Below are 72,089 nucleotides of genomic sequence, written 5' to 3'. Positions count from 1 at the left end.
ATACTAGGAGTGCCTATGTTCTTGATTCCGCATGTGTCCTATTATTATATCATCTGTTCACGGGTCTTAGAAAAATACGTAAGTTGATAAAGTTTATCCGAGAGATCTTATTGACTTACTTCATTATGCATTGCATTCATTTCTAAATGTACATTGACCCATGACCAGATGGCATTATGTACGCGTGCATTGTTTGTATATGGGATATGGGGAAGGTTACGGTGTTATATGCGCACTACCACCTGATCAGCTGGTATACATTGATGATTTCGCCCACAATGGCCGAGATGATATGATGGGATGCACTCAAAGGATTTATGATGTTATATACTCATATACTTATGCATGTCATTACATTTACATGCTCATTATAAATGTTTCATGATTCACAGAGATATTCAGACATACATGTTGAGTTCTTTACATCATATTTCTTTCATACCTTATACACTCGGTACTTTATTTGTATTGACATCCATTTTGCCTGGGGATTTTGTGTTCATGCCCACAGGTCTCGATAGACAAGTTGACAGTCCTCCTAGTAGGCTATCAGCTCAGCGGAAGGTGTTGGTACATTACACTTGCTCCAGAGTTTTCTATTTGGTCAGTATGATTTGGACATGTATTGATTGGTATGGCGGGGCCTTGTCGTGACCTTTATAAGGTTTATGTACTCTTAGAGGCTTGTAGATATATGTCATATATATGGATACTTGTATGCCTTTATCGGCCTAAGTTTTGAGTGGACAAATGATCATGTCGATCTTATAGGCCCGTATGTCACATGTAAAAAAATTTATATCATGTTGGGTCGTCCTATGTCTAGTATTCCCTTATGCTTTATTCATGTTATCTCATGATGGCCCTTCTGGCCCATTTACCTATGATGGTGTGAAAAGAAAAATATGTTACGTTGGTACTCAGTTGAGTAAGGCACCGGGTGCCCATCGTGGCCCTCCGATTTGGGTCGTGACAAAAGTGGTATCAGAACCGTTCTGTCCTAGGGAGTCTACAAGCCATGTCTAGTAGAGTCTTGTTTAAGGGTGTTTTGTGCACCACACTTATAAGAATGAGGCTACTGGGCATTTAGGACTGTCACTCTTTCTTCTTACACTAGATCGTGTGGTAGAGCTCAGTTGTAAGAATTCAACCCCTAAATTCTATTTTATTTGTAATACAATGATACCTACATCTAGAAAGACAGATGGTAAGCGATTGACTGTGGTTGTGGAAGAGTTGAGTCAGAGGAACTCGATTTTGTATCAAGCTTATGATGAGTAAATGTGAGGTCTTTAGTAGATCGTGTGTGTACTAAGACGTGTAAGCTTCTTGGTAAGGAGCCCTAAGGCATGAATATCTATCCATCCATATGGTTTAAAGCAACGAGAGAATTAGAAGGTAGATACAAGTTTCAACAAGTACATAAAGCAAGGTGAAGAAGGGTATGAGGTACCCAATTAGTAAAGACTATTAGTATTTACAATTCAGGCAGAGAAATATAAGCATTTTGAGTTACCTTCAATTGTAACTGAGGTATGTACAATTGGCACACCCATCTCAGTTATGCTCCATGAGAGCCAACAAATATATTTTAAGAGAAGGACAGGATGTCCGGAACCAGTTAGGGTTAGAGTAACCCAAAATAGTGGATGGATTGTTAGCATTAGCTGATATTTTCGAAGGATTTTATAATAGTCGACATCATGAGAATTTCAGAGATAGCATTCCGACAATAATAGAAAGGACAACAAAAGAATAACCTTTAAAGTTCATTCAGGAAGACGCTTACCTAAAGCAAGCACTGTGAGCAGAGTTAAGCTTAAGGGACTAAGTGTGCCACTTACACTTAGGTGTCACCCTCGTGAGTAACAAATTTCGTTATCCTTGACATAGAAGGATTACTGCAAGGCGAGTAAGAGTCAGTGAATATGTGAAAAGATGCCAAAGATGAAGAGAGGGGGAAATATGGTGTGATATGGTATGAAGTAGGAGTTATATGGTTCATGGCACTATGGAATAGTAAAGGAAGAATGCGATAAAAATGAGAAAGGGATAAGATTGTACTTATTCAAATTCCACAGATAGGTTACGATTCCAGAACATTACGCAAGCACGACGGCAGGGAGGGGTTGTAAAGGTTCCCGACCAGGATGTTATTGATAAATAAGTACAAATGAATACTTGATACATAAGGATCCAATGTGAGAGGTAAGTTAAGACAAAGGACATATCCCAAGAGAGATTGCCCGGAATATAGATATGAGAATGGAGCAATGAGTAGTTAGTAGTTGATTGAGGAAGAGCCTAGTTATGGCTAGACAAGAGGATACAGACAAATCAGCAGATCGTGCAAGATAAACATAGTGAAGCACAATATGGTGAATTCAGTCTCGCAGTTATGACATTGTAATCCTTGAGAAATATTAAGATATGAGTTGGGGTAATTAAAGGTACCGTATTAGTGTTCCGGAAATAAAAGAGAGTGCCACTAGGAAGAGAGTCAAAATATCATTTCAGAAGCAACCCTACAAGCACAAGGGCACGGAGATAAGTAACTAACGATAATTATAGGCGAGGAAGAACATCATAAAATTCCGTCGAGTATATGATGTAATAAGCTCGCAGCTTTACAAGAGTCAGAGGGTCCTCCCTAAGTACTACAATGAAAGACTAGCTGAGGAAATAAGGAAGAAGGCTTCAACCTAAGCATAGTAACTTGAAGAAGAAATGGTCATGTAAAAACAGTCTCACTATAGAATTATTGTATGCACTCCATAAGAAAATGGCACCTACCGTGGCTAATGAATGGGAAGTAAAAAAAAATCCAAAAGTGACATTTAAGATCATATGAGTTACAGGAAATTCTAGTATTTGTGGGCACTAAGATAAGCCAATTATTCTGGTATGTCGTAAGTCGGTTGATGTAAGACCAAATAGAATGAAATCCCTCTACAAGGATAAGGAAGGTTTATCAAAGTTTTAAGTAAGTTAAGTTGAATGAGACTTGAAAAAAAAACAAATGAGATAATGGATACACAAAATATGGCTGCTTGCTTACCAGGATACTTGTTTGAGCTACTTGCTTACCCGTCCTACTAGCTTGAGCTACTTAACACATGTCGTGACTATTAAATGAGGCTAATATACGTGTCTAAGTGAATAAGGGCAGCATGTGACACCTATTAATTAACCAAGCAGGTGACTAGTAGGTATGTCACCTACTTGCTAAAAGGCAAGGCCCAAATTAGTCCACCTAAATTGACATGTGTAGGTTAGCCAAAAGGGCCCTTTTAGGGGCTGAATCAAGTCACATATACTCATAATATTCGAGTAGTAGAAACATAAAGAGAGCCACAAATTTTTTTTCGAAATGGACCTACTCCAAACTCTCAAGAAGTTGTTGAAAATCTTCTTCTTCTTTCAATTCAAGTTAAAAGGTAATCTCCAATCTTGAAGGATCTGATGTGAAGCAAGTTAATGGCCATCAAAGGCAATATACTACCATTGTTTCATCCATACAAGATCTGATATAGGTAAGAAAACCCTCCCTCCTTCATATATTTGAGTTTAGTTTTGGCATGAACCTCCTGAGGGGTGCCTATGTTCTTGAATGCCCATCTGTTTTATTATTATATCTTCTATTCATGGGTCTCAGAAATATATGTAGTTGATACAATTTATCCGAATGCATATTGATCTTATGACATTACGAGAAATCTTATTAACTTACTTCTTATGCATTTCATTCATTTATACACGTACATTGACCCATGACCAGATGACATTATATAGGCGTATATTATATGTATATAAGATATGGGAAAAGGTTACGGTATTATATACGCACCACCACCTGATCAGTTAGTATATGTTGATGATTTCGCCCACAGAGGCCGAGATGATATGATGGGATGCCCTCAGAGGCTTGATGATGTTATGTACACATATACCTTTGCATGATACAACATTTATATGCACATGCATGTCTTTATAAATATTTCAGAATTCACAAAGTTGTTTAGACTTCCAGGCGGATTCCTTTACTCCATGTTTTATTAATGTCTTTTATGTACTAATTTTCATGCCTTACATACTCGGTAAATTATTCGTACTGACTCCCCTATTTCCCGGGGCCTGCGTTTCATACCCGCAGGTACAGGTAGATAGGCTGACGGTCCCCTTTTTTTAGGATCCTTGATCAGTGAGGGTTGGTGTGCTCCACTTGATCCGGAGCTGTTATTAGTTTGTGTACGCTATTTTTTATGTAGATATGGGTACGACGGGGCCCAGACCTGTCCTTTATACACTTGTACACTCTATTAGAGGTCTGTAGATAGTCATGTATAGTTGTATAGTATGTGGCCTTGTCGGATTTTAATTATTGAAATATAGTTGTCTATAGTAGCCTTGTCAGCTCGCCATATCGTATTCTGCATGTATATGTATATATGTCTTTTGGACATATTTTCCTCACGTATGTTATTCACGTGATTCAGTAGTTTATTGGTAGATGTTATTCATGTTTATATCTTAGACGCATGCTTAGGGGTGTTCGACAGGTAGTACTCGGGTACTCGTCATGCCCCATCGGTTTGGGTCGTGACAAAAGTGGTATTAGAGCAGTTCAGTCCTAGGGTTGTCTACAAACCGTGACAAGATATTTAGGATTGTTACTTTTCTTTCTAATCTGGATTGTGCGATAGAACTGAGTCGTAAGTATTCACTCCTAATCTTTACCTTATTTATGTTCTTAGTCATGCCTATTATTACTAGACGACATGCGCCATCTGCTAGCACGGGCAAGAAGGCTATGAAAGTGTTAAAGGGAGATATAAGCTATACTATGGAGTCAGACCCATCAGAGATCATGGTTTATATGGAGGAGAATTCTTCCGAGGATCCATATGAGTCATCCGTTCTAGTAGTTTCGATTTTGCCGGCAGCAGATGGGGTGATAAGAGTTCCGACCTAACCAAGGCCCTTAGTTTCATTATCAGGGCTCATTGATCAGGGTATAAGGGGAGTGGTACATGAATTGGCACAACCAGATTCCCCTCAGGCTCAAAACTATGTCAAGGTATTTACAGACACCAGCTCTTCTGAGGTTCCAGATAGTCCACAGTCTTGGGAGTCCGTCAATCAAGGTTCGTCTGTGTATATCATGGGCTATGTAGAGGAAGAGGATAGTAGTCGGGCCAAGAGAAAGAAGCTAGCTGATAAGGATATGAAGATTCCACTTCGAAGTGTGTCTGATTGAGGCTCTCGTATAGGATAAGGCTCGGACCATCTACTGTAGGTTGCCTCCAGATATCAACTTTTGGTTAATGAGCTACACTTCTTTCTGAAGTATTACCAAGTCAGTGTTATGTAAATGTTAGGTTGTTTTATGAGGACGTCGAGAGCCCTGTCCCGACTTATATATATTATGATCATGCTTTCCTAGAGGTTTTGCAGACAGTATCCTATGTATAGTTTTGGGTATGACATGTCTACGACCTTATCGGCGCCTATGTATCTATATAAACCTTCTTTTTTGAATTAATTATGCGAGTTAAGTTCTAACATTGATACTTATATATATATGTGGCATGTAATGGCCTGTGATAAGTTTGATAATAAACAAGGATAGTGTATGTGGCGCTGAGTTGACTAGAGTGGTGAACAAGGTGACGATCAAGAATAAGTACCCGCTCCCGGGGATCGATGATTTATTTGATCAGTTGCAAGGTGCCAAATGTTTCCCGAAGATAGACTTGAGGTCCGGGTACCATTAGGTAAGAGTTAAGGAGAAAGTTATTCCGAATACAGAATTCAGGACCAGATACATGCACTTTGAGTTTCGTAATTGTATTTATCGATGATATATTGGGTTATTACCGTTTAGAGACTGTGCATACAGATCATTTGCGTACTGTGCTCAGAGTTCTACAAAAAAAAGAGGGGGAAGTTGTATGCAAAATTCTCTAAATGTGAATTCTGGTTGAATTCTTGATGTTGTATGGCTGGAAATCAGTATAAATAACTTAAGAATACTATTGCTATTGTGGTTGACGTGTTTGGAATAAGAGAAGACATGGAAAACTAAGAAAGACTTGGCCTAGACCCACTACACTGACAGAGGTTCGTAGCTTCCTCGGCTTGGCAGGTTATTGTAGGAGATTCATAGAGGGATTTTCTTCGCTTTCAGCACCATTGACAAATTTGACTCAGAAGGGAGCTAAGTTTCAATGGACTGATGCTTGCAAGCGGAGTTTCCAGGCATTGAAGTATGGATTAACTTCAACACTGGTTCTAAAACTCCTAGCGGGAATCGATGGGTATGCTATCTATTGTGACGCTTCGGTCATTGGATTGGGTTGTGTACTGATGCAGCATGGTAAGGTTGTAGCTTATGCTTTTAAACAACTAAGAAAGAACGAGAAGAATTACCCGACCCACGATTTAGAGTTAGCCTCGGTGATTCATGCACTAAAGATGCGGAGGCACTATTTCTATGGCATTTATGTTGATATCTATACAGATCATAAGAGTCTTCAGTATATCTTCAAGCAAAAGGAATTGAATTTACGACAAAGGAGATGGTTGGAGCAACTGAAAGACTATGACGTTGATATTTTATACCATCCACGGAAGGAGAATGTCGTAGTCGATGCCCTCAACCATAGATCTATGGGTAACCTATCATATTTACAGCCAGAGAAGAGGGAAATAGTCCATGAGATTTATCAGCTACCTTGTCTTGGAGTTCGATTACTCGACTCAGGTGATACCGGAGTTACTATTCAGGACACGACAACATCCTCTTTAGTAACTGAAGTGAAGGAATGCCAGAACAAGGATCCTATGTTAGCTCGTTATAGAGATACAGCCCCTCGGAAGGAGACGACACCATTTGAGATTACAGGAGATGGGGTCCTCAAATATCGAGGACAATTATGTGTCCCTAATGCTGTAGGGTTGCACCGACAGGTTATGGGAGAGTCTAGCTATTCTCGTTATTCTTTCCATCCAGGAGCAACGAAGATGTATCATGATATTAAGGAAATATATTGGTGGGACGGAATGAAAATGATATAGCGGAGTTTGTTGCTCAGTGCCCTAATTGTCAGTAGGTTAAGATTGAGCATCAAAAACCCGGTGGATTATTGCACACTATAGAGATTCCGACTCGGAAGTGGGAAGTAATTAATATGGATTTTATCATAGGCTTACCTCGTACCCAGCGTAAGTTCGATTCTATATGGGTATTTATTGTTAGACATACAACATCAACCCATTTTCTACCCGTTAGGACTACATATTCTGCAGAGGATTATGCAATGTTTTATATTAAGGAGATAGTATAACTTCATGGTGTCCCTATATCTATTATCTCGGATAAAGGTGCTCAGTTTACAGCTAATTTTTGGAGGTCCTTCCAAAAAGGATTGGGGACTCAGGTAAGTCTTAGTACAACATTTCATCCCAGACAGACGGACAGGCTGAGCGTACTATTCAGACACTGGAGGATATGTTACGGGCTTGTGTGATAGACTTCAAGGGTAGCTGGGATGATCATCTGCCGCTTATTGAGTTCGCATATAATAATAGCTATCATTCTAGTATTCAGATGGCTCCATACGAGGCTCTTTACGGACGGAAGTGCAGGTCGCCTTTAGGATGGTTCAATGTTGGGGAAACTAAGTTAATAGGACCAGCGCTGGTACAATGGGCAATCGACAAGATTAAGCTTATACAGGAAAGGCTATTAGCAGCTCAAGGCCGTCAGAAGTCTTATGCAGATAATCAACGACGAGAATGGAGTTTCAGATTGACGATTGTGTATTCTTAAAGGTATCACCGATGAAAGGCGTTATGAGGTTCGGTAAGAAAGGAAAACTTAGCCCTCGGTATACTGGACCATATAAGATCATACGCAAGGTAGGCCAGGTAGCATATGAGTTAGACTTGCCTTTTGACTTGGAGTCTGTACATCCAGTATTTCATGTGTCTATGCTCCGTAAATGTATCAGAGATCTTTCCAGAGTCGTGCCAGTTGACGATGTTCTACTAACAGAGAAGCTATCATATGAGGAAACTCCCATTGCTATACTATATAGACCGGTTCAGAGATTGAGGAGTAAAGACGTTGCTTCGGTGAAAGTACTTTGGAGAAACAATAATGTGGAGGAAATGACTTGGGAAGCCGAAGAAGACATGAAGTCTAGGTATCCCCACTTATTTTCTCTTACAGAAGAGGATCCAAGTGAGACATCATAGCCTTAATGATCGTGTATGGATTCTTGTGTTAGTTATTATCATTGGTTGTGTGAGGCTATTGATTATTGTGGCAATATGTGGCATTGAATTATTTAGTTTTCTGCAGGAAGGGTTGATAGTAGTACTGTTAGAAAGGTGACTCTGCCAAAATTTATATAGATCCCAGGGAGTTAAACATTCGAGGACAAATGTTTCTAACGGGGGAAGGATGTTACATTTCGTGTTTTCGTACGTTAAAGTTTCGTCGTAAGTTAATCGACGTAGGCTCGAGAATGAGATTAGTTTTGAGGTTATAAGTATTTATGCTATTTATAACAGGTGATAAGTAAGTACCGTGAAGGTTAGAGGGTAAACAAATCAAATAAAATAAGTTTTGTTAAAGGTTGTCAATTTGGGATAAAATACGGTCTAAGCTATAATACCCGGTATTTATGGACTAGTGCCGTACAAGGTACCATATGACCATGATACTAAGGTATATAAAGTGTGTTAAAAGCGATTAATATTTTAAGTAATTTGAGATAATTCTTAATTATTTGGATAATTAGTTAATTATTGATTTTTGTAGTGGGAGATTAATAATGTAATTAGAATCTGTGGATAAGCTCAATGGAGACCCAACGTGGCAGCAAGGGATTTAGGTAACAATCACTCTTTGGCTAAGGGCTAGGTGGCATATTTATGGAATTTGTGGGCTAAGTCATCACATAAAGTGGGTCTCACACCTATGATAAAGACACCTACATATGTCATTAAAGGGAAATGTATATGTTGTAAGGTAACGGATTTAGCTTCACCAAAAAGTTCTTATGAGCCCACAATGATAAGATATCTTCCTACCCCATTAAAGTGTGATGTTATGCTTGCTAAGTAACGGATGGAGCCTCAAGACAATTCATATGAAACTGCATAATAATATAGCAGCGTGAAATTTCGATTCTAAGGGAATACCATACAATCTTTCTCAAGAATATCATACGAATTTTTTTCTACTTCGATCTGTCGTTACGTATTTTGTTGCAATTGACGTGTGTTATAGGTACTATCAAGAGAATCAGTTGAGGTATGTTAAAGGCTATCCCTTCTTTCCTTTTGGCATGATCCATATGATACAAACGAAACGAACAAACTCACAACTTTCATAAATATCTCTATTCGTAGAAGCACTAGGGGTGCATATATTTTTGAATTCCCATGTGTTTTATTATTATATCTTCTGTTTTTGGTTCTCCGAAAAATACGTAGTTGATAAAGTTTATCCGAAAGCATATTGATCTTATGACATTCCGATAAATCTTATTAACTTACCTTTTACGCATTTCATTCATTTATACATGTACATTGACCCATGACCAGATGACGTTATATATGCGTATATTATATATATATATGGGATATGGAAAAAGGTTACGATGTTATATATGCACTACCACCTGATCAGTTGGTATATGTTGCTGAATTTTTTGTGCAACTCATATGGTCTCGAATATTACTTTTGGTTTTACTCCCCGCTCATTAGCCATGGTAGGTGCCACTTTCTTTTGGAGTGCATACAATTTTGTAGTGAGACTGTTGTTACAAGACCATTTCCTCTTTAGGTCACTTATGCTTAGGTTGAAGCCTTCTTTCTTATTTTCTCAACTAGTCTTTCGTTGTAGTACTTAGGGTCTCCCTCTGACTCTTGTAAAGCTGCGAGCTTATTACATCGTATACCCGATAGAATATTTGATGTTCGTACTCACATATAATTATCCTTAGTTACTTTCCTCAATGCTCATGTGCTATTACGTTATCTTCTGAACTAAAGTTTTGATTGTTTTCCCAGTGGGACTCTCTTTTATTTCCATAACACTCATACGGTATCTTTAACTACCCCAACTCTTATCTGAATATTTCTTAAGGTCGCGATGTCATATCTGCGAGACTGAATTCCCTATGTTGGGGTTCACTCTGTTTATCTTGCACGATCTATTGATTTGTCTGTATCCTCTTGTCTAGCCATAACTAGGCTCTTCCTGAATCAACTACTAACTAATCGTTGGCCCACTCTTATATCAATATTCCGCGTAATCTTTCTTGGGTTATTTCCTTTGTCTTAACTTACTATCACGCCCCGAACTCGAGGAGCGCGACTGGCGCTCAACCGAGTGAACCCAGTCGAGCAAGCCTATGTTACATCAACCTCTCATCATAACTCATGCTTGATTTATCAAAACATAATTAAATCAAGACTTTCATATTTGAATGCATTTGGCTCAATAGCCCGATTTTTTTTTTCTTTTCTTTTCTTTTTCTCTCGTGCAACCCGCAGTCCTATTATGCGGTCGCATAATGCACCACAGAACGGTTCTACGGTCGCATAGTGCACCGCATAACTTCACTCCGTAAAATCCCAAGGCGGGATATGCGACAAGAATGCGGCCCTGAAACGGTTATGCGGTTGCATAATAACCGCGAAATTGGGCATCAAATTGCCCCAGAAATCTGCCCCACTGTACGACCAGTCTGCGGTCTGTAGAGTGGTTATGCGGTCGCAGAATGGGCCGCAGAAGTACATACTTCTGCCCAACATTTCTTTTCAACTCCCAGCGCACTGTTCAATCCAAAAAGTCCGAACCGCGATATTAACCTTTACACCTACCTTGGCATCACCGAACCCGGGGTTTTTAGGAAACATTTTACGGGGCCTTACATCCTCCCCCACTTATGATCATTCGTCCTCGAATGAGGATCAGGGTCCATTATTAGCACCTTGTGCAACTCAGTTATCATACCCTATGCCAGCAACCCCAAATTTAACTAACTCTCTAAATTTAAAGAATATTTGCCAGAGCTTCCTTTGTAACTAGGCCTATCCACCTGTCAGAGAGCCCCAGAAACACACTGTACAAGCATATGCACAACCCAATGACGTAACAAACTTATAATAGTACCAACCGTGGCCTCATAAGCATCACATAATTAAAAGGAACACCTTTACATTAACTGAACAAGTGATATAAAATTCATAGGCGACAAGTTCATTAAAAGAAAGGATTACACAGCTATTCAAACAAGTAAGGATACTTCTTCTTCATTTCTCCCTCGGCCTCCCACGTGGCCTCTTCAACCTGCTGGTTTCGCCATAACACTTTCACAGAGGCAATTTCTTTATTCCTCAACTTTCGGACTTGCCTATCAAGAATGGCAACTGGAATTTCTTCATATGACAATTCTTCATCAACCGCAACAGTCTCAATCGGCACAATAGCAGACGGATCTCCAACTACCTTCTTCAACATAGACACATGGAATACCAGGTGACTAATGACATCTTGGGTGGTAGCTCAAGCTTGTACGCCACCAAGCCGATCCTTTGGATGATTTTGTACGTCCTGACATACCTCAGACTCGATTTTCCCTTTTTCCCAAACAACATAATACCCTTCATGGAGGAAACCTTCAAGAATACCCAATCATCTTCTTTGAACTCTAAGTCTCTGCGACGAACATCCGAATAGGATTTTTGACGGCTCTGAGCAGTTTTCAACCCCTCCTTTATGATCTTAACTTTTTTCATAGCCTGATGTACAAGGTCTGGCCCTATCAACTCTGCTTCCCCAATCTCGAACCACCCAATAGGAGATCTACATCTTTTACCATATAATGCCTCAAATGGTGCCATCTGGATACTTGCATGAAAGATGTTGTTATAAGCAAACTCTATGAGTGCCAAATGATCATCCCAGCTACCATTGAAATCAAGAACAAAAGCACGCAACATGTCCTTAAGCGTATGAATAGTCCGCTCTGCTTGCCCGTCGGTCTGTGGATGGAAAGTTGTACTAAGATTCACCTGAGTACCCAAACCTTGCTGAAATTTCCTCCAAAAATTAGCCGTGAACTGAGCCCCTTGATCGAAAATGATAGAAACTTGAGTGCCATGTAGCCTGACTATTTCCTTGATATACAACTGAGCATACCGTTTCGCTGTGTCGGTAGATTTAACTGGCAAGAAATGTGATGATTTTGTGAGTCGGTCCATGATCACCCAAATTGAGTCAAACTTGCACGGAGTGCATGGTAATCCTACCAGAAAATCAATATTAATCATCTCCCACTTCCATATTGGAATTTCTATGTTCTGTGCCAACCCAACAAGTCGTTGATGTTCGGCTTTCACTTGCTGACAGTTCAGACACCTTGCCACAAAGTCCGCCACATTCCTTCTCATGTCATTCCACCAATAGACTTCCTTGAGGTCGTGATATATCTTCATAGAACCTGGATACACGGAATACCTAGAAGCGTGATCTTCGGTCATGATTCTTTCCCGGAAACCATCTACATTCGGATCACATAGTCGCCCTTGGTACCTTAGTGTACCATCATCCATGCTAAGAGCAAAAGTTGTAGTCTTATGTTTTTGAATCCCCTCATCAATTGCACCAAAAATGGATCATTTTATTGCTTCTCCTTGACTTCCACAACAAGTGATGATTCAACCCTATTTTGCACAATTATCCCTCCTTCATTAGAGTCCATAAGAAGAACTCCCAAACTAGCCAATCGATAGACTTCCTTGGACAATGGCCTTTGATATACCTCCAGGTGTACTAAACTACACATATATTTCGGGCTAAGAGCATCTGCCACAACATTGGCTTTCCCCGGGTGATATAGAATATCGATGTCGTAATCCTTGAGTAACTCAAGCCATCTTCTCTACCTCAGATTCAGCTCCTTTTGTTTGAAAATATATTAAAGACTCTTGTGGTCCATGAATACATCCACATGGACCCCATAGAAATAGTGACACCAAATTTTCAATGCAAAAACCACTACCGCAAGTTCTAAGTCATGTGTTGGATAATTCTTTTCATGATTCTTGAGTTGCCTAGAAGCATATGCTATAACTTTGCCATGTTGCATTAACACACACCCAAGCCCAATTCTTGAAGCATCACAATATACCACAAATTCATATGTACCCTCTGGTAAGGTCAACACCGGCGTTGTAGTCAATCTCGATTTCAACTCCTGGAAGCTCCTTTCACAAGCATCGGACCATTGGAACTTAACTACTTTTTGAGTCAATTTAGTCAACGGAGAGGCAAGTGTAGAGAACCCCTCCATAAACTTCCTGTAATACCCTGCTAAGCCCAAGAAACTGCGAATCTCGGTGGTCGTTGTACGTCTAGGACGATTCTTTACTGCTAAAATCTTTTGAGGATCAACCTTGATTCCTTCTCTAGTGACAACATGACCCAAGAATGTGACAGATTCAAGCCAAAATTCTCACTTTGAAAATTTCGCATACAATTGGTGCTGATGAAGAGTCTGCAACACTGCCTTGAGATGATCAGCATGGTCCTCCCGACCTCGTAAATACACAAGAATATCTTCAATGAACACTATTACAAAGGAATCGAGGAAAGGCTTGAAAACTCGATTCATAAGATCCATGAAAGCCGCTGGGGCATTTGTTAGCCCAAAAGACATCACCAGAAATTCAAAATGCCCATACTGGGTCCTAAAAGCTGTTTTCGGAATATCCTGCTCCCTGATCTTCAATTGGTGATACCCGAATCGTAAATCAATTTTGGAGAAGTATTTAGCACTCTATAACTGATCAAACAAATCATCTATAAGATCAATAAGGTTGGCCATGGTGTCCTGACCACGCACCGTGACAACACAACCCCTATAAACTCATGCGGCCAAAATAGACTCGCCAGCCGGAGTAGATACAGAGAACGACTTAGGAAGCTATTCCGGTTCTATCCAAATTCCATAGCAGCATAAGGGGTAACATAGGATAAGGTGGAACCGGGATCAATAAGAGCATATACATCATGAGTTTGGACAGTCAATATACATGTGACAACATTTGGAGAAGCCTCTGTATTTTGGCGATAGCTCATAGCATAGAAATGGCTGGGTCCTCCTGAACTCTGCGCACTACCCCTAGCTGCACCATGCCCTGCTGGTGCCGGAGGGCCTCGAGCTGGAGGGGGTGCAGAAGATGTAGCAGCTGCAAAACTGGATGACTGTGTTGTGCCCCTGCCCGCACCTTGGCAGGATGAATGACACTCCCTTTGAATATGACCCCTTAATCCACACCTGTAACGTATAGGTAAGTCTATGAAGTGAATCCTTGAGTGCATCTTCCCACACCTGGGGCATGGGGGCCTCTGCTGCCCTGATTGGGCCTGAAGCGACTCCCCTGCTGCTGACTATGCCCCGCTGGAAGTGCACTGGCTGAAGACTGAGCATGAGACTGGGTTGGCCCTGATGACCCTCCCCTAAAAGCTGATCTCCCCCACCAAATGACTCCTTAAAGTTGCCCGCGGACTGAGCCTTGCTGGTACACTCTCGCTTCCTCCTGTTCTTCAACTTGCGGTCCTCTATAGCTTGAGCAAATGCTACCATTTTCCCATAGTTCATGTCTGAATTCAAGGCAGTTGTAGCGGCCTTACTGATAAATAAGGGGCTAAGGCCCTGCACAAACCGGCGCACTTTAGCCTCCATAGTAGGCAACATGAGAATGTCATATTTTGACAGGAGTGCGAACTCCATGTGATACTCCCACACACTCCTACTCCCTTGCTTAAGATTCTCAAACTCTGTGGCACGGGATGCCCTAGTCTCGGCAGGAAAGAAATGGTCTATAAAGGCATCAACAAACTCACTCCATCTCGCTGGAGGGCTCCCCTCCTCCCAAGAGCCCCCCCATAGCTCAAACCAAGAATAGGCCACTCCTTTCCGGTGGTAGGCGGCCAACTCCACTCCCTCTCAGTAGAGAGCATAACCCAGAGAGTCTTATGCATCTCATCAATGAAGTCCTATAGGTCCTCCTCGGGATTATCACTCGCGAACACCGGAGGATCCAACTGTAGAAACCTGTTCACCTTGGAACCACTATAATCCCCTTGCTGGCTAGGGGATGTAAGTGCAACATTCGACCTTTGGGCCTGAGAAGCCACTATCTGAGTCAGCATCTGAATAGCTCCCCTAAGATCCCCATCAAAAATACCATAGCCAAAAGCTGGGGCTTGAGGTGGAATCGGAATGTCAGGTGGAGGTACCGTCGCACCCTCAATAGGTGTAGGAACTGGTATGGCCTGGGCAGGTATAGTGGAATCAGGTAGTGTAGCAGTCAGGGGATTGTCCTCACCCCTCGAGTATTCACCCGCTTCATCAAATAAAGGGTCAACTGCCACTCCTAAGGCGGCGTTGGCTCCTTGGCCAGTTCTTGCTCTCTTGTTAGGTACCATATACTGAAATTTAAAGGAATGCACGAGTTAGAGGAGGAACAGTTGCACAATTAGTTTCATCGCATGATCCAGAATATCAAAGAAGGGTATTGTTCCTAAATGTCCAAGTAGCCTCCAACTTATATATGTGGTCGACAACACACCGATAAGAAGGACTCTACCAGACACGGCTCTGAGACATCCTAGGACACTTTAAAACCTTAGGCTCTGATACCAAGTTTGTCATGCCCATCCTCGGGAAGCGCGACCAGTGCTCAATCAAGTGAACCGGGCCGAGCAAGACTGTTAGATACTTTCTACCCAATTAACCCATGATCGAGAGAAGACTTGATTTCATTAATTATACAGTAGGAATCTCATTCATACAATCCTAAATCATTAGTCATTTCCCTTTTTCAAGTCCCAAAATGCACATTACTTAAAGTTCAAGTGGAACAAGTGATCAAACACAACATAACTTGTTTAACATTCCCAACACCCATATACAACCCACATAGTGTCTACGGAGCCTCTAAAGATACAAAAGAGAGTAAAGAAAGTGCCGGCAATAAGACCCCGACTATACCTCAAAACGTGACCATAATACAAACAAAATGTACAATACATGACCCTGGAATGAAATGGGGATCAACGAGTCCGCTGAGAAGAGGATGCAGCACTATCTGTGATCTTCACTGTCTGCTATGTAACCACCTGCATCCATATAAAGATGCATCAACCCCAGCAAAAGGGACGTTAGTACCGTCGAATAGCACTAGTATGTATAGCTAAACACCAACTCAATAGAATGAATAATAATACAAGAGGAACAATCAAGAATTCAATAAGGGCTTCAAATAATGGTAAAACAACAAGTTAAGGATCATATACTTTTTCAAGACAATTTCCATATTACTAGGTTGGGTGACCTTTAGTATCGATGTTCCACAATTCACAATACCTTTGTATTCTTACACGGCGTCCGATCACGGCCCGACCGGTTAGGCCATCTCATTTGAGACATCAACCCTTTTTCACAATTTCATCCATAATACCACTGTGTTATTACACGGAGTCCGATCTCGGCCCGACCGGCTAGGCCACTCATTTGAGACATTACCTTTTTCAGTCAATCATCTCACATCGTACTTCTTTCATGTACTTTCGATTCATTGACACTAGTGATTACGATTACAAAGTCATTCTTGGCACTTGGCTATATTTTATAGTTCCAGACCCCTTTTCCCCATTCAAGACATTAATTCGCATATGAGCAATTTGGGAATATTAGGCACATAGAGGCTTTTCATACAATTTGGCATAACAACCTTTATTTCGATCTTGACATGAGGTCTTAACATTTCTAACACACATTCCACATTTTTAAGCACATCCTCAATGACAAGATAACATGATAAAACATTTAGAATAAATATTGAACTTACATCCTTCAACACAAACACGTTAGAAATCGCCAATTCTACAATGATCAAGGGCTTACTCCAATTACATGGTCACCGTGGGGTTCGATTCTAAGAAGAAGGGGGTTTAGACAACATACCTCAATAGAGCTCCTTAAAACTCTAAGATGTTCTGGAATATTTGCAACTTTAATCTATTTTAGCAATATAACAAAATTGAACCAAAATTAGGAAGATGAACATGGTTTTAGCTCATTTGAGCATATTATCAAACACTAGGTGTGCATCCATGCCTTAAGGCCCTTTTCTTTGTGGAGGATTCAATCCTTCCCCAACCCATTATCTGTAATTTTTAGCTAATAATCTTCCCACATACTACAAGGATACATGCATGCAAGGTAAGCACTCCCATCCCCATGAATTACCTTACTAATGGTCCATTCTAATTACATTTTGAAATTAATAGTTTGGGTGATAGAATCTTATCTCTTAAGAAGAAGACCTAGGTGACTCTCTTGATAATCTTCAAGATTCTAAGTGAGAATTGGAGAGCAATGTGATGAAGATCACTTCTCCCTCTAGGACCCTCTCTCTCACTCTAAAATATTAGAAAATATGATCAAAATGGTACATGGTATATGTTTTAACGAAATAGGGTCGGGTTTAAAAACCCCAAAAATAAAACTCCGGAACGGGTTCTACGGTCGCATATGTGACCGCATAATCGTTATGCGATCCGCATAATGATAGTAAAAATGGGGGGCCAGAACTGGAAAAGAATTGATCTAGTCCGCGGTCACTATGCGGCTCGCAGACCTATTCTGCGGTCGCATAATGCACCGCAGAACGGTTCTGCGCTCAAATAGTGCACCGCAAAACTTCCCTCTGAAAAATCCCAAGGCAGGATATGCGACAAGAATGTAGCCCGCGAAATGGTTATATGGTTGCATAATGACCACGAAATTGGGCATCAAAATGCCCCAGAAATCTGCCCCACTCTGCGACCAGTCTACGGTCCACATAGTGGTTCTGCGGCTGCAGAAGTGCATACTTTTGCCCAACATTTATCTTCAACTCCCCGCACATTGTTCAATCCAAAAAAGTCCGAATCACGGCTCGCAAGCTCGTCATGAAGAATTTCTACTATTATTAACCTCTATGCCTACGTTGGAATCATGGAACCCGGGTTTTTAGGAAATATTTTACGGGGCCTTACATTATTCATCAAGTCTTGCTCAAATCTTGGAAGATTAACAAGGAAAACTCACAAGGTCTTCATCCTAAATGTAGGATTCTACACCCTAACCCTCAATTTCGAATTTTGTCTAGAATTAGGTAATTAGTAAGATAATTTTTGGGCATGGTAGTTGTCCATCTTGCATGTATGTGTTATCAAAGGGTGTAAGAAGATTGTTGGGCTAATAATGGTAGATAATGGATTTGGAATGATGGAATATTTCACAAAAAGGCCTTAAGAACTTTAATGCACACCTAGTGTTTGATAAAATGCTCAAATGAGCTAGAACCATGATCATGCTCCTAATGTTGATTCAATTTGTTACATTTTCAAACTAGATTGAAGTTGCTAAGATTTCCGGAATATTATAGAGTGCAAGGAAGCTCAATTGAGGTATGTTGGCTAAGCTTTCTCTCTTAGAATTGAATTCCGTAATGTTCCCGTGATTTCAAAGTATGGGTTGCGAATTAAAATGTTATGGCTTTGAATCGTATTTCAAATGAAAGTTAGTATGCCAAATTGTGTGAGAAAATCTCAATATTCTTAAGACTCTTAATTGCTCATATGTATACCTAAAGTCTTGATTGGAAATGTCTTATTGTTGATAACCTATAAGGGTAGTTGGAAATGAAATAATTGAATTGGGGATATAGTGTGTGGCCAACGTGCCAAGAATTTAAGTTATTATTGTGGCTAGTAGTGAAAATAATTTGAGAGAATGCGATAAAGAATATGAAATGAGCCTCGAGTCAATTGTTTATAAACAATTTCGAAAATAGAATTACCTAAAAGCTTCTGTACTCAATTCATGCCCATAAGTGGCTGCTTTAACTAATGCTTTGCTTTATAAATATATCCAGTGTGATTCGAGTTCTTACATACTCAGGTGTTAAAATTATATATTGTCATTTCTAGGAAGGAGTATTGCAAGAATAAATGGTGTATTGATTGCTTATGATTTTGATGTATGCTTGTATTGCTGGTCGGTATGCCCCATTATTTGGAAAGAAACCTTTTGTGTTTAAAGTTTCCATTATTAATAAGTTCGAGGTATATTATTGCTGAAATATTCTATATGTTGATATTTGATGGTGACCTTTGAAATTGAAAGAGGTGAAAGTGTGGGATATGAAATACAGCCACCATGCAAAGAATAAAGAATCATGTGGATGGCCAAATGAGCCAAGGAAATATTGTTATTGTGAGTGACTGGAAATACTAATAAGAATTTATATAATGTAAAAGATGTTGAGGTGAGTACAATTGTATTTATGTTACCTTTGTGTGTAAATCAAATCAAAAATATTTTTGAGAGCATCATTAGCAAAACCGAGGAAGGGTGGGTCATAAGGCCCACACCTGAAACTACATGTGCCGGTGTTGGGGTGGATTGCGATTATTCCCCTTATTTGGGATGAAATTAAAATATTGGATAAAATTGTGATATTATTCCCCTTATTTGGGATGAAACTTGTAACAATTGTGGATTGTAAAAGTCAATCCACACGGCATATGTGGGAAGGCGGCCTAGCTGATCGGGTAGAGATCGGACGCCATGTTGCGCACATGGTGGTACTACTCTTGGTAACAACTTTCTTTCGCATCACTCTTTATACCACATCGTTTGTGGGGATATGGCCTAGCCGATCGGGCGTGATTGGACTCCGTGCTAACAAAGACGGTCGTATATCGGTGCTAATGATCTCTCAACTAAAATTGTATATGAAGTTCGTATTTTGAAAATAATTATGTTTTAACTGGACATTTGGATATTGTTGATTGTGACTTGCTATTTCAATGGGTTGTCTTTTCTTATATGGTCATTCTATTTTGAAAGAGGACTTTTAGCTTTACATACTAGTACTATTCGATAGTACTAACGTCCCTTTTGCTGGGGGCGCTGTATCTTTAATGGATGCAGGTGGATCCACAGCAGGCGGCATTGATCTGTGATAGCAGTACACTCTTTTCAGCTGATTTGGTGAGCCCCACTTCATTTCGAGGTCATGTATATTTTGTTTCTCATGTACTGTGTTTTGAGGTATAGTTGGGGCCTTGTTGCCGACATTTTCATATTACTCTTCTATTGTACTTAGAGGCTTCGTAGACAAGTTGTGGATTGTGGCTGATGTTGGGAATGGAACTAGAAATGTTGGTATTTGAAAATCATGTTTTTCATTAATAAAATATTTTTAGTGTTTGATTAATGGAGTACATCTTCTCTTTATTCATAGATGAGTTTGGGCAGAAGGAAATCTAACAGGCTTGCTCGGCCGGGTTCTCTCGGTTGAGCGTCGGTCACGCTCCCCACGTTTGGGGCGTGACAAACTTGGTATCAAAGCCTAAGGTTTTAAAGTGTCCTAGGATGTCTCGGAGCCATGTCTAGTAGAGTCCTTCTTATCGGTGTGTTGTCGACCACATCTATAATGAGGAGGCTACTTAGACATTTAGGAATTTCTCACTTCTTTTGATACTCCTGATCGTGCAATAGAGCCCAAGGTAGGAAGATAATTTCCTCGTTATGTCTCATTTTTTTCCAGATGAGTAATCCTCGAGTTCGAAACAATGAGGAGGAAATGACCGTACCATTGAATCTGGGGGAGATTACACAAGAGTTCGTTGGGATAATGCGTCGAGCCATAGAGGGATTGGAAGAACTTGTTGCTAAGGGAAGTTTCCTTGTTCCTACCAATGTCACCGCACCACTGGATCGCGTGGTGAGAGAATCTAAGAAATGAAAGAGGATTGTTGGTGCTAATGAACTAGGTTAGTTTACTAGACCTTGGGGAATTGGCTAGTTACCTTCACTCCGCGTGGCAGCCTACCTACATTTTGCCTTTTTCCTACGAGACCTTATAGTTTCCCAGCCTTTCTCCGCCTACATGCCCCCCAAAATCAAATTGGCTTTATTCTTGAGGAAGGTCCATCCGCTTTTATTTTCGAATAAGACTAAGGCGTGAGCGAGGGTCTCTTTATGGTGGTCTTTCACTATCTTCCTTTTGATTGGCCTATATCTTTTGCAGCAAGCGACACTTGGGAATATGTTGGAACACCCTTAAAATATGTTATGGCTGTGGAAAGAGGGGCCACAAGAAGAACAAATGCCCTAGGTTGGGTACACCCATCCAGTTATGTCCGTCATACGGGAAGGAACATTTGGCATCGTGTTGTGAGTATGCTCAGCAGCGTGTTAGGGGTGGTAGCTTTGGGTAATTCTAAAGGCCCACACAGCAATCCGGTGCTGGAATTGTTACTCCCGCATTGGAAGCTTGGAGGAAGGATAAAGGGTATGTTTATGATTTATGCCAAAGGGTAAATTTCAGGTCAGTGGGACGGGTCAGCTTAGCGGACCTCATCCCTGTTGTGTGAAGTGTAGGAGATGTCATCCGGGAGTATCTCACTATGGTACTAATGTATTCTACAAGTATGGTGTGACGGGTCACTTTCAAAGAGATTGTTATTTGTCTCGCCAGAGCATGGGCAGGGGTATGGCCCAGCCCGCCAGTTCTGTAGCTACTACATCCACAGCGCCTCCCCCAGCTCGAGGCACTATAACGTCCGCAAGGCTTGGAACAGCTAGGGGTGTTATTTAGAGTTTGGGAGGGCTCAACAGGTTTTATGCTATGAGGAGACGTCAAAGTTTGAGGCTTCTCCAGATGTGGTTATAGGTATATTGACTGTCTAATCTCATAATGTGTATGCTCTTATTGATCCTGGTTCCACTTTGTCATATGTCGCTCCTTTTGCAACTATGGAAGTTGGGATAGAACCGAAACAACTTTATGAGTCGTTCTCTGTATCTACTCTTTGAATGAGACACATTATTCGTGAAGCCACTCTATCACAAATTCTCTTATTTACAACCTCTTGAGGAATTGAGCTCTATAATTATGTCCTTGGATTGAGTTATAACTCTAGGATTAACACTTCCCGCTTTCTTTCCTAGCTTCTCAACAAGGGACTATACCTGATGAATTTCGTACAGAACCTCTTGATTCAAATGGATAACATCTGCTCACTGGTTCCTATGCACGCACCACCATAATATTTACCTATGTGGTGTCAAATCTAATGTAAAGCAGCCTAGTGTTGAGATCCTTCTTGAGCCACTCTTTTTTTCTCCAGTGTATGTCGCTCATATGGTTTGAATAATCACTTTGTTCCTTTATGTATACTATCATGAATCATTTTCACTATCTAGTAACATGAGAGCATATCTCAGCACCTATCACGTGTGTACATATCAATTGAAAAGGACAACTTGTCCGCATAAAATTTATGAGAAATTTGAGATTTATCACAAATTCGTCACAGGAAGATCTTGTTGTTTACCCATCTCAGTATGACTTTCATGTTGACCTAAATAGTCTCACAGTAAGTAGCTCACTTTGTACCTAGCATTGTAGTCTTCCATGAAGTGGCCTGGTATCGCATCCTGAGAGTTATTATGGCAGAAACATATGTATCTCATAGAAAAATGTTTATTTTCTCTTACCAATACATGATTTCATCCCAAATATTTAGATGTCCCAGCTATGTGGTTTCACTCGTGAAAGGTTAAAATTAGATGCTTCCAGATTTTTGGCACATATCAGGGGTATATTGATTTGAAAGACAAGTTTGTCGCATCTCTAGTTCTCTCATATAGGATTAACTATCTGAAAGGGGTTAAGGTGTCAGAATGATAATAATATCACAAGTGTTCAACTTCTTTTTCATCCTCATAGGTTTGTGGCATAGATTCCTTGTGCTAGTTACTGTTAAGAGCATAATGCAACTTCGTATATTTTGAAACTCATATCACATTCAGAGTGCCAGAATATTCTTATTTCAAATTAAATAATTTTTTTCCTACACTCAAGTAGGTAACTGGTATCACGTACTTGACTATTCCTCCTTAAGGATTTCTATTGCCAATATACTAGTTAAATCTATGCCTCATTTGTCGAATCAATGATGTCATCACTATGATTAATCTTGTCAGCGTTATCAGTAGTAAGCTTCATGTCTTTTAGGATATATAACCTCATGAAATACTCTGCTCAGCCCATTGATGGACCCTTGAATAATTCCAGCCAAACCTCGAACCCTATTGTTCCTCCTTGTATTAAATCTATGGGGGTTGAAGGTTCAAACATGTCAAAGAAGAAGTATCATCCCGTGATCATATATATGGGATAGGAAATTTTATCGTCATATTCATGCTCGCACATCTTAGAGAAATTGTTGGAGGTCGCCAAAGGTTTAGCCTGGTTGTTCGGCGTAGAGATTTAGAGTTGAAGAAAGTGAACGTGTTATTCTCAATATTTTCTCCATGAGGATGCTATGTGAATTGTTAATAAAGGTAAAGTATGTGTAGTCACATTAGGCTGTATGATATCTTTAAGGAAATAGGCCAAACTATGAGTATGATGTTTCCCTATTATTGTTCTCCGTGTACCTGGTATTTCATGTGTCTATATTTAAGAAGGTGAAGTTAATGGATAATTGGTTTCCGAGGGGTATCTACATGCCGTCCTTGTTAGATAAGTCTGAGAGTTGAGATTGCCTTCATTAATGTGTTATGACGAAGTCTGTAAGTTGAGGAGGCCACCTTGAGGGCTAAGAGTGTTAAGAAAATAAAATGTTCTCACTTGTGTGTATAGTCAAATGGTTGTGATTTGAAAGTTACTTTCTAGGTGTCATGATTTAAAAATGTTCAGTTCATGTCCAGATAACATTTTGATAATGCAGTGCTTGTAATGATGAGATTAGTGTTATTGATATATATATATATATATAGAGAGAGAGAGAGAGATGCTTTTTTGAGTTGTGGATGTATTGTTAAGAGTTGTTTTGGTGTTACTCTGATAGGTGGATAGGCCCAGTTACATGGGATACTCTGGCGAAATATTTGGAAATTTAGGGAGTAAGCCAAATTTTGAAACTACTGATGTGTGAAAACTAACAGTTGGGCCACATTGAATGTTAATGACAGATTTTTACCCTTATTTGAGGACGAATGATCTTAAGTGGGGGAGGATGTAAGGCCCCGTGAAAATTTTCCTAAAAACCGGGGTTTTGTGATGCCGGGGCAGGTGAGAGGGTATCTTAAGTGAAACAAGTAATTCCAACACAACATAACATGATTTGACTTCCTCAGCACCAATATACAACCTACACTTTCTCTACGGAGACTCTAATAAATACAGAAGAGTACTATGATAATGCCGGCAACAAGGCCCCGGCTATACCTTAAAACCAATGTACAACTCAAATGACATCAGGCCCGGAATAGAGTAGGGCTCACCAAAATTTGCTGAATAGAGAGTGAATGCTAACGAGGACCAAAGCTGCCTGTTGATGAACCACCTGCATCTATTGAAGATGCAGCGCCCCCGGCAAAAAGGACGTTAGTACATATGGAATAGTACTAGTATGTAAAGCTAACTGTCCTCTTTCAAAATAGAATGCTAATGTAAGTAAGGGAAATCCATGGAAACCAACAATCAATGATATCCAAAAGCCAAGTTAAAACATAGTAATTTTCAAGATACGAAGATAATATTATTTTTGGTTGGGAGATCCTTAGCACCGATATACCACTATTCACAATATCACCTTTTACAATACTAATATTTACAATACCAATACCACCGTACTTTTAAGTACGGAGTCCGATCACGATCCGATCGGCTAGGCCATCTCATCCGAGACATCAACCACAATCACAATTTCAATTACAATTTCCAGCCCAATCACCACCATGTGTGAGGCATGGTGATCGATCACGACCCGATCGACTAGGCCATATCACCACAATGTCGTGTGGATCGACATCATCCTTTTCTATCAATCATCTCATCCCAATTAGGGGAAATAATTTTATCACATCAACCTCATCTCAAATAAGGGGAATAATTACAATCCACTCCTACACCGGCACATGTAGTTTCGGGGTTAGGTTATTTCAACCTACCCTTCCTTGGTGACTGTCGATACTCTCAAAAATATTTTTGATTTGCTTACAAAGGAAACAACAATACAAATGCATTTACCTCATAACCTTTCATACCGTATATAGCCTCATTGGCACTTTCAACATCATTATTTCATTGGCTCTCTTGGCCATACATATGATTCTTCATTTATGGCACAATGGCCGTATTTTATATTCCACACTTCTATTTCTTCCCTTTCATGGATCATTATCATAAATATTAACAAATAGGATATTCCGGAAATCACAACTTTAGGTTCATTAGTAATGAAGGCTTTAAACAAAATGGATTTCTTTTCAAGAAATGGAGTAAAAAGATGGGCAATCGAAGCACAAGTTAAAATCATAAACAAGTAACACATAATTTATTCTTGAAATAGTTTTCCCCAAAAAGAGCAATACACAATTTCGACTCACGAATATGTAAGAACGCAAAACACATCAAAACTACTTACAAAGCATAGCATTAGTTAAAACAACCACATATGGGCATCACTTGAGTTCAAAATGCTTTTAGGCAATTCTATTTTCGAAGTCAATTTTGGAACAGTTGAATCAAAGCTCATTTCATAATTTTTCTCACATCATCTTATTTCATTGGCACCATTGTCCACAAGTATAACTTTCACTCTTGGCACGTTGGCCACACTTTATATCCCCAATTCACTTATTTCACTTCCAACTATCTTTATAGATTATCAACAATAAGACATTTCCAATCAAGACTTTAGGTACACATATGAGAAATTAAGAGTCTTAAGCATATTGAGATTTTCTCACACAACTTGGCATCATAACCTTCATTTGAAACATGACTCAAAGACATAGCATTTTAATACACATATCATTCTTGAACACATTTCCAAACGATAACATAATTTGATAGGAACATTCAGAACATGTTTTGAATACATAATTTTCGACACTTTGCTTGATCAGGACAATCGAATTTATCGGGAACATTTCGGAAAATAGAATAAGGAACTTGAGACATACATGAAACTTACGAGAACATCATGGAATTCAATTCTAAGAGAGTAGTTTAGACAACATACCTCGCTTTAAGCTTTCCTTAAATTACTACAACGTCCCAAAAATTCGAGCAATCCCAATCTATTTTGAGACATAACAAAACTGAAAACAAATTAGGAAGGTATTCATAGTTTCAGCTCATTTGAGCATTTTATCAAACGCTATGTGTGCAAATTTAGCTACAAGGTTCTTATACAAGATTTCCTTCATTCCACAACTCAATCCTTACTTCTTTGAGCTCAACAATCTTTCCACAAACCTTATTAGTACAAGCATGTATAAATAATACTATGTTAATTACCCAACATCATCAAGTCACTATTCATTGCCTTCTCCAACAAAATTCTACGTTCAAGAACATCCATTTCAAGAACTAGTGTTGTATCTTATCCAAATGGTGATTCCCAATTAAATTCGTTCATCAATAAAGTTATCAAGTCTATTGGAATCATTAGAAACTCAAGACATATGTATTTATATCAATTCATCACTATTCTTCTTCTTCTTTACCCAAAAATAACATTCTCAAGACCCACCTTTAGGGTTCATAAAATATCCCATTATAACTTCAAATAAAACTCATAAACATGCTACCCATACTCCAATATGACATATATATGAAGCTCAACTGAAGGGATTACCTCTTGGTGGAATAATCTCACTTTTCCTCTTTTTGGTGTTCTTGAAGATTCAACCCTTTTTCTATGGATTTGATCCATAATAATGTTAGTGTTATCACTAAATGATATTATATAATCATCCTTATGCCAAAATAACTTACCTCAAAGTGTATCCATGGTGGAAGAGCTCCTCCTTCTCTCTAGAAATTAATTCCAAGTTAAAGAACTAATGTTTTCTCTCTCTAAACCCACGTTTTCAGCTCCTTAAAATGACCCTTGAAGTTGCGTAGCCTCCTGCGTAGGCTATGCACAAAGGCTAAGTAGGGTGGACTTTCATTCCCTTTCAATTGGAAGTTTCTGGATTTTCCTACGCAATGGTGCGTAGGCTACGCAAGACTCGCATAGCTGTTCTGTCACCCTTTAGTAAAAAGGTCATAACTTTTTGTAGGAATCTCCAAATGATGAACAGTTTGAAGAATTAGAAACTAGACTCAAAGATATTTCACTTGATAGGTTTTTCATCACATAACGCCTTATATATATAGGTATGCTCGTCCAAAGTTTGGTCTTGTGCGTACTCATTTGGAATTTTAGTCTATCATGTAATTTCCAACTTGACATAGACTTAGGGCTATCCATAGAGCCCACACCACTTATAATATGCCTTGTATACTTATTATCATATCCAATTGATATCCATCATATTAATAGTCCCCGTATGCACACAACTAATTGATATAATTAGCGCACATCAACTTTCTTAATAGCGCTTAAGTATTTCAAAATTTTTTGGGGTGTTACATTATTATAAATAGATCTCCCTACATTATTAAAGTGAGATGTATTTACTTGCTAGTAACGGATGGAAAGCCTGAAAAAGCATACATACGACCCATAAAATGCTATAAGCAGCAAGACTTGAAATTCTAAGGGAGCACGGTACAACTTTTCTCAAGGAAATTATACAGCTTTTTCCCTACTTCGATCCCGCCGTTACGTGTTTTGTCACTTTTGACGTGTGTTAGAGGGATTGTCAAGAGAATCGGCTCAGGTATGTTAAGGATATCCCTTCTTTCTATTTGGCATGATTCATACGATACAAACGGAACGAGCAAACGCACAACTTTCATAAATGCCTCTATTCATAGAAGCACTAGAGGTGCCTATGTTCTTGATTCCCCATGTATCTTATTATTATATCTTTTGTTCATGGCTCTGAATAATACGTAGTTGTTAAAATTTATCCGAAGGCATATTGATCTTATGACATACCGAGAAATTTTATTAACTTACTTCTTATGCATTGCATTCATTTATACATGCACATTGATCCATGACCAGATGGCGTTATATACGCGTATATGGGGTATGAGGAAAGGTTATGGTGTTATATACGTACCACTACCTGATCTGTTGGTATAAGTTGATAATTTCGCCCACTGAGGCCGAGATGATATGATGGGATGCCCTTGGAGGCTTGATGACGTTTTGTACGCATATACCTATACGTGATATGATATTTGTACGCATGTTCATGACATTATTAATGTTTCATGATTCACACAACTATTCAAAATTACATATTGAGTCATTTATTCCATGTTTCATTCACGTCTTTTATATACTATTTTTTATGCCTTACATACTCGGTACATTATTCGTACTGACACCCCTATTGTCTGGGGCCTGCATTTCATGCCCGCATGTGCTAGTAGACAGGCTGACGGTCCCCTTTCTTAGAATCCTAACTTAGTGAGAGTTAGTGTGCTTCACTTGATTCGGAGCTGCTATTGATTTTGGTAAGCTATTTTTGTATGTAGAAATGGGTACAACGGGGCCCAGTCCCGTCCTTTGTACAGTTGTACACTCTATTAGAGATCTGTAGACAGTCATATATAGTCGGATAGTATGTGGCCTTGTCGGCTCGCCCTACCGTATTCCGTATATATATATGTACATATGTCTTTTGTGCACGTTTTCTCGCGTATGTTATTCACACTATTCAGTTATTTGCTGCCAGACGTTATGAATTTCCTACACTTATTTTATGTTTTATCTTAGAAGTATGCTTAGGAGTATTCGACAGGTAGGCTCGGGCACTCGTCATGGCCCATCGGTTTGGGTCGTGACAATTTGGAACGAAAGGAACAACATTTGATGGACTATTAGCTAGTTTCCAATCTATGAATGCTAATTGTATTATGTTTTTATTTGCTTGGGCTTATTTATCCCCAGTAGATTCCCTGATAGTTATTTGAATTTTCTTAGCTCATTATTAGCCTAAACATCTGTATTGGAGCTAGTATTATTCCTTTTTTGCCATAAATCTTTTATAACTATTATTCATCTTCTTGATGCCATCAATGACATCAATTACTTCCTAAAAAAAAGTTATATGGGAATCTATGTGTTACTTTTTGAGGGATAGAATGTGGAACAAGAATACGTGTATTAGCAATGTATAGATAGAAATATTTATGGTTAAATATGCTGTAAAGTAGGTAATCTTTACATAACATACCCAGTATCATTATACTCTAGTCTCTACCTAACAATCCCTATATTATTATTATTATTATTATTATTATTATTATTATTATTATTATTATTATTATTATTTATCGTACAACGATTCCGTCATTTTCATTCACCACATAAATAATTTTCAATAGTAATTATTGCATAACTGGTATTAGATAGTTATGTAAATAAGTATAAGCCTACATGGAATAGGAGCCAAGTATGTATTGTGTATAATTATAAATAAGACTCATTGTATTATACTAAACAAATCAATAATATAATTTTTCTATTGTTTCTCACATGGTATCATGGTATCATATCATAGCATTGGTAAGAATATTATCGTTGTGCATTCTTCTAGCGACATTCGGGAAGAACAAACTCAGTCACCGTGTAATTTTTCGGTAACTTAGGCTATTTGTGTCAACCTTCAAATTTATCGGTATTGTGCTATAACCACTACCACCACGAGGTCCACTATCGTCCAACGACCAAAGCCCAATCAACTCCACCGGCAAAAATGCCCACACGTGCTGATATGTTGTCCAGATTTTTCGGCAAGTTTCTGTAACGCACCGGCACATGAGACCTCCGGCATGATTTCGTCTCCCTTAGTGCTCGCCTCTCCAATCCGCATCCATACTCTCAGAAAATATTACTACAAAATTTATAAAGTCGAATGATCAACGTGCTCGTATTAGGTATATATGTAACAGGCTCGGTACATATGATTTGTATACACCGGTTTGAGGGGAAGTGTTAGTTAGTTAGTTATTATAAATTGGGGTTCTTATATTATAGTTAATGTACATCAATAATATCTTTTCATTTATTAATTCTCATACTAACGATATATCTTGTTTATATGATGTGATCTCGCAGATGAAAAATTTAAAGAAGCAGGAATTAGATATGTCTACTTACTTGAGACAAGTGCATACAGACATGGAGGAATTTGAGAAGTTGATGCTCGCTTATACTAGTGTTGATAAGCAACAAAAGCAACGATATGAGATGTTCCTAGTTCGTACACTCGCTGGACTTCCTAATAACCATGATTCAGTACACGACCAGATTTTGGCTTAGTCCAACTGTCCCTACAGATGATGAATTATTCTCTCGGTTACTTCGCTTTGCTACAACACCCAGTCACGTAGTGATCTCCACAGACAGCTGACCCTCTATTCTCACATCCCAAACAGTGGAAAATAAGGTATCTCATACTATGGAGAATAGACGAGGAAAACGTCATTCTGTAAGATCTCGACCCAAATGTTCTTATTGTAATAAGCTTGAACACAATTATGAGGTGTGTTACTCTTTGCATGGCTGACTGCAGGTACATAGGGGTTTTCTTTATCTGAAGGGGAATATAACGAGTTCCTTTAGTATCGAGCAAGTAAGCAGACACCTCCACAAGTAGCCTCTATTGCTCATACTGATACTTTTATTGCTGGTAATTCACTTGCTTGTGTTTTCCAGTCTACTACTCAGACTTGGACCGTGGATCATGGACTTATGTGCTTCTGATCATATCTCTGGTAATAAATTACTTTTGTCGAATATTGTGTATTCATAGTCTCTTCCCGCTATTACTTTAGCCAATAGCTTCCAAACTAGAGCAAAAGGAGTTGGACAAGCGAATCCCCTATCTTTTGTCACTCTAGATTCTGTTCTTTATATTCTTGACTGTCATTTTAGTCTTGTGTCTGTTAGTCCTTTGACTCGTGCCCTCCATTGTGGTATATATTTTGTTGATGATTCCTTTATTATGCAAGACCACAGTACGGGATAGGCTATTGGCACATGGTGTGAATCACAAGGCCTTTACTATCTTAACTCACTCAATTCCTCTACAGCATGTCCAGTTACAGATTTGTTTGACCTAGTTCACATGCACTTAGGACATTCGAGTTTATCCAAGCTTCAGAAGGTGGTGCTTAGTTTGTCTAGTTTTTTAAAATTAAATTGTGAGTCGTGTCATCTTGGGAAACATACCCGAGCAACCTTTCTGTATAGTACTAAGAGTCGTGCAAAGTCTGTTTTCTCTTTAATTCATTCTGATAAATGGGGTCCTAGTAGAGTCAATTCAACCTTAGGATTTTGTTATTTTGTTAGTTTCATTGATGATTATTCAAGATGTACTTGGCTTTTCTTAATGAAAGATCGTTTTGAGTTATTTTCTATATTCCAGAGTTTTATGCTGAAATAAAAAATCAGTTTGGTATTTTTATTCGCACTTTTCGCAGTGTTAATTCCTTAGAATATTTATCCTCTCAGTTTCAGCATTTTATAACTTCTCAAGGAGTTATTCATCAGATATTTTGTACTTATATCCCTCAGTTGAATGGGGTTGCATAGAGAAAGAATAGTCACCTCATTAAGACTGCTCGCACACTTCTCATTCAGTCCCATGTTCACCTCATATTTTTGGGAGCACATATTTCGTTCATAACTTAGCCCCTAGGAAAGATAAGTTAGCTCCTCGTGCTCTCAAGTGTGTCTTCCTTGGTTATTCTCGTGTTCAGAAGAGATATCATTGCAACTCACTTGATCTTCGAAGGTACCAATCGCATGAACACCACTCTTTACTTATCATCGTCGTTTTCGTCCGGTATCGGGCCTGGCTGATTCACGTCCTACACCTGACCTTGATCCTACTGCGGACTTATCTCCTCCTAGTCCACTAATTGTACTTTGAAAAGATTCGATCCACACTTAATCCTAAGAATTATTATGTCAGTTTAAGTTATCATCATCTGTCATCACCCGTTGTGCGTTTGTATCATCTTTATCCTCTGTTTCCATCCCTAAGTCTACCGGCGAAGCACTGTCTCATCCATGATAGAGATAGGCTATGATTTATGAGATGTTTTCTTTACATGCGAGTGGTACTTGGGAGCATGTTTCTCTTTCTTCAAGTAAATCTACTATTGGTTGTCGTTGGTTTATGCAGTCAAAGATGGTTTAGATGGCCAGGTTGATCGACTTAAGTTGTGCCTTGTTGCCAAAGGGTATACTCACATAATTGGGTTCGATTACAGTAATAATTTTCTCTCATTTGCCAAAATAACATCAGTCCGTATTTTTCTATCTATGGTTGTTGTTCGCCATGGACCTCTCTATCTGTTGGACATTAAAAATATTTTTCTGCACGGTGACCTTGAGGATGAAGTTTATATAGAGCAACCACTTGATTTTGTTGATTAGGGAGAGTCAAGTAGCCTTGTATGTCAACTACGCCAGTCTCTCTATGGTCTAAAACAGTCTCTTCGAGCCTGGTTTGGTAAGTTCAACACAATTATTCAAGAGTTCAGCGCGACTCGTAGTGGAGCTGATCAGTCTGTATTTTATCGGAATTTGCTTCAAATCTCTATATTTAATTGGTGGTTTCAGTGTTATCAAAGGTAAAAAACGCAAAAAAGCTCAAAGGTTTGTTGGGGCTTTAAGCACAAAGCTAAAATAAAATATGGGCTTTAATGAAGAAAGACGCAAATGGAGAAAAACTACAAATATGTATGTGTAGTCCAAGACTAATATCTATAAGCATCAATACCAAATATATGGACATATAAATTAAGGAAAATTTATGATAAAGTCAAATATCAATTGCTTAGTGTCGCCTCTTGTAAGGCCCCGTGAAAATTTTCCTAAAAACCGGGGTTCTGTGATGCCGGGGAAGGCGTAGAAGATAATAATAGTAGAAATTCTCCGCGACAAGTTTGAGAGCCGCGTTTCGGACTTTTTAGGTTGAACAATGCACTGAGGAGTAAAGAAAAATTTTTGACAGAGAAATACGTTTCTGCGGTCCATTATGCGACCGCAGAATCACTCTGCGGGCCGCATAATGGCCGCAGAGTGAGGCAGGTAAGGGCATGTTTGGATGCCATTTTGCGATCGACTATGCGACCGCAGAACTGTTCTACGGTTTATTATGCGACCGCTGAACAGGTCTGCGGGCCGCATAGTGACCGCGAACCCAGGCAGATTATTTCCAATTTTGGAGACCAATTGTGCGGACTATGCGGACTGCATATCCATTCTACGGTCGCATATGCGACCGCATATCCTGTTTCGGAGCTTCATTTTTGGGCTTTTATAACCCAACCCTACTTCGTTAAATACACGCAAAGGACCAATTTTGAGATAAAAATATGATGTTTTAGAGAGAAGTGAGAGTATTTTAGAACGAGAGGAAACCCTAGGCTAATTATTCATCAAATCTTGCTCAAATCTTGGAAGATTAACAAGGAAAACTCACAAGGTCTTCATCCTAAAGGTAAGATTCTACACCCTAACCCTCAATTTCTATTTTTGTCTAGAATTGGGTAATTAGTAAGATAATTTTTGGACATGGGAGTTGTCCATCTTGCATGCATGTGTTATCAAAGAGTGTAAGAAGATTGTTGAGATAAGAATGGTAGATAATGGGTTTGGAATGAAGGAATCTTTCAGAAAAAGGCCTTAAGAACTTTAATTGCACACCTAGTGTTTGATAAAATGTTCAAATTAACTAGAACCATGATCATCCTCCTAATTTTGATTCAATTTGTTATATTTTCAAAAGAGATTGATGTTGTTAAGATTTTCGGAATATTTTAGAGTGTAAGGAAGCTCAATTGAGGTATGTTGGCTAAACATTCTCTCTTAGAATCGAATTCCATAATGTTCCCGTAAGTTTTAAAGTATGGGTTGTGTATTAAAATGTTATGGCTTTGAATCGTATTTCAAATGAAAGCTATTATGCCAAATTGTGTGAGAAAATCTCAATATTCTTAAGACTCTTAATTGCTCATATGTGTACCTAAAGTTTTGATTGAAAATGTCTTATTGTTGATAACCTATAAAGGTGGTTTGAAATAAAATAATTGAATTGGGGATATAGTGTGTGGCCAACGTGCCAAGAATTAAAGTTATGATTATGGCTAGTAGTGAAAATAATTTGAGAGAATGCGATAAAGAATATGAAATGAGCCTCGACTCAATTGTTTAGAAACGATATCTAAAATAGAATTGGCTAAAAGCTTTTGTACTCAATTCATGCCCATAAGTGGCTGCTTTAACTAATGCTTTGCTTTATAAATATATCCAGTGTGATTCGAGTTCTTACATACTCAGGTGTTGAAATTGTATACTATCATTTTGGGAAGGAGTATTGCAAGAATAAATGGTGTATTGATTGCTTATGATTTTGATGTGTGTTTGTATTGCTGGTCGGTATGCCCCGTTAGTTGGGAAGAGACCTTTTGTGTTTAAAGTTTCTATTACTAATAAATTTGAGGTATATGATTGCTGAAATATTCTATATGTTGATATTTGATGGTGACCATTGAAATTGAAAGAGGTGAAAGTCGTACTATCTCCTTAATTTAAAGCCTTGCATAATCCTCTGCGGAATATGTAGTCCTAACAGGCAGAAAATGGGCTGATTTTGTAAGTCTATCAACAATCACCCACATAGAATCAAACCTACGCTGGGTACGAGCTAAGCCTATGATGAAATTCATATTAATTACTTCCCATTTCCAAGTCGAAATTTCTATAGCCTGCAATAATTCACTGGGTTTTTTTATGCTCAATCTTAACCTGCTAACACTTAGGGCACTGAGCAACGTGTGCCGTCTTCTGGGTTAATGCCAGCGAGTGATGTTTTCATCCGAGCAAAGGAGGTTAGTGTGATTTCTTCTTTAATCTTTACTTATCTTTCATTTCACCTACCAAAACATTTCTATATGGTAGCGACTGATAGTAAGTTATTGTTATTTTTTTTTTGCTTTATCAAAAAAAGCGATTGGTAGTTTTCACTAACACTCTTATGAAATTATAATCCATTGGCATATGCCCGCAAAATTATGAGGACAGTAATATCAGTTTTATGTTTGTGTTGTTTGACCTGAATTAAATGTTATTTTTATGATGACACTTAGTTTTTCAAGTTTATAAGTCCTACCTGTTCGGTTTTATATAAAGTTGCTCAATCAACCCCAAAGAAAAAAAAAAGTTTTGAGAGGTCACATTGACCGTAGAAATTGAAACTTCCATGTTTCAGTTGCAACTTTGCCCTATTATTGTACTCATCTTAGTTATGGAGTATTCCTTTTCTCTTGGTATTTTGATATGTTAATGTCATGCATGAGTTCTTGTACACACACCACACACACACCTACACGTGTATGTGTCTGTGATATATGTGGGGGTATATATATGTATAAGTGCAATTTTGTAACTTTTATGCTTTTTAAACAAAGTATGACAAGATATTTCCTCTGTCTAATTAAACAGTACATTAAGGATTAAAATGTTTTAAGAAGCTGCTTTACCAATTCAAAATCTTTTACTAAGTTTGAGAACCCATTATTTTACACGGGGAGCTACTATCATTAAAGAAGGCATGCTGTACAACACAAGTAGAATAATGGGTCAACCTTGCGAATAAAATTTCTAAATTAAGTTGCATCTTGGATTTAAGGTGTTTTGGTTAACGATGGTACCATAAACAAGATAGACACAATTATTGGCTAGATTTAGGCAATTGTCCAAGGATTTATCTGCACACACAAAAGATAAATCCTCATCAAAGTGTGAATTGTCCTTGGATGAGTCATCTCATGATGTCTTATTTGGGGATTCCAGATCCTCCTTTTGTTCCTTCTATGCACCAAATATGTTCTTTATTCTGTTACACAGATCCTTCATATTTTCCTTTGACTGTCCACGTCGAAAGTGTGACAAGGGTGTATGTTTTTTTTTTTTTTTTGGGGGTGGTAATAGCAAAACATTTAACGTTCCCTGTACCGGGTACTTGCACATACCCGTACCGGTATGTGCCCATAAACGAGCATAGGTTATAAGGGGATCAGAGCCAATCCTAATATACTTATTGGAGGCCCCATTGGCGTGCATCCAGTAGAAATTGGACATACGAGTTCACTTGATCCGAATAAATACCAAAGATCTTGAGCGACCAATCCGGAAGAACAACTTAAGAGATAAAAAATATCTTAATCTCTTTATGCTCATTTGAAAATGCTTTCCATTTTATTGTATTGGATAGGCTGAATAAAATTTCTTTGCAGGTTATCATAAACAGGGACACACTAGTCAAACTTTTGGCCAAACACACCGAAAATGTTAGTATGATGCGCAGAACATTTCTTGCATGTTTTTCATTTGTATATCAACCAGAAGGAATTAAAGAACTCATTAACAATTTCATCTCGCCAGTCAGAAGAAACTGTTGCTAATGTGATGAGAAGACCGTTTTAATGGATGCTATCATAGCTAAAGATTTTGGCGTCATTGTTAGGGTAATTACTTATTGTTATCATGCATTATCTCATACCTCAACTGTCTTTACTCAAGGTTAGATCTCTTGTTTTTCCATTCAGTCGTGGCCTAAAATGTTCGTCAGATAGCTATTCTGTGATAATATTTGTATTTGGGTTTCAGATTCTTTGGCGTGGTGAAGAGCAAATCATGGCTGATGTTTCCACACCAGAGGACTGGGCCAAGAATGCGGGCATTAAAGTTGCTGATGCTATTTAAGTTCTTCCAGCATATTGTCATGTGGTAGTTTCATCTTTTTCTCTCTTTTATCGGTGGTTGGGATAGGTAAAAGAGAACTATATATATATATATTACCCAAAAAAAGAGGACTATATGAACTAAAACTTAAGGGACAAGGGAAGCAATTTACTTAAAGATAAGACTTAACAGAGAGTATAGCTTTGATACCATTTTGTAGGTCCTTATTGTTTTCATTTATAATTTAATCAGATGAGAAAGCTTTCTCATAAAATTCTCTTTGTAGTGGGATTATTCTAATTATTTCTGATATACATTCTAATACATATTCTATGTATTCTATATCTTGGGTTCTTTGATATTGTTCTATATTATCTTTTACTAGGGTTTTTAGTAAATTTATATTATCTGTAGTTTGTTGCCAGTATTGTAGATATGTATGATTCATTATATGTTATCAAAATATAGATCTAGTTCATATAAGTCTGTTTCTGGTATAATTAGTTCTGTCCAGTTTTGATTCATTATTTCTGTTATTTCAAAACTAATTAGTTTTTCATAGATTATTCTTCTTACATCATTATATAGTATAAGTGTTTTATAACTAATATCGTCATCTATTAAGTAAGTGTTCATCTTATCATATGATTTGCTAAACATATTCCTTTTAATCTCTATGTTTATTATCCTTATTCATCATATTATAATAAGTTATTTTAATCACCTTTTCTGGTCACTACCATGATTTTCTGCTTCAATCAGTTACCCTAACAGCGCTTCAACTCTTGTTTACTCCCCTAAACGGCCTCCTGCCTACCGGTTTCAACTTTAGGATGCATAGTCTGGGCTTACCTATTCTTAGCATATTTTCATGGCAAACTTACTTAAGATGATTTTTATAACAGTATTATTATATGATGGATAATTATAATCTACATGTATGAGATTATCAGGAATATAATGAATTAACTACTCATAGTTATAATATGACATACCTGGTTTTGTATGTTCCTGATGTCTTCTTGTTGATTTATAGTTTTCATATTTTTTTGTTAATCCTTAGCTTCTTGATTCATAGCTTTCCTTTAGCTTTCCTGTATTTTCTGTATTTTGTATTTTAGAGAGAAGAGAGAGAAGCCCTTGGATGCTAATGTGCAGCCTATCTTATTTCATAAACGAAAGGCTTATTTAAAGATTACAAAATGACTTTTACTATTCATGAACGACCTTTACTGTTCATGAAACTGACTCTTGACTCTTACTATTCATGAACGACCTTTACTGTTCATGAAACTGACTCTTGACTCTTACTATTTATGAACGACCTTTACTGTTCATGAAACTGACTCTTACTATTTACTTTACGACTTTTACAAAAAATAAAATAACATAAAGAAAAAGAAAAGAATCTAATATATCTTTCATATTATTTTGTCTGCCATATATCTTTGTCGTCTAGCTTGTCGTCTTCTTCTTCAGTAATCTTCTTCTTGTTTATTCCAGTTGTACGTCTGGAACAATATTATCTTCTCCTTTACATTTTGAGCATATGTGGTCTGGATATTTGTGACTGATTAACTTGCAATATCTTGTTAATAATTCTGGAGAAATAAAATTTGTCCTTATAGCTCTTGTGGTTGTAGATTGTTCTGGCTTCAAAAGACTTAAGACCCATTGTCTTAATTCTTCCATATCTGGTTCTCGTATTTCTCTGCAATTTGAATATATCATTGTCTGTTCTCTTGAATAATAACTCCAAATAGCATTCTGGTTTAGGTAGTTGTTTGCTAGTTCATTTAGTATAGTGGATATTCCGATAATCCTTTTATTTGCATAAAAGTCTGGAATATTTATTTTTTCTATCTCTTCTTGTTCTTCTATTTTTTCCGGTACGAGCATCTCTCTTGTAAGTCCGATCTTGATAACTTGTATAATAGGTTTTATTTCTTCATATAGTATTTCTGCTGTAGCTGAATAAAATCTTATATAGAACAATGTTCCTTTGGTTATCCTTTTGTATTGCATAAATGCTCTGTATAATTCTGGTATGGTAGCTATCTCTTGTCCTGTTTGTGTGTATACTGTATCTAGTAATCCGTAATTGTAGCAAGTGGCTACTAGTTTTGCATTTGTATTTGGTAGTGCTATTAGTTTATTATATCCTGTTAGATAATGAGTAATATAATCTTCATCTGGATTTTGGGTAGTTTGGGATCTTGGATTTTTGTTTAGGAAGTTTTGTATTTTATATATGTTGTCTATATATGTACGGGTTATATGGTTGTATGTCTTTTTGGCTTGGTTTAGGCTTTCTTTGTAGGTGTTTATCTGTGGTGGTAGGAATATTTCTTTCTGGGTATTTTGGATATTTTTCTGTATGAATGGTTTTGAAAATAGATTGTTCATATTTGTATTTGTATATCTAGGTTTAATTTCTTCCTTTTTCTTTGCAGATAAACTGCTAGCTGTGCTGCTTCCTGCAACTGCATTTAACAAACTGTTATGAGTTTTTAGGTGTTTCTCAACGTCACCTTCTAGCTCTGGAATTTTAGAGACTTCCGATCGTCTTATCTCCGCATTTTTCAAGTCATGCTGCTGACCACTAGCTGTTTTCTTTATTATCTGTATCTCTTCTTCTATGCTTTCCACTTTTTTACAAAGTGTAGTCATAGCTAAGAGTAGATTTTCCATTGTATTATCTGGTTCAGTTTGGGTAGCTTTGTCTTGATAAGTAATCTGCAACAACATTCTTGTTAGTAGTGATTATTTCAATTGTAAATGTAAAGTTTAATATATTTAATACCAGTCTGCGTATTTCTTTTGTTGTAACTGAATCTTGTACTTTTCTGGTTATCCACCATTTAACTTGGGTGTTATCTGTTCTTACAATAAATCTGTTGTAAACTATATATGGTTCAAATGCTAATAAATATTTATATAATGCAAATAATTCTTTTCTATTTATTTCCCATCTTTCTTGTGGTTCCGTATAAGATCCTGAGTAATATCTACAATGGTGTTCTATTTTTTCTTTATCATATTTATATTTAAGAACTCCTCCATAACTATGATTACTCGAATCTGTTTCTACAATATAAGTAAATTTCTTATTTTCATCTGGGAAGTATAATTTTGGTAGTTTCTTACACAATATTTTAATCTTCCTTATTTGTTCTTTATCTTTTTCATCGAACCCATATTCTACATCCTTTTTTAGTTTTTTCTGTAGAGGTTTTAGGTTTTCTGCTAATTTAGGTATATATTCTCTTACTTGGTTTACTAATCCTAAAAATGATTGTAATTTCTTTTTTGTATCTATATTTTCATCAAGATTGATTATTTTTTGTACTATGTGTGTTTGTATTTTTATTCCATTTTTATCTATTTGTATTCCTAAAAATTCTATCTGATTCTTCATAATTTCTGCTTTGGTTTTGCTTAAGCTTATACCAGAGTTTTCTATAATATGTATGAATTTTTCTAATAATTTTATATGTTCATCTTGTGTTCTTGAATATAGTAATATATCATCTATATATACTATACAATTCTCTAGTTGGTTAAAATAATTATCCATAAAATGTTGGTATCTTCCTGGTGCATTTTTATATCCAAATGGTAAAACATTCCATTCATAAAATCCTTGTGGCACTGTAAATGCTATTAGTTTTTTAGATTCATCTTCTAGTTTTAGATGGTAAAATCCTCATTTACAGTCAAATTTGCTAAAGTAATTATATCCTTGGATTTGTCTTATTTTTAATATTTTGTTAGGTATTGGGTAATTATATGTTTTAGTTTTTGCATTTAAATTTCGGTAATCTATAACCATTCTACTTTTTCCTCTTTTTCGTTCACTATGTTTATTTACTATGAATGCTGGACTTGTATGTTTACTATTACTTTCTTGTATATAATTGTTATCTAATAGTTCTTTTATATGCATTTTAAATTCTGCTAAATCATCAAAGTTATATTTTAAGGGTTTTTGTGTTATTATACTATTTTCCTCTATTAATTCTATTTTTATTTTTGTCTTATGTTTATTCCATCCTTTTAGAGGGTTATCATTATATAATTTTTCTAATTCATTCTGGATTATTTTTACTTTGTCTATTGTGAATATAATAATTTCTAATTGAGTAGTTGTATTTTTACTTATATTTTCTAATTTTTGTGTGATTTTTTCATTTCCTCGTATCCATTCTGTAGTTTTTCGTTGTTTATTATTTATTCTTTTTGCTCCTACTTTATTTTTACATGGTGTGGTAAACCACCAGTGTGTTCTTGTTATTATGTGTGGGTATAATTTGTCTAAAAATGGCATTCCTAGTAACATATCTTTCGTAGTGAATTCAAAGTTATATATTTCTTCTATAGTTAATATTTTATTCCATATTTGTATTTTTACATTTTTGGCTTTGTAGTTAATCATACTACCTTCATTATTAAATCCTGTTACTACCATAGGTGTTTTTAATTTTTCCCATTTATCTGTTGGTAAACAATTATATTTACATATATTAGCTTCTGCTCCTGTATCTATCATTGGTGTATAGTATCTATTATAATATCCTTCTACTATGACTTTTGCGAGTATATATATTTTCATTCTTCTGTTCTTTTTATTATTATTTTCTTATCTTTGCATGTTATTGTTAATTGCTTATCTCCTAGACTGTATGGTTTTACTTTTTCTAACCATTTTATTCCTAGTGTAATGTTTTCATTTTCGTTTTCTTGATATATTTTAAATTGTATTATTAGAGGTATTCCTCCAATAATTATTTCTTTTTCTGTTATTTCTTCATTTATTATTAATTCTTTAGGTAATTCAGGGCATAATTGTTCAGTAGTTATTATTTCAGTTTCTGTTACTAATTCTCTTGTGATATAGTTTTCTTCTTGTCCTGTATTTATTAATATTTGATATTTTCTTTGTTCCATGATTCCAGTTATATAGTAGTGGTATGTATTTATTTTTTCTTTTGTGTTTTTTATTAAATTTTTTGGGATTATATATTCTCTTCTTGATGTACTTATTCTTGATGATGTTGGTGTTTCATAAGTTAATTGGTTTGGTATACTTGATGTACTTAATCTTTCTTTCACTATTTCTAAATCCTCTTCCATGTCAATTTCTTTATAACTATATTCATTATTGTCAATAACTGTAACTATTCTTTCAAACGGGTTTTCTATTTTGATTTTATTAATTTTATTTTTTGCTGCTATTTTATGTTTTGTTGTTAAGACGTATAGATTTTTACATCTAGCTGTAAATATTTTACTTCCAGGTGTTAATTCTATTCCTGACATTTTCCAGTATAGTACTAATGATTTATCTATATTCTTATCGTTTATTGCTATTGAATAGTTGGCACTTATTATGAATTTGAATTTTTGATATATGAGATTTCCTTTTATTGCACTTATTATGCTTTTTTCTATAGGTTGAATTATTCTATCATCTGCTAAATATATTTCTATAGGGGTATCTATTCCTTCCCTGAAACATGCTTTTATTAGTATTTCAGTTCCTCCTAGGTGTACATATTTAATTGGGTTTCTTGCCTTTATATCTTGTATTTCTTTATTTATTATTCTTTTATTTATTATTGGTATTTTGGCTTTTCCTTTTGTATATTTACAGTCAATTATATGTTCTTTTTGACTAACCACGTAATATTCTTCTTTTTGTCTTTTGAACCAATTTTTTATTGTAGGTACTTCAAATATTTTTTCGACACTGAGGTCTAATTCTTTTTCTTTTATTTGTTCAAATATATTATTATCAAATATAATTTTTTGTTCTGAGGATTCTTCATCTTTATATTCTTCTCGTGTTATTACTTCTATTTCTTTTTTAATCCTTAGGTTTCATCATCTTCTTTAGTTATTTCATCTCCTATTTCATCTTCTATATCTGATATTTCATATACACTATCTTCACTATCTAGTTCATAGTCTATATATTCCATTTGCATATATTCTTCATCATCAATTATGATTTCAGTTATTTGTTTTTTCTTTAAGTTTCTAGGTGCTTTACAGTCTTTAGCTATATGTCCTAATTTTCCACAGTTATAACAAGTACATTCTGTTAATTTCTTTTTTGGTCTAAATGGTCTTTTATTCTGATAATTTTTTACATAATATCTTTTTCTTGGTTTTTTATTTTTATATTTTGACTTGTATTTATTATATTTCTTTGTTTTCCATTTTTTATTATAATATTTATCTGTACATCCAAATTGTGGCAAGTGGCTACTAGTTTTGCATTTGTATTTAGTAGTGCTATTAGTTTATTATATCCTGTTAGATAATGAGTAATATAATCTTCATCTGGATTTTGGGTAGTTTGGGATCTTGGATTTTTGTTTAGGAAGTTTTGTATTTTGTATATGTTGTCTATATAGTTTACAACAGATTTATTGTAAGAACAGATAACACCCAAGTTAAAATGTGCATAACCAGAAAAGTACAAGATTCAGTTACAACAAAAGAAATACGCGGACTGGTATTAAATATATTAAACTTTACATTTACAATTGAAATAATCACTACTAACAAGAATGTTGTTGCAGATTACTTATCAAGACAAAGCTACCCAAACTGAACCAGATAATACAATGAAAAATCTACTCTTAGCTATGACTACACTTTGTAAAAAAGTGGAAAGCATAGAAGAAGAGATACAGATAATAAAGAAAACAGCTAGTGGTCAGCAGCATGACTTGAAAAATGCGGAGATAAGACGATCAGAAGTCTCTAAAATTCCAGAGCTAGAAGGTGACGTTGAGAAACACCTAAAAACTCATAACAGTTTGTTAAATGCAGTTGCAGGAAGTAGCACAGCTAGCAGTTTATCTGCAAAGAGGAAGGAAGAAATTAAACCTAGATATACAAATACAAATATGAACAATCTATTTTCAAAACCATTCATACAGAAAAATATCCAACATACCCAGAAAGAAATATTCCTACCACCACAAATAAACACCTACAAAGAAAGCCTGAACCAAGCCAAAAAGACATATAACCATATAACCCGTACATATATAGACAACATATACAAAATACAAAACTTCCTAAACAAAAATCCAAGATCCCAAACTACCCAAAATCCAGATGAAGATTATATTACTCATTATCTAACAGGATATAATAAACTAATAGCACTACCAAATACAAATGCAAAACTAGTAGCCACTTGCTACAATTACAGATTACTAGATACAGTATACACACAAACAGGACAAGAGATAGCTACCATACCAGAATTATACAGAGCATTTATGCAATACAAAAGGATAACCAAAGGAACATTGTTCTATATAAGATTTTATTCAGCTATAGCAGAAATACTTTATGAAGAAATAAAACCTATTATACAAGTTATCAAGATCGGACTTACAAGAGAGATGCTCGTACCAGAAAAAATAGAAGAACAAGAAGAGATAGAAAAAATAAATATTCCAGACTTTTATGCAAATAAAAGGATTATCGGAATATCCACTATACTAAATGAACTAGCAAACAACTACCTAAACCAGAATGCTATTTGGAGTTATTATTCAAGAGAACAGACAATGATATATTCAAATTGCAGAGAAATACGAGAACCAGATATGGAAGAATTAAGACAATGGGTCTTAAGTCTTTTGAAGCCAGAACAATCTACAACCCACAAGAGCTATAAGGACAAATTTTATTTCTCCAGAATTATTAACAAGATATTGCAAGTTAATCAGTCACAAATATCCAGACCACATATGCTCAAAATGCAAAGGAGAAGATAATATTGTTCCAGACGTACAACTGGAATAAACAAGAAGAAGATTACTGAAAAAGAAGACGACAAGCTAGACGACAAAGATATATGGCAGACAAAATAATATGAAAGATATATTAGATTCTTTTCTTTTTCTTTATGTTATTTTATTTTTTGTAAAAGTCGTAAAGTAAATAGTAAGAGTCAGTTTCATGAACAGTAAAGGTCGTTCATAAATAGTAAGAGTCAAGAGTCAGTTTCATGAACAGTAAAGGTCGTTCATGAATAGTAAGAGTCAAGAGTCAGTTTCATGAACAGTAAAGGTCGTTCATGAATAGTAAAAGTCATTTTGTAATCTTTAAATAAGCCTTTCATTTATGAAATAAGATAGGCTGCACATTAGCATCCAAGGGCTTCTCTCTCTTCTCTCTAAAATACAAAATACAGAAAATACAGGAAAGCTAAAGGAAAGCTATGAATCAAGAAGCTAAGGATTAACAAAAAAATATGAAAACTATAAATCAACAAGAAGACATCAGGAACATACAAAACCAGGTATGTCATATTATAACTATGAGTAGCTAATTCATTATATTCCTGATAATCTCATACATGTAGATTATAATTATCCATCATATAATAATACTGTTATAAAAATCATCTTAAGTAAGTTTGCCATAAAAATATGCTAAGAATAGGTAAGCCCAGACTATGCATCCTAAAGTTGAAACCGGTAGGCAGGAGGCCGTTTAGGGGAGTAAACAAGAGTTGAAGCGCTGTTAGAGTAATTGATTGAAGCAGAAAATCATGGTAGTGACCAGAAAAGGTGATTAAAATAACTTATTATAATATGATTAATAAGGATAATAAACATAGAGATTAAAAGGAATATGTTTAGCAAATCATATGATAAGATGAACACTTACTTAATAGATGACGATATTAGTTATAAAACACTTATACTATATATACTAAAAACCATTAATAATGATGTAAGAAGAATAATCTATGAAAAACTAATTAGTTTTGAAATAACAGAAATAATGAATCAAAACTGGATAGAACTAATTATACCAGAAACAGACTTATATGAACTAGATCTATATTTTGATAACATATAATGAATCATACATATCTACAATACTGGCAACAAACTACAGATAATATAAATTTACTAAAAACCCTAGTAAAAGATAATATAGAACAATATCAAAGAACCCAAGATATAGAATACATAGAATATGTATTAGAATGTATATCAGAAATAATTAGAATAATCCCACTACAAAGAGAATTTTATGAGAAAGCTTTCTCATCCGATTAAATTACAGTAGTGTTGCCTCTATGCCTTGGCTATATAATCACTCCTCTGTGCCTCGTTTGCCTTATGAAGGCAGCCTCATGCAGAGCATCATGCTGTAGCTGCCGGCAAAGTCTCACGAGGGCATATCATCTCATAGCCATTTGGATACATTCCCAAAGGCATAAGACATAAGCAAAACACATACTGGGCTAGACCTTACTTTACAAATCCTATTGAGGCATAAAATATCCTCACCTACTAGCAAGCATGTAAAAAGTAAGAACTAGAAAGGACTAAGTATTCTATGATCATCACAAAGTTTATAACATACTATTTGATGATGATACACATAGCTATGCTAATAAAATGTAGTAGAAGATTGAGTCTTGCCCCTTCTTATTCAAACTTGTGACTTCTTTAAGTTGTAGCTCTTTGTCATCTTCATCAAACCTATTGAATATGCATTCAAAATTCATTATTTCCTTCTGGAACAGTTGGATCTCGTTGGCGTGGTTAGGGCAACCACTTTTTTCTTTGCAACTCTCATTGGGAGTCGCCTAACATATACTTCTTCTTCCTTATGTGTGACTTCTTAATTTTTTCACTATGCATAAGTGATAAATCACCTCTTTTAGCTGCCTCTGCTCGACATTCTTGTAGCATTTCTTCTTCCTCTCTTTCTTCATACATATCTCTTTCCACGTTAACTGCATCTGATGAGTTTTGGGCAATATCTTGTGTCATCTACACATTTAGGTTGTGTGTCTTTTCCATGATTTCCTTACCTTGATGTTGCTCAAAGTTTTGGATATTGTTCATGTTCTTAGCCGTGTGTCCAGTGCTAAATATTTGAGTTGAATTAAAGGAATATTTTATACTTACCAAAACATCCAGTAGCCTTCGATCTTATGCTAAAATAGCTGGAGTTCTATAACCAATTTGCTGCTGCCCAGTTAGTCTTTCTTGCACAATATGTATTGCTTGTTGATCCCCCAAAATTGTATTACCACCTGGAGTAAAAGCTACTGTCATGCTCAGATTATCAAACATTTTCAATGTCTCCATGTTGTGAGAGACAAGAGCTGTAGTTAAGGCCTTGTTGTTTCCTTTAGCATTAGGCAAATCCTTCAAAATTATTGCTGAATTTTGTTGAATTTCAATGCTGAATTTTGTTGTTGTTTCCTTTGTAGGTGTTGATTTCTTGTTTGGACATGATACTCATTGTTGTATGGAGTAATCGCCTAATCTAAGTTGTAGTCGTTCACTTCGCACATGCATACACCTTAGCATATTATTTTCCTCGGTCCATGAGTATCTGTTTTGATATACGATGTTCGTATACATGTATTCTTGTTATGCTTTCTGTGAGATGGACAAGTTTGACAGAATGTGAGCGATCAGTGCGGGTTGAGTTATTACAGCATGTGAGTTGTCTGTGCGATCATTATGATTATGGCACGGGAGTTATCACTGCAGTGTGTGGATAAAGATCTATCCCCCTAGGGTCATCCTTTCATGTTTCTCTCTTGATGACATACACGCAGATTATGAAAGCCGATGAGTGTTTGGGCTTTGGGTATCTTTTTTATATGCAAACTCCTTGGATATACACATCATTTTTTCGCATATCTTCTCTATATGCTAGCTCTGAAATGTGTAAATTCCTTCATATGCATATCTTCTCTATATCCTACTTTACTTGGTGGAATGCATCATGGAACATATCTTCTCTGTATGTTAGTGTGTATATCTTGACTTGTTATACATGCATATCTTCTCTATATGTAACTGTTGACAGATTATTTGATATCAGATGCATACTTTTGCAATATGCTGAACTATTAGTTTGTTTACAATGCTTGTGCATATTTTCTCTATATGCACAGTAGGCCTTACCTGTACTTTATGATTAGATTCCAGTACTATTGTTGTGTGTGTATATATATATATATATATATATATATATATTCATGAACTATACAGGATTGACAAGTGAGTATCATTGGCCACCCTCGCCACTACCTTGCCGAGTTTAGTCATGATACTTACTGAGTATATGGGGTCTATTGTACTCATACTACACTCTGTACTTAATTGTGCAGATCCAGGAGTTGGACACAACTAAGTATTGAGAGCTATTTCTATTGCGGTGAGACCCAAGGTAGAGCTGCATCCTGATTGTGGTCCCTATAATTTCCTTCTATCTTTCATTACTGTTAATGTTTCTGGTAGCATATTGTATTATCATACTTGTATTCATATATTAGAGCTCATGATTTAGTGTTACGAGTTACTGGGGATTTGTTGCATTGATTTGGTACTTATCTATGATTATTCGACTTTCAGACTCAATTATTCTTTATTTATTATTATTTTTTGTATGATTTTCTTGCCTATCAAGTGGGTTAGGTGTCATCATGCTTGGTGGTAGTTTTTGGTCGTGACATCTTGTTATCAAATCCCTAGGTTGCTTAGGTCTCACGAGTCATGAACAAGTCTAGTAGAGTCTTGCAGATCTGTACAGAGACGTTTGTACTTATCTTCGAAAGGCCACACGACTGTTAGGAAAACTTCTCTTTCTTTCATTCTCTATCGTGCGGATTTGTTTGAACCCTTGCTCTTGTATTCACTCACACATGGCAAGGACACATTCTTTTGGAACAACGGTGCAGGTTCAAGTAACCCAGGATAGACCCATGGAGGTTGAGGCCGAGGCTAAGATAAGAGTAGAGCACGCGGGGCAGTTAGGGGCCTTGCTAGAGTAGCCACTAAGGAGCCACTAGTAGACCCAGCTGAGTGAGTAGATTCCTGATCATATTGAGCCGGTGGGACAAGCTCGAGCTCAAGAGAGACCTAGTGCTACACCTAGACTCCAGGAGACTTTGGCTCATGGTATGACTCAGGCGGGTGTGATCTCGGTTTCCCTAGCTACTTCACAGGCTGGGGAGGAGCCCAGGCTCTCGCTGCACATGTTGCGCCCCATTTTCTCGTGAAAGCGGGTTGCGACATGTGATAAATCTTTAAAATGGGTATTAAAAGAGAAGAGCCACCTAATGATTTGAGGTGCGTTAGGACACTTATGTGCAAGTAACTCTGATTAAAACTAGTTTATGTCACCAAAGATCGGGTAAGGGCTCAAATTCCCTCGAAGAAAAGGGGTTAGGCATTCTTCGAGATCCATAACTGTTGTTCCTACCCGAATTTTAAGCTATGTAGGATTATTAGATTATAGTTGTCCTATGTGAATAAGTAAATTAAAGGAAGATAGGGCGGAATCGAAATATCCAGCTAATATGTGAACAAATATAAAGAAGATTGCGCATATGAAGGAAGTAGACTATACATTAATAAGTGATTGGTGTAATATTTTAAGGACTATAAGGTACAACCTAGTTTGATCTAAGTTCAAATAAACAAGGGCGCAAGTAGTAAGCGTATAGGGGGGAGGGGGATCCTATATTTTTTAGCCTAAATGATCACCTCGTGAAACATAAAAAATACTTCGCAACTCCCTTAGGGTAGGGGTTGCTCGTATTATTCAGCGGGCACATACTATCATCTCCTGCTACCCAATTACTATCTTAAATTTGTTTGCCCCGGAGCACTCTAGTTCAATTCTAAATCGCATCCTATGCGTGCATTACCCGTCCTATGCCTTTGGTCCAGGAGGCTTTGTGTCACGACCCAAAAACCAGCCCGTCGTGATGGCACTTAACCTAGGAATCCAGTCCAATCATATCACACTGGAATAAATAAACAAGAATACATGTATGTGATGAATGAGTAAAAAATCTCATGATCCTGGACTGCTAAATGACATACTAAAGTGTAGGCATGTGCAAAGTGTGTTATCGTAGCTAAAATCGGCAATTTCATCACAGAATAGCATTTATCAAGTTCATTCAGGGATTAAACCTCTATGGAGCCTCAAACATGGCTCAAATAGTTCACACAATGTTACAAATATGAGAAATATCATAGCTTAAGGCTTAACAGCCAATACTAGGCTTTTCATAGCCTAAGCACAACCCGAGCATGGATAAATATCCTCAGTGTTAGAACATGGGCTCAAACCCCACACATATACCTATAGTACGTAGCTATTACAAATAATTCAGGCAACTAGTGCCTCAACCAAGTTTAGATAAAATACTTACCTCAAACAAGCCAAAACAATACTGAGCAAGCCAAACAATACTCTAGAAATGCCGTCTTGCGCGTATCAACCTCTGAACGGCTCGAAACTAGCCAAAAGAATGTCAAGAAAATCAAATAATGCCAAAGGAAACAAACCCAAACGATAAAGGTAGAATGTTTAATCAAAAGCACGAAGTCAACCAAAAAGTAAACAAAAGTCAATGTTGGGCCCACCTTGGATTCTGAATCCAAGCATACCCGAGCGAAGCCCTAACCAAAACAAGCTCACATGAACAAAAACTAACTTAATCGGAGTCGGATAGCTCAACCAATTCGCCAAAACATCGCTCTTGGGTGTTCATAACCCAAGAGTCCAACCCACACTAGTTGGGTCCCATAACTCCCGAAAGACTCCTCCAAAACTAGCCAAATTCAAGTATGATGTTTCCCTAATATAAGAGGACAAAACCCCAAAAGGAATCGAGAAATAAATGCCTCTAACTCATTTTAAACTTTTAAAATTTTTGACATAACCCTAGGTCTTGATTTAAAGAATTAAATGGGATTTCAATTAAAATCGTGGATTAAAGCTTAAACCAAGGGAATGAATCAAAGGAAAATACTTAGGTTATGGTTTAGACCTTACCCCATGGAAGAACATCCTTGAATTCTCTCAATGCCAAACTTTCAAGATAAGAAAAAAACTCCAACAACATTAATAGCCAAAAACGCCTAGTTGTTCTGCCTCGTTTCTTGTGCTAAACGATCCTGAAACTTGCTTTTGATGCCTCCAATGGATTCCTCGTAAATTTCAAGTCAAGTTAGGAATTTGAATCACTCCATTTGACCTTATAATAAAGGAGATATGTTGGTTTCAATATTTGGATTTGGAAATAGTGCAGATTTTTAAATACGAATTCAGTGTCAATTTCGTAATTAATCGGACAAATCTAGCAACCCAATTCTTAGTAAAATGACATACATTCCTCATACGATGTCGAAACTTGATGATTTCAGTTGCCATGGTTCCAAAATTATGATACAGATATAATGGTTTAGTCGAAACATGAGTCAGAGGCTGTTTGCTCTATATGGTAACTTTTATGTTCAAATCGATGTCGAAACCGAAAACAATCACCATACAACCCAAACTTATCCAAAACTCATCTGAATTTAACCAAACTTTGTGGACATGTACAAAATTATCATACGAACTTATAGAAATAATTATAACCCGATTCAGAGTTCGTTTACCCAAAAGTCAAACCTTGGTCAACTCTTCCAACTTAAAGGTTCTAAAACAAGAATTATTCTTCAAAATCAATCCCGAACCGCTCGAAAACTGAAACCAACCATACACGCAAGTCATGATACATAATATGAGGCTACTCAAAGTCTCAGCCCACCAAATGGAATGTTAAAGCTCAAAACGATCGATCGGGTCGTTACATTCTCCCCCACTTAAACATACGTTCGTCCTCCAACGTGCCAAGAGTCTATCCAAAGACATCAAATCTCCTTATACCCTCACCATACACATAACTATGGGTGATCCCATGTCACCCCAATCCATATAAGCCCAACACCACCACCTAACAGAGGATCCTTACTTCAACCTTAGTCCATAAACCTTAAAACCCAAATCCCCAACATCCGGAACTCATTATATGACCCGATTCTTGCATCTATGCACCGTATAACTCTGAAAAAACTGTATCAATCCATAACCATATCTCAAGACATAATCACATAATATACCATATAACTCAAATACTCATAGCGATAACTTTCCACCACAATAGATGCTTGATAACTAACCCGACACCGGTAACAAACCTTATCAACTAAAATCTTGTTCTGAACCTTCGTACACTGCCAATGATAAAAGAAACATATAGAAACTCATAACCACCCATCACATTAACAAGTAGTGGAGCTCTCTTGCCTGATAAGAACCATATCCAAAATCTAAGTTGACTAGGGACACAATTCTTGTAAACATACCTTATTCAAATCCGATGGCACTCATTTCAGGCCTAATAACCTCAACTCATCAAGTACAAGCTACTCAACCGACCTGTCACACAAATCCTACTTAGAGCCACATACCATGCAATCCGTACACCAACGAACAATAACTTAAATATACCCAATGATGGAAAGAGAATGGAAATGAAGAAACCATCCTGCCAGCTCAACAGATACCACCACGAAGCGCAATGCTATCAATCCACCAGACAGGGGGAAACATAACACACGAAATAAGCACAAACGATCATATCCTAGCATAACGCCGCCGCAATGTATGACCCAATCTTAATACCGGTCCATATGAAATACCTCATTCCATAATGCTCAAAATCAATAACAACGCATAATTTGACATCAAGTACACAAAGTGCATGACCATAACCATGGAGAAGCGAATAGCACAATATAACACATCCCAAAAAGACCATAACTGAGGCGCAATCAACCATTCAACATTCTAATAACCATTTCGCTCAAACTCTGCTACAATGCCCAAACAGAACCGCATCGGGTGTGCATATAATCAACAAATAACAATCCCTCGTAGCATATAATAGTAACACATAGAACATATCAGAATACGAAAAAGGTCAATTGGATCCAAATGACACACCTTACAACAATAATGGTGTTGAGTCAACAAATTTGACCAGGTGTAGAATACACATCCTCATTGGGCCTACCAATGGACCCCAATTCAACTCTGGTCATCCCTAAATGGATAAATGGCCCTCCAAACGTCCTCAATGACATAACCATAGCACGTACTACCATCTAGCTAACTTTGGCCACATCTTCAAAGTCCGTAACCCCCAAAACAATATGCTTCTGAGAACTCCTAGACTCCAAATTCCATAGAACATAATAATCGCCATAGCCGATCCCAACTCCACCACTCGAATGACTAACACATCTATCATACATAATCATCCCCACGAGAAATACTTCTATAATTCTTCCATGCCACATAGCAAAATCTGAACATCAGCAGTCGGTCAACCAGGCAAGTACCGCAATACCAATGAAGCATCCGTAAGTCAAAACACAGTGCGCCTTCTGATATGCGCACCCTTCTCAGGCAATACCAAGTAGTAATAGAATTCATCTAGTAATCTAAAACTGTCCATGTTGTCTACGAATTCATGACCTTCCCTTCAAAACTCAATCGTGACCTTGCACATGCAAATCTCAATCCCACACGACGCACCGCATATATCATGACATTATATGAAAAGCATGAGAATCTCATAATCAACTCTAAGTCATCAGCAGAATACATACCTGATCAGTCATAAACCTTCCATTTGATCCAGTCCAGGAGAAAATCACAATATGCAACATGCTCCTCACACAAGTAGGAAATATCCATCTCAAATCATGGTAGAAACCATCCAGAACTCTTCGAAACCCATTTCCACATAACCAAGCCATCAAAAGTGAATCTTTCTAGCTCAACCAAGCCACACAGGTCGTCAAACCCAAGAGTATTGCCACAAAACACATGTAGAGACTCACCACATCATAAGAACCCAAAGAACCGATCATATGCATTACCATGCTGATCCAACCTACTACCAAGCTATCCTATTTCTTCGAGTTCCTTCCGAATTACCCACAACTTGACACTTCTCCTTGCTAGAACACCACGATCCTTTTCCAAAGCTCACCATAAGAGATCTTAGCATAAAACCACACTGCCCTAAGGCCTATAAGCCGATGTATTCCCTCTTAAGCACCATAAAGTACCACAATCGAGACCTTCTATGAATCTAAAGTCATTTCCTTCACCTTCCTGATATTAAAATGTATAATTCATAATGATATAGAAATACCACGAGTCTTGACACTGTCTAGTGTAAATCTCATATTCTAGCCATAAACATATTTGAAAAATTCTCAATTGCTACATCTAAATCTTGAATCCTCTAGAACCTTCTCAAGAGTCATCCACTCTGTTCAAATCTCAATTGCACCGCCCAAACAGGCCGAACGACTTGTGCCCCATTAACATGACAACACCCAAAGGAGTAACTGCCTTAACTTAACCGAGCAAATTCCAACTCCATGTGCATTATATCCTTCACGAATAACAACTCAATCATTCCATGATTCCCATATACCCATAAAGTGTAATACACCATGCATCCAGAAATTTACTTGCTTAAGTCATCCTCAAAACCAACCTCTGCAAGTCATAATCGATCCACGAGTATGCCTCATATTGAAATCAATACAACACATAACCATGCAATCAAATCGTCAATAGTAGACTCTCCCCCTTGGCTTAAAGCCATAGAACAAAACACTCGATAACTCACAATGCCCATGTAAGGTCTTGTAAAAATTTCACCTAAAACCTAGAGTTTCATGGTGCCGAGATAGACTATTGTATTTGAGGGTTGTAGAAAACCCGAAATTTCATGGTGCCGAGGTACAGACTTTTTGGGTTGAATAGAACGTTGGGGAGTTGAAGAAATATTATTGTAGAACAGGGCATTTCTACGGTCCATTATACGACCGCTGATCCGCCGCATAGTGAAGCATAGAAATTTGACAATTTGGAGCTTGTTTTGCGGACAATTATGCGACCGTATAATCGTTTTGCGGGCTACACATCCATTGCAAAACCAGCATGATGATTTTTGGAGGGAGATTCTGTGGTCCATTATGCGGCCGCATAATTGATATGCAGGCCATAGACCTAGCCACAGACTAGGCCAGACCAGCCCAATTTTTGGAACCGTTTCTGCGGTCCATTTTGCGGGCCGCAGACCTGATCTGTAGTGCACTCTGCGACCGCAGAGTTGAGTTCGGAGGGTCTATTTTTTGATTTTTAAAACCTGACCCCATTTGATTAAAATCCATTAGGTCTCATTTAGAAGGTAAAAATCTGCCATTTTAGAGTGAGGGGAGTGCGTTAGAGAGAGAGAGATAGAGGAGGAAGCCCCAAGCACTTTTTTCATCAACCCTTGCTCAATCTTTTAAATTCAACAAGGAAAACTCACAAGGTCTGCACCCAAAAGGTAAGATTCTACTCCCTAGCCCTCAATTTCGGGATTGGACTGAAAGTAGATAATGAGAAGTGTGATTCTTGAGTGTTTTTTTTTTGCATGCATGTACCATCAAGGTTAGTGGGAAGGTTATTGAGTGCAAATGTGTAAACACTGGGTTATGGGATGATGAAATCCACCATAGGAGAACCTTGAAACCTTAATGCACACCTAGTGCTTGATAAAATGCTCAAATAAGCTGAAACCCGGAGTATCTTCCTAATTATGGTTCAAATTTGTCATGTTTCTAATAGATTAAAGTCGCTAGGATTTTCGAAACATTGTAGTAATTTATGAAAGCTCAAGCAAGGAATGTTGGCTAAACTTCTCTTGTAGAATCGATTTCCATGATGTCCTCGTAAGTTGCAATTATGATTGGCTCAAATTCTTATTTCTCATGTTCCGAGCCCTTCCTAATAGATTTGATTATTCCAGAATAAAGTTGTGTTAAAAGATGTATGTACTCAAAATGTGTTCCAAATGTTCCTATCATATCATGATTCACTCTGAGAATGTAATCTAGTATGATCAATGTACCAAAGGTGTTGTGATTTAAAAATCATGTTTCAATTGCAAGTTAGTATGCCTAATTGTGGAAGAGAAACTCAATGTGCTTAAGACTCATGTTCGCCGATATGTGTACTTAAAGTTTTGATTTGAAATTCTCTTATTGATGATAATCCATAGTAACGCTTGAAAGTTATAGGGGTGAGTATGTAATACGAAATACGGTCGACGTGCCGAGAATGATATTACAATTGTGGCCACTAGTGCCAATGAAATGGATATATGTGTGAAAAATTATGAAATGAGTTGTAAATTCTCTAAATAATAAAGGCTTTGGGAGTATCATTTAGTCACTGAGGAAGGGTAGGTCGAAATAACCTAACCCTGAAACTACACGTGCTGGTGTAGGAGTGATTGAGGGGTAAATCCCCATGTTGATGTGATGAGATTGTCTCCCCGTATATGGGATGAGATTGATGTATTGAGATATTTCCCTTAAATGGGATGAGATTATTGCTAGCGAGATGTGATGTGATGTCGACCCACATGGCTTTGTGTTGAGACGGCTTAGCCGATCAGGCTGAGATCGGACGCCATGACGCGCACTGATAAGTTGGTATTTTACTAACTTACCTATACTTCATACTTAGACTTTTGTATGATTTTGCTGAGAAACTAAGGCGTGTATTGAGTTTATTGGCATATTTAAGGTATCATATGATTTGGAGTAGATACGAAAGAAAACAAGTCAAAATATGTAAACTTGGAAAAAATGGATTACTGCCAGTTAATGCTTTGTGCGATAGCAGAGAGTTATATGCGATCGCAGAAGTCCAGGAGAAAGAAGTGATGCGAACGCGAAGAAGAAAGCCAGGTCAGCGGCTGGTCAACTATACTACGCGAACGCGTGGGTTGTTAAACAATCGCGAAGTATATCATATGTTGTTCACTGCGATCGCATAGCATTATAACTAGGCAGAAATTGGGTAGTTATGGCATTTCACGTTTTGGACCCCCAAACCATTTAATACACAACCTACCTCATTTGTAAAAGGTCTTTGGCTTATTTTTTAGTCTCTTGACTGAGAAGATACGTTTTGGAGCTAGTGTTCTTGCACACTCACTTGGGTCTTGAATATTTGAAGGTTTTGGTTGTTAATTTCTTGCCCATTTATGTTCATTTCTTCATTTCCTTCCTTTGTATTGAATATCTAAGTGTGTAGTATTTTTTCAACACTTGAATCTCTTTTATGGGAATATTCATATTTAAAGTATGGATTAATTATCTTGTTGTGCTTACGTATTGAACGATTTTTATTTATTGTGAAGTGACTTATTATTTCTTTAATTATTCTTGTTCTTTAATATTTCCAAAGGGATTAGATAACCCTAGGAATCACCCATTAACTTCGAATTAATTTTGGAAAATATAATTTGGGGTTGGAAAAGATTAATTAACAAGAACTTGAGGCATTAACCATCACTTTATAGATTCTACCTAGGGATAGGATTGAACTATATGTAGCCATATTCGGGTGTGCTTAATCTCTTAATTATTTTAGGGATAATTCAATTAGGAAGTCTTGTTAGTGTCACGACCCAAACCGATGGGCCGTGACGGGCACCCGATACCTTACTCAACCGAGTATCAACGTAACGTATATTTCATATCATACTATCATAAGTAAATGAGCCGGAAAGGCTATCATGAGATAACTAGAATAAAACATGAGGAAATACTCGACATAGGATGACCCAACATGACATACCGTCTTATACAAATGACATACGGGCCTATAAGGCCTGCACGATCCTTTATGTACTCAAAACATAGGCCGACAAGGCCATACAAGTATCCATATACATGAAATCTATCTACAAGCCTCTAAGAGTAGATAAAGACCATAAAGGTCGGGACAGGGCTCCGCCATACCAATCAATACATGCCCAAATCATACTCACCAAATAAGCAATTCTGGAGTAAATGGAGCGCACCAACACCTTCCGCTGAGCTGATAGCCTACGTGGAGGACTCTCAACCTGTGTTTCGGGACCTACAGGTATGAAATGCACTGTCCCCATGCAAAAGGGACATCAGTACAAATAATGTACCGAGTATGTAAGGAATGAAAATCAGTAAATAAAAGATTTATAATGTAAGTCTGAATAGCTCTGTGAATCATTTAATATTTATAATGTCGTGCATATGCGTATAAATGTCATATCATGCATAGGTATATGCGTACATCACATCATCAAGCCTCTGAGGGCATCCCATCATATCATCTCGGCCACTGTGGGCAAAATCATCAACATATACCAACTGATCAGGTGGTGGTGCGTATATAACGCTGTAACCTTTTTCCATGTTCCATATACATATAATATACACGTATATAACGCCATATGGTCATGGGTAAATGTACATGTATAAATGAATGAAATGCATAAGAAGTACGTTAATAAGATTTCTCGGAATGTCATAAGATCAATATGCCTTCGGATAAACTTTATCAACTATGTATTTTTCTAAGACCCATGAATAGAAGATATAATAATAAGACAAATGGGGAATCAAGGACATAGGCACCCCTAGCACTTCTATGAATAGAGTCATTTATGAAAGTTGCGCCTTTGCTCATTTCATTTGTATAATATGGATCGTGCCAAAATGAAAGAAGGGATAGCCTTAACATACCTGAGCCGATTCTCTTAACAATCCCTCTAACCCACATCTTTTGCGAAAAACACGGAACGACGAATCGATGTAGGGAAAAATCAGTATGATATTCATGCTGCTATAGTATTAAGCAGCTTCATATGAATTGTTGAAGCAAATCACGTTGCTATTGCAAAATTTGTGTGATACTTGCTGAAGAGGATCCATTACATTGTTGATTAGATATAAGCATCTCTCTTTGTAAATTAAATAGATCTTTTATCTTAGTTGGTGTGGGCCCCACTTTGCATGATGACTTGGCCAACAATTCTAATTAATTTGTTAACTTGTTAATCTCTCACTAACCAATAATTAACCAATTACTCACACAATTAAGAATTATCTCAAATTACTTAAAATACTAATCACTTTTAACACACTTTATATACCATACTATCATAGTCATGTGGTACTTTGTATGGCACTTGTCATGACCCAAACCGATGGGCCATGTCGAGTGCCCGAGTCCTACTTGTTGAACACCCCTAAGCATGCGTTTATGATAAAAACATGAATTAAATGGCAGGTCATAAATAGCATATGTCAATAAACTGCTGAATTACGTGAATGACATATGCGAGGAAAACATGTCCAAAAGACATATATACATATACATAAGGAATACAGTAGGGCGAGCAGGCGATGCTACTATAGACAACTACACGTCTAAGACTGGAAGCCGACAAGGCCACATACTATCCACTATACATAACTGTTTACATACCTCTAATAGAATGTACAACTGTATAAAGGAAGGGACTGGGCCCCGTCGTACCCATATCTACATACCAAAAATAGCGTACCAAAACTAGTAACAACTCCGGATCAAGTGGAGCACACCAACTCTCATTAATCAACGATCCTAAAAAGAGGGACTGTCAGCCTATCTACCTGCACCTGCGGGTATGAAACGCAGCGTCCCCAGGCAAAAGGAACATCAGTACAAATAATGTACCGAGTTTGTAAGGCATGAAAATCAGTACATAAAGACATAGATGAAACATGGAGTAAAGAATTTCACCTGTGAGTCTAAATAACTTTGTGAATCCTGAAACATTTATAATGTCATGCACGTGCGTATAAATAACGTATCATGCATAGGTATAGGTGTACATAACACCATCAAGTCTCTGAGGGCATCCCATCATATCATCTCGGCCTCTGTGGGCAAAATCATCAACATATACAAGCTCATCAGGTGGTGGTACCTATATAATGCCGTAACCTTTTCCTATATCCCATATACATATAATATACGCATATGTAACGCCATCTGGTCATTGGTCAATGTACATGTATAAATGAATGAAATTCATAAGAAACACGTTAATAAGATTTCTCAGAATGTCATAAGATCAATATGCCTTTCGGATAAACTTAATCAACTACGTATTTTTCTGAGATCCATGAACAGAAGATATAATAAAATTCACATGAGGAATCAAGATCATAGGCACCCCTAATATCGTTCCCGAGCTTACATTAGTTAACTTACGGCGAAACTTTAACGTACGAAATGCGGGATGTAACATCCTTCCCCAACATCGAACCATCCTATAGACAACCTACACTTCCGTCCGTAAAGAGCTTTGTATGGAGCCATCTGAATACTAGAATGATAGCTATTATTATACGCGAACTCAATAAGCGGCAAATGATCATCCCAGCTACCCTTGAAGTCTATCACACAAGCCCATAACTTATCCTCCAATATCTGAATAGTATGCTCGGCATGTCCGTCTATCTGGGGATGAAATGATGTACTAAGACTTACCTGAGTACCCAATCCTTTTTGAAAGGACCTCCAGAAATTAGCTGTAAACTGAGCATCTCTATCCGAGATAATAGATATAGGGACACCATGAAGTCGTACTATCTCCTTAATATAAATCCTTGTATAATCGTTTGCGGAATATGTAGTCCTAACGGGCAGAAAATGGGCTGATTTTGCAAGTCTATCAACAATCACCCATATAGAATTGAACTTACGCTGGGTACGAGGTAAGCCTATGATGAAATCCATATTGATTACTTCCCACTTCCAAGTCGGAATCTCTATAGCCTGCAATAATCCACTAGGTTTTTGATGCTCAATCTTAACCTGCTGACAGTTAGGGCACTGAGCAATAAACTTTGCTATATCCTTTTTCATTCCGTCCCACCAATATATTTCCCTAATATCATGATATATTTTTGTTGCTCCTTGATGGATAGAATAATGAGAATAGTGAGTTTCTCCCATAACCCGCCGACGCAGCCCCCGCAACATTTGGAACACATAATCATCCTCGACATCTGAGGACCCCATATTCTGCAATCTCAAATGGTATCTTCTCCATCTGAGGGGTTGTATCCCTATAATGAGCTAACACAGGATCCTCGTACTGGCGTTCCTTCACTTTAGTTCCTAAAGAGGATGTTGTTGTGTCCTGAATAGTAATTCCAGTATCACTTGAGTCCAGTAATTGAACTCCGAGACTAGCTAGCTGATGAATGTCATGAGCTCTCCCACTCTTCTCTGGTTGTAAACATGACATGCTACCCATAGATCTATGGCTTAGGGCATCAGCTACTACATTCGCCTTCCCTGGATGGTATAAAATATCAATGTCATAGTCTTTCAGTAGCTCCAACCATCTCTTATGGCGTAAATTCAATTCCTTTTGCTTGAAGATATACTAAAGGCTTTTATGATCCATATAGATATCAATATGAACACCGTACAAGTAGTTTCTCCACATCTTTAGTGCATGAATCACCGAGTCTAACTCTAAATCATGGGTCGGGTAATTCTTCTCGTGATTTCTTTGTTGTCTAGAAGCATAAGCTACAACCTTACCATGCTGCATTAGTACATAACCCAATCCAACGCCCGAAGCATCACAATAGATAACATAACCATCGGTCCCCTCTGGGAGCATTAGAACCGGTGCTGAAGTTAATCTATCCTTCAATGCCTGAAAACCCCGTTCGCAAGCATGAGTCCATTGAAACTTAGCTCCCTTCTGAGTCAACTTTGTCAATGGTGCTGAAAGAGAAGAAAATCCCTCTACAAATCTCCTATAATAACCTGCCAAGCTGAGGAAGCTACGAACCTCCGTCAGTGTCGTAGGTCTAGGCCAAGTCTTTACTCCCCCAATCTTTTGTCTATCAACACGGATACCTTCACCTGAAATATTATGCCCAAGGAAAGCTATAGAATTCAACCATATGTAGAACTTTGCATACAACTTCCCTTTTTGTAGAACTTTGAGCACAATACGCAAGTGATCTGCATGCTCAGTCTCGGAACGAGAATATACCAATATATCATCAATAAATACAATCACGAACAGATCTAGAAAAAGGTCTGAGCACACGGTTCATCAACTCCATGAATACTGTTGGGGCATTGGTCAAACCAAATGACATAACACAAAACTCAAAGTGTCCATATCTGATCCTGAATTGACTCAGAAAGCGGTTAAGTTCCAATGGTCTGATGCTTGTGAAAGGAGCTTCCAGGAGTTGAAATCAAGATTGACTATGACAGCAGTGTTGACCCTGCCAGGGGGCACCGATGAGTTTGTGGTATATTGCGATGCTTCAAAAATTGGGCTTATGTGTGTATTAATGCAACACGGCAAGGTTATAGCTTATGCTTCTAGAAAACTCAAGAATCATGAAAAGAACTATCCAACACATGACGTAGAACTTGCGACGGTGGTTTTTACATTGAATATTTGGCGTCATTATTTGTATGGGGTCCATGTGGATGTATTCACGGACCATAAGAGCCTTCAATATATTTCCAAACAAAAGGAGCTGAATCTAAGGTAGAGAAGATGGCTTGAGTTACTCAAGGATTATGACATCGATATCCAATATCACCCGGGGAAAGCCAATGTGGCGGCGGATGCTCTTAGCCGTACGTCTATGGGTATTTTGGCTCACTTGGAGGTATGTCAGAGGCCGTTGGCCAGGGAGGTTCGCCAGTTAGCTAGTTTGGGAGTTCGTCTTGCGGATTCTAGTGAAGGAGTGGTAATTGTGTAGAATAGGGCTGAATCATTGCTTCATTTTGGAAGTCAAAGAGAAGCAATACAACAATCCATTGTATGTACAACTGAAGGAGAGAATTGATAAACATAAAACTATGACATTTACTCTTGGCACCGATGATGGTACACTAAGTTACTAAGGATGCCTGTGTGTTCCAGATGTAGATGGTCTCCAGGAAAGAATCATGACCGAGGCTCACACTACTAGGTATTCCGTGCACCCAGGTTCTACGAAGATGTATCATGATCTCAAGGAAGTCTATTGGTGGAATGACATTAAAAGGAATATGGCGGACTTTGTGGCTAGGTGTTTGAATTGTTAGCAAGTGAAGGCCGAACACCAACGGCCTGATGGGTTGGCACAGAACATAGAAATTCGTTTGTGGAAGCGGGAATTAATTAATATGGATTTTGTGGTAGGATTACCACGCAGTCCGCGCAAGTTTGACTAAATTTGGGTGATTGTGGATCGACTCATGAAATCAACACATACAGCGGAACAATATGCTCAATTGTATATCAAGGAAATAGTCAGGCTACATGGTACTCCAGTTTCTACCATTTTCGATCGATGGTATTACTTCACGGCCAATTTTTGGAAGAAATTTCAGCAAGGTTTGGGTACTCAGGTAAATCTTAGTACAACCTTCCATCCACAGACCGACGGGAAGGAAGAGCGGACTATTCAGACGCTTGAGGATATGTTTCGTGCTTGTGTTCTTGACTTGAAGAGGAACTGGGATGATCATTTGCCACTCATAGTGTTTGCTTATAATAACAGCTTTCATGCTAGTATCAAAATGGAACCATTTGAGGCATTGTATGGTAGGAGATGTAGATCTCCCATTGGGTGGTTCGAAATTGGGGAAGCAGAGTTGATAGGACCACACCGCGTGTATCAGGCTATGGAAAACGTTAAGATCATTAAGGAGCGGTTGAAGACTGCTCAGAGTCATCAGAGGTCCTATTCGGATGTTCGTCGTAGGGATTTGGAGTTCAAAGAAGATTATTGGGTATTCTTGAAAATTTCCCCCACGAAAGGTGTAATGTGATTTGGTAAGAAAGGGAAATTGAGTATGAGGTATGTCAGACTGTACAGAATCAATCAGAGGATCGGTGGGGTGGCGTACAAGCTTGAGCTACCACCCGAGATGTCATTAGTGCATCCAGTATTCCACGTGTCTATGTTGAAGAGAGAAGTTGGAGATCCGACACTCATTGTTCCGGTTGAGGCTATTGAGGTTAATGGGGAATTGACGTATGAAGAGATTCCAGTTTTTATTATTGATCGGGAAGTCCGAAAGATGAGAAATAAAGAAATTGCATCCGTGAAAGTGCTATGGCGAAACCAACAGGTTGAAGAGGCTACTTGGGAAACCAAGGAAGAAATGAAGAAAAAGTATCCTTATTTGTTTGAATAGCTATGTATTTATAAAGTTGTAATTTATGAAAATTCTAAGAGTTACTTTCTATGAATTATGGATCATTTGTACAGTTGATGTTAAGGGTGTTCCTTTCCTGGCAATATATTGCTTGTAAGACCACAGTTGGCGTTGTTATGAGTTATGTTACGTTAGTGGTTTATGTATATGTTTTAATGATGTGTTATTGGGGCCCTCGGACAGGTGGATAGGCCTAGTTACAGGGGAAATTCTGGCGAAATATTTGGGAATTTAGGGAGTTAGTCAAATTTGGGGCTGATGGTGTGTGTATGAAAACTGAGTTGCATAAGATGCTAATAGTGAACCTAGACCCTCATTCGAGGACGAATGATCTTAAATGGGGGAGGATGTAAGGCCCCATGAATGTTTTTCTAAAAATGGGGGTTCCGTGATGATGGGGAGTTGAAGGAAAATATTTGGCAGAAATAGGCATTTCTGCGACCCACTATGCGGCCGTGTAATCACTCTGCGGGCCGCAGAATGGCCGCATAGTGAGATAGTCTTATGGACCATTTTTATGTCAATTTTGTGGCCCATTATGGGATCGCAAAACCATTTCGTAGGCCGCACTCTGATTGCATATCCAGCTTTGAGATTTTTGCGGAGGGAGGTTCTGCGGAGCATTATGCGACCGTAGAATAGGTCTGCGGGTTGCATAACGACCGCAGACCTAGACAGATTTTTGCAGTTTTTTTGCACCAAATTTTGTGGCCGATATGCGGACCGCATATCCTATCTCGAGGCTTAATTTTTGAGGTTTTTAAACCCGATCCTACCTCGTTAAAACATATGCCATGGTCCATTTTTGTGCATATTTCTTATAATTTTAGAGTGAGAAAGGGTGCTTAATGTGGGGGAGTAACCTTCAACCTAATATCCAACAATTATTACTCAATCCTTGAAGATTATCAAGAAAGTCCTCATCTTAAAGGTAAGAATCTATGCCCTAGCTCTTAATTTCGAAAATCTACTAAAAAAGGGATAATTAGAAAGACAATTATTGGGTGTGGTAGTTGTTATCTTTCATGCATGTATTCTTGAAGTATGTGAGAAGGTTGTGAGCTGAAAATGGTAGAGAATGGGTTGGGGAATGATGGAATCTTTCACAAAAGGGCCTTACGAACTTAATGCACACCTAGTGCTTGATAATATGCTCAAGTGAGCTAGAATCTTGATCATCTTCATAATTTTGGTTTAACTCGTTAAATTTCTAAAAAAGATTGAAGTTGCTAAGAATTCCGAAACATTTTAAAGGTTTAAGGAAGCTCAATTGAGGTATGTTGGCTAAACCCCTCTCTTAGAATCAAATTCGACGGTGTTCATGTTCAATATGTGTTTCAAATGCATTTATTCATGCTATGTTATCTTTTGAGTATATATATTCAAAGTGTGGTTGTGTGTGTTATAATTGTTACGATTTCAAGTTATGCTAGAGTGAAGGTTATCATGCCAAATTATGTGAACAAAATATCTATAATTGTCTAAGACTCTTAATTGCTCTCATGTGTACCTAAAAGCCTTGAATTGAAGAGTCTTATGGTCGATAATAATAATGGTGTGTGAAAATGAAAAGGGGAGCATGAAATATGAAATTCGGCCAAGTGCCAAGAATGGTATTATAATTGTGGCCATAAGTGCCGATGAATTGAATAGATATGAAAGAAGTATGATGTGAGATGATTGAGGGAAAAAGGTAATGTCTTGGGTAAGATGGCGTAGCCGATCAGTCCGTGATCGGATACCATGCCGCACACATGGTGGTGACTGTGCTGGAAATGATAATTAAAATTGGGGTTATGGTTGATGTCTCAAATGAGATGACTTAGCTGGTCGGGTCGTGATCGGACTCCGTGTAAGAATACGGTGGTATTGTGAATTATGGTATATCGGCTCTAAAGATCACCTAACCTAATAACATGGAAATTGACTTGAAAACTTATGTGGTCCTTAACTTGATGCTTAAGTATTATTTGAAGCTCTTATTGAATTATTGACTGTCCCCCTTGTATTATTATTCATTCTATTGAGATGGTGCTTAGTTTTACATACTAGTACTATTTGACAATATTAATGTCCCTTTTGCCGGGGCGCTGCATCTTTAAATGGATGCAGGTGGTTCCATAGTAGGTAGTGTTGATCAACGATAGTGGCACATCCTCTTCCCAACAAACTTGGTAAGCCCCACTTCATCCCGGGGTCATGTATTGTACCTTTTGTTCATATCATTATCACGTTTTGAGGTATAGTCGGGGCCTTGTTGCCGGCACTATCATAACACTCTTTTGTATCTTTTAGAGGCTCCATAGACATAGCGTGGGTTGTACATGGGTGCTAGAAAAGTCAAACAGATTATGTTGTGTTTTGATCTCTTGTTTTACTAGAATTATAAGCATGTGTGTATTTTTGGACTTTAAAATGATGTAACTAATGAGATGATTTAGTATTGTATATATGAACTTCCTATTGTTTAATTAATGAATTCATGTAGATCATGGGTGAGTTGGGTAGAACGTATCTACAGGCTTGCTCGACCGGGTTCACTCGGTTGAGCGTCGGTCGTGCTTCCCAAGGTTGGGGCATGACAAACTTGGTATCAGAGCCTCAGGTTTTAAAGTATCCTAGGATGTCTGAGAGCCGTGTCTAGTAGAATCCTCCTTATCGGTGTGTTGTGGACCACATCTATAAGTTGGAGGCTACTTGGACATTTAGGAATAATACTCTTCTTTGATATTCTTGATCGTGCGATGAAACTGATTGTTAAACTATTTCTCCTCTAACTCGTGCATTCCTTTAACTTTTACTACATGTCACCTAAGAAGAGAGTAAGAACTGGCCAAGGAGCCAATGCCGCCTCAGGAATGGCAGTTGGCCCTTTATTTGGTGATGCGGGTGAATACCCGAGGGGTGAGGATAATCCCTCGACTGCTACACTGCCTGATTCCACTACACCTGACCAGGCCACACCGGTTCCTGCACCTACTGAGAGTCCAGTAGTTCCTCCAACTGATATTATGGTTCTACTTCCAGCCCCAGCTTCTGATTCTTGTATTTCTAATGGGGATCTTAGGGGAGCTATCCAGATGCTGACACAGATAGTGGCTTCTCAAGCCTAGAGATGAAATGTTGCACCCACTTCTTCTAGCCCACAAGGGGATTCTAGTGGTTCCAGGTGAACAAGTTTCTTTAGTTGGATCCTCCGGTGTTCATGGGTGCTAATCCCGAGGAGGACCCACATGACTTCTTTGATGAGATGCATAAGACACTTTGTGTTATGAGCGCTACTGAGACGGAGGGAGTGGAGTTGGCCGCCTACCTCCTAAAAGGGGTGTCATATTCTTGGTTTGAGCTATGAAAGGACTCTCGGGAGGAGGGGAGCCCTCCAGTGAGGTAGAGTGAGTTTGCTGATGCTTTCATGGACCATTTCTCGCCGACCAAGATTAAGGCAGCTCGTGCCGCAGAGTTTGAGAACCTTAAGCAAGGAAGTAAGAGTGTGTAAGAGTATCACATGGAGTTCGCGCGTCTGTCTAAATATGCCATTCTCATGTTGCCTACTATGGATGCTAGAGTACGCTGGTTTGTGTAGGGCCACAACCCCTTGGTTATCAATGAGGCCGCTACAACTGCTTTAAATTCAGATATGAACTATGGGAAGATGGTAGCATTTTCTCAAGCTACAGAGAACTGTAAATTGAAGAACATAATGGAGCGAGAGGGTACCAGCAAGGCCCGGTCCGCGGGCAACTTTGGGGAGTCATTTGGTGGGGGAAGATCAGCTTTTAGGGGAGGGTCATCAGGGCCATCCCAGTCTTTTGCTCAGTCTCCAGCCAGTGCACTGCCAACAGGGCGCAGTCAGCAGCAGGGGAGTCATTTCAGGCCCAATCAGGGCAGTAGGGGACCCCACCAGCAGGGCCGATCAGGAGGGAGAGTCGAGTAGCAGCGGAGGCCCCCATGCCCCAAGTTTGGGAAGATGTACTTGAGGATCTGCTACATGGACCTACCTATATGTTACGGGTGCAGATTGAGAGGTCAAATTCAGATGGAGTGTCATTCATCCCGCCAGGGTGCGGGCAGGAGCACAACACAACCATTTAGTTCTACAGCTGCTACATTTTTAGCACCCCCTCTACCTCGAGGTACTCCAGCACCAGCAGGGCGTGGTGCAGCTAGGGTTGGTGTGTAGAGTTCAGGAGGACCCAGCCGTTTCTATGCTATGAGTGGTCGCCAGAGTGCAGAGGCTTCTCCAGATATTGTCACAGGTATATTGAATGTCCAATCTCATGATGTATATGCTGTGATTGATCCCGCTTCCACCTTGTCCTATGTTACCCCTTATGTTGCTATGGAATTTAGGATAGAACCGTAACAACTTCATGAGCCGTTCTCTGTATCTACTCCAGTTGGCGAGTCTATTGTTGCCGCACAGGTTTATAGGGGTTGTGTTATCACGGTACGTGGTCGGGACAATGTGGCCGATCTCATTGAATTGGGGATGGCCGATTTTGATGTAATTATGGGAATGTATTGTCTTTATTCATGTTTTGGCAAACTCGATTGCCAGAATAGAACTGTGAGGTTTGAATTTCCAAATGAACCAGTTGTTGAGTGGAAGGGGAATAATGTAATGCCAAAAGGTAAGTTTACTTCTTACCTTAAGGCCACAAAGATGATTAATAAGGGGTGTATCTATCATTTGGTCCGGGTTACGGACACCGATGCTGAGGCGCCTACACTCGAGTCTGTGCCAGTTGTGAATGAATTTGCAGAGGTCTTTCCTGATGAGCTCCCTAGGATCCCACTAGACAGGGAGATTGATTTTGGGATTGATGTGATGCTAGAAACGTATCTTATATCTATTCCGCCCTACAGGATGGCACCAGCAGAATTGAAGGAACTAAAGGAACAATTGAAGGATTTGTTAGAGAATAGTTTCATCTGACCGAGTGTGTCACAATGTGGCGCACGGGTTCTCTTTGTTAGGAAGAAGGATGGATCACTGAGGATGTGTATTGACTACCGGCAGCTCAACAAAGTCACAATCAAAAACAAATACCTATTACCAAGAATAAATGATTTGTTTGATCAGTTACAAGGTGCTAGGTACTTCTCCAAAATTTATTTATGGTTCGGGTACCACCAATTGAAGATCAGGGAGCATGATATTCCGAAAACAGCTTTCAGTACCTGATATGGGCACTTTGAATTTCTAGTAATGTCTTTTGGGCTCACAAATGCCCCGACGGCTTTCATGGATCTTATAAATCAGGTTTTCAAGCCTTTTCTCGATTCCTTTGTGATAGTGTCATTGACGATATTCTTGTGTATTCACGAGGTTGAGAGGACCATGCCGATCATCTCAGGGCAGTGTTGCGGACTCTTCAACAACACCAATTGTACGCGAAATTTTAAAACTATGAATTTTGGCTCAAATCTTTCACATTCTTGCCTCATGTTGTCTCCAGAGAAAGAATTAAGGTCGACCCTCAAAAGATTGCAGCGACGAAGAATTGGCCTAGACCTACAACACCAACCGAGATTCGCAGTTTCTTGTGTTTAGCAGGGTATTACAGGAAGTTTGTGGAGGGGTTCCCTACTCTTGCCTCTCCGTTGACTAAATTGACTCAGAAATTGGTTAAGTTCCAATGGTCTGATAATTGTGAAAGGAGCTTCCAAGAGTTGAAATCAAGATTTACTACGGCGCCAGTGTTGACCCTGCCAGGGGGTACCGATGAGTTTGTGGTATATTGCGATGCTTTATAAAATTGGGCTTGGGTGTGTACTAATGCAACACGGCAAGGTTATAGCTTATGCTTCTAGGCAACTCAAGAATCATGAAAAGAACTATCCAACACATTACTTAGAACTTGCGGCGGTGGTTTTTGCATTGAAGATTTGGCGTCATTATTTGTATGGGGTCCTTGTGGATTTATTCACGGACCACAAGAGCCTTCAATATATTTTCAAACAAAAGGAGCTGAATCTGAGGCAGAGAAGATGGCTTGAGTTACTCAAGGATTACAACATCGATATCCTATATCACCCGGGGAAAGCCAATGTGGTGGTGGATGCTCTTAGCGAGAAATCTATGGGTCGTTTGGCTCACTTGGAGGTATATCAGAGGCCATTGGCCAGGGAGGTTCACTAGTTAGCTAGTTTGGGAGTTCGTCTTGCGGACTCTAGTGAAGGAGGGGTAATTGTGCAGAATAGGGCTGAATCATTGCTCGTTGTGGAATTCAATGCGAAACAATACGACGATCCATTGTTGGTACAACTGAAGGAGGGGATTCATAAACATTAAACTATGGCTTTTACTCTTGGCACGGATGATGGTACACTAAGGTACCGAGGCTCACACTACTAGGTATTCCGTGCACCCAGGTTCTACGGAGATGTATCATGATCTCAAGGAAATATATTGGTGGAATGACATGAAAAGGAATGTGGCGGACTTTGTGGCAAGGTGTTCGAATTGTCAGCAAGTGAAGGCCGAACACCAATGACCTGGTGGGTTGGCACAGAACATAGAAATTCTAATATGGAAGTGGGAAATGATTAATATAGATTTTGTGGTAGGATTACCACGCACTCCGCGCAAGTTTGTCTCAATTTGGGTGATTGTGGATCGACTCACGAAATCAGCACATTTCTTGCAAGTTAAATCTACCAACACAACGAAATAGTATGCTCAGTTGTATATCAAAGAAATAGCCAGGCTACATGGTACTCTAGTTTCTATCATTTCCGATCGAGGGGCTCAGTTCATGGCCAATATTTGGAAGACATTTCAGCAAGGTTTGGGTACTCAGGTGAATCTTAGTACATCCTTCCATCCACAGACTAACGGGCAGGCAGAGCGGACTATTTAGACACTTGAGAATATGTTGCATGCTTCTGTTCTTGACTTCAAGGGCAACTAGGATGATCATTTGCCACTCATAGAGTTTGCTTATAACAACAGATTTCATGCTAGTATCGAAATGGCACCATTTGAGGCATTGTATGGTAGGAGATGTAGATCTCCCATTGGGTGGTTCGAAATTGGGGAAGCTGACTTGATAGTACCATACCTCGTGCATCGGGCTATGGGAAAAGTTAAGATCACCCAACCTAATAACATGGAAATTGACTTGAAAACTTATGTGATCGTTAACTTGATGCTTTAGTATTATTTTAAGCTCTTATTGAATTCTCAACTGTCCCCCCTTGTATTCTTATTCATTATATTGAGATGGTGCTTAGTTTTGCATACTAGTACTATTCGACAGTACTAACGTCCCTGTTGCCAGGGGCGCTGCATCTTTAAATGGATGCAGGTAGTTCCATTGCACGCAGTGTTGATCAACGATAGTGGCACATTCTCTTCCCAACAGACTTGGTGAGCCCCACTTCATCCTGGGGTCATGTATTCTACCTTTTGTTCATATCATTATCACGTTTTGAGGTATAGCCGGGGCCTTGTTGCCGGCACTATCATAACACTCTTTTGTATCTTTTAGAGGCTCCGTAGATATAGCGTGGGTTGTACATGGGTGCTAGAAAAGTCAAACAAATTATGTTGTGTTTTGATCTCTTGTTTTACTCGAATCATAATAATCTGTGTATTTTTGGACTTTAAAATAATGTAACCAATGAGACGAATTAGTATTGTATATATGAACTTCCGACTATTTAATTAATGAAATCATGTCTTCTCTGGATCATGGATGAGTTGGGTAGAAAGTATCTACAGGCTTGCTCGACCTTGGTTGAGCGCCGGTTGCGCTTCCTGAGGTTGGGGCGTGACACTAACCCTTACCTGATGGTACCCGCACCTCAAGTCTATCTTTGAGAAATACTTGGCACCTTGCAACTGATCAAATAAATTATCAATCCTCAGGAGCGGGTACTTATTCTTGATCGTCACCTTATTCAACTGTCTATAATCAATACATATCCACAAGGAACCATCTTTCTTCCTCACAAATAACACAGGTGCACCCCACAGTGATGTACTTGGTCTGATAAAGCCTTTTTCAAGCAAGTCCTTTAGTTGTTCCTTCAACTCCCTCAATTCTGCGGGTGCCATTCGATGGGAGGAATAGATATTAGCTGAGTATCTGGTAATAGGTCAATAGCAAACTCAATTTCTCGCTCTGGCGGAAGACCTGGAAGCTCATCAGGGAAAACATCGGGAATCTCATTAACCACAGGGATAGATTGAATGGTTGGTGACTCTACTTTCACATCCTGAACCCGAACTAAGTGATACATATGGCCTTTTCT

At 38.1% G+C, this 72,089-nt stretch overlaps 2 protein-coding genes across 2 annotated transcripts; both read right to left on the bottom strand.

The window, feature by feature from the left end:
* Nucleotides 1-37,889: 37,889 nt before the first annotated feature.
* Nucleotides 37,890-46,651, bottom strand: LOC138899964 (uncharacterized). Its single transcript, XM_070186666.1, has 3 exons — nt 46,534-46,651; nt 38,393-39,430; nt 37,890-37,993 (listed from the first exon to the last, which is right to left on the bottom strand). The coding sequence occupies exons 1-3, from the start codon at nt 46,649-46,651 to the stop codon at nt 37,890-37,892; spliced, it is 1,260 nt and encodes a 419-aa protein (XP_070042767.1).
* A 13,982-nt stretch (nt 46,652-60,633) lies between these two features.
* Nucleotides 60,634-62,083, bottom strand: LOC138899963 (uncharacterized). Its single transcript, XM_070186665.1, has 4 exons — nt 62,065-62,083; nt 61,447-61,520; nt 61,191-61,308; nt 60,634-60,938 (listed from the first exon to the last, which is right to left on the bottom strand). The coding sequence occupies exons 1-4, from the start codon at nt 62,081-62,083 to the stop codon at nt 60,634-60,636; spliced, it is 516 nt and encodes a 171-aa protein (XP_070042766.1).
* Nucleotides 62,084-72,089: the final 10,006 nt, after the last annotated feature.

This window comes from Nicotiana tomentosiformis, chromosome 10 (genome assembly GCF_000390325.3).
Source record: "Nicotiana tomentosiformis chromosome 10, ASM39032v3, whole genome shotgun sequence".
In the NCBI taxonomy this organism is placed as follows: Eukaryota; Viridiplantae; Streptophyta; class Magnoliopsida; order Solanales; family Solanaceae; genus Nicotiana; species Nicotiana tomentosiformis.
Note: the sequence above shows the minus strand (reverse complement) of the source record. Positions and strands in the feature narration are given on the sequence as shown.

What these genes read in the sequence shown, in the direction of transcription:
- LOC138899964 (XM_070186666.1), bottom strand. Translation starts at nt 46,651, where the DNA reads ATGACACAAGATATTGCCCAAAACTCATCAGATGCAGTTAACGTGGAA. An exon ending in AGCAGAGGCAGCTAAAAGAG is followed by an intron (nt 39,431 to 46,533) that starts GTGATTTATCAC and finishes AAACAGCTAGTG; the next exon opens with GTCAGCAGCATGACTTGAAA. An exon ending in CAAGTTAATCAGTCACAAAT is followed by an intron (nt 37,994 to 38,392) that starts ATCCAGACCACA and finishes TTATGAAATAAG; the next exon opens with ATAGGCTGCACATTAGCATC.
- LOC138899963 (XM_070186665.1), bottom strand. An exon ending in GACCTACGACACTGACGGAG is followed by an intron (nt 61,309 to 61,446) that starts GTTCGTAGCTTC and finishes CGGGGTTTTCAG; the next exon opens with GCATTGAAGGATAGATTAAC. An exon ending in TTATGTACTAATGCAGCATG is followed by an intron (nt 60,939 to 61,190) that starts GTAAGGTTGTAG and finishes TATACCATCCAG; the next exon opens with GGAAGGCGAATGTAGTAGCT.